At 37.2% G+C, this 72089-nt stretch overlaps 1 protein-coding gene and 1 pseudogene across 2 annotated transcripts; one reads left to right on the top strand and one right to left on the bottom strand.

Annotated features, from left to right (window-relative positions):
• Nucleotides 1–28966: 28966 nt before the first annotated feature.
• On the bottom strand, nucleotides 28967–30442 carry LOC145029750 (isopentenyl phosphate kinase-like; annotated as a pseudogene).
• Nucleotides 30443–64422: 33980 nt separating this feature from the next.
• On the top strand, nucleotides 64423–69535 carry LOC145031004 (uncharacterized). Of its 2 annotated transcripts, XM_078979433.1 has the most exons (14): nucleotides 64423–65031; nucleotides 65488–65563; nucleotides 65646–65735; nucleotides 65832–65876; nucleotides 66308–66388; nucleotides 66574–66670; nucleotides 66763–66821; nucleotides 67080–67190; nucleotides 67293–67429; nucleotides 67537–67576; nucleotides 68004–68066; nucleotides 68302–68495; nucleotides 68688–69183; nucleotides 69444–69535. In XM_078979433.1, the coding sequence occupies exons 1-13, from the start codon at nucleotides 64664–64666 to the stop codon at nucleotides 69169–69171; spliced, it is 1845 nt and encodes a 614-aa protein (XP_078835559.1). In that variant the 5' UTR covers nucleotides 64423–64663; the 3' UTR covers nucleotides 69172–69183; nucleotides 69444–69535. The 2 variants fall into 2 exon arrangements, with proteins under 2 accessions (XP_078835559.1, XP_078835557.1); XM_078979431.1 differs by lacking the exon at nucleotides 69444–69535 and having other exon boundaries at nucleotides 64424–65031; nucleotides 68688–69372.
• Nucleotides 69536–72089: the final 2554 nt, after the last annotated feature.

Below are 72089 nucleotides of genomic sequence, written 5' to 3'. Positions count from 1 at the left end.
AAGCCATCAGGTTTATTTAAAGGTTCTGGTACGTATCTTCTTTTGCTTTTCCATGAAGTCTTTTCAGACAGACATATCGTTTCATCAGCATTGTCAATGGGAGCTGACCAGAAGAACTCGTCACAGCCATCAGCATTGTCTTCGTTCACAATAGCTGTTAGTTCAGCAGTCTGATGTTCGGTTACACCTGTGACTTTGTACACCTGATTTCGGAGTGGTTCTAACCTTTTGGTATACGACTGCCTTCTCTACAAGAATCGGGGACTTTTGTTGGGACAACCGAGTGAATTCCACAGAATTTTCTGAAATGAGATTTTTGTGGTTCTCGGGTTCATTCTTGACAAATTTTGAACAATCAACTGTGTCCTCTATAGAAATTTCACTCATATTATCGTCCTCATTAAGCTCGGATGCATTTTCAACATCAATTTTATTTTCCGAGCTTAAGTTGACATTCAGTGAGTCAAATTTTTGTATGGTTTCGGTTCTTAGCTTCAGTTTATCATTTTCATCCAAAAGATTTTTGAGCATATTCTTGTGGTCCTTGGATTTTATGAAAGATTCTATTTTGTCCAGTCCATACAAATATGTTGGATTAACATCCTCAGACGAAATAATACTCTCACAAGTATAAGCATCAGCATCAATTTCATCTTCCTTAAACTCAAGAAAGGGTAAAATCATGCGATGAATCTTTTGCCCTATTTCACAATTCAAATGAAGCTGTGTAATATTAGTATAAAGACGTCTGGCAATCAGACAAAATACATTTCGCTATTTCAAAAGCTTTAAATTGTCTCTTTGCAAATAAATGTTTTCATGTTTTATTTTGATTAACTCCGACTCCTTCAGTTCGATCCACATCCGCCGTTCCTCACTCTTCGAAGACACCCTACTTAATTGATCAATTAGGTTAGAATTGGTGACTCGAGTTTGAGTTAAACTACTATCTAGATGAGAGATTCTTGAATTAACACTTTTTAATTCCTTTTCATATGAGCATTGTGGGACTTTAAATGAGACAAAAACTGATTGTACCTTCTTGATCAGTTCATCAAGTTCGCTGAACTGCACACTGAGTGGTTTGGCAGTAAAGCACAGATTCTGATGTTCCTTGTCATCATTCCCAGCATCAGTGTTGTATCCCCTCATCTGAGAAACGTCGGACACCATCAAGCATCTTCCACCACTGCTCTCTTCTTTCGCTACATAAGCCTTTCCATGTGAAGGCTTCCTCACTTCATCATCTTCAGAGTCGGTTGACCAGACCTCCACGCCACCGAACTCATCATCAGCTACCGAACCCTGCACAATTAAAGCATTCATGGAAGGGTTAGCAGCAGATTTCTTCTTCCTTAACTCATCAAGATTTTTCAACAACGTGGCTTCTTCATCCTTTTCTGCCATCTTTTTGAGGACGCAATCTTTTGCATAGTGGTTCTTTCCTCCACAATAATAGCAGCTTACTCCAGAATCTCCTTCAGCCTTCAGTTCCTTCTTTGATTCTTCAGCTTTCGGTTCATCTTTGACCTTTTCAGCGCTATAGCTTCCTTGCCAGTTTCGGTTCCTGTTGGTGGGGAATCTCTTCTTGATGAATCTCTTAGGGTTTGAAACCATCATAGCATAGTCTTCAGACGTGAGATCATAATCATCCAAGTTCAGATCTTCGTCCTCTATCACAGCTTTGCTTTTCGACAGGAGGGCCAACGAACCTAGACTTGAAACCACGGTTTTCTCCTGCAGTACGATCTTTTCTTGAGATTTTAGGATGCCCACCAGTTTTGCCAAAGAATAGGATTTGAATTGCTCGTGTGATTTAACTGTGGACACGATTGCTCTCCACTCAGACCTGAGTCCGTTCAAAAACGTAACCTTCTGTTCAATAAGCTTCCTTTCGATGTCATGTTTGATCATCTTGCTAAGAAGATGATTGAAGCGATCGAACGTTTGAGTCACTGTTTCTTCTGCTCCTTGCTTGAACTCACCAAACTCAGACAAGAGTAAGGTTTGAATGGAGTGTTCAAGATCTTCGTCTATAGAGTACAATTCACGTAGCCTGTCCCATATCTCTTTTGCAGTCGTGCATGAACTTACCAGCCTAAAAGTATCGGATTGAAGAGAAAATCTAATCAATCTTAGCGCTATGATATTGCACTGAAATTTAACTTTTTCGTCTTGCGCTACATCTTTAACATCTTTCAGAAGATCATTATACTCCTTTTGAGTTTTAATAATCCTTGAAGTTGCTGAATGAGAAAACGGTCCAGAGATAATTGCTTCCCAGATGAGGTATCCATTATCCTCAGATCCTATGACATAATCTTCAAATTGATTCGCCCAGACTTCATAATCATGGGTGTACAGGATGGGAATCTTCGTTGTTGATCCAATGTTGTTTGAAATATTGATGGGATTGGATTGCGACTCGTCCATAATTGATCGAATAACCTGTTCAAAGATCAGACTTGTAATATATCAAATTACGGCAAAAACAATAAATATTGAGATACGTCAATTATGAGATGACGGCTCAATAAATATCAATGAATGCGGAATAACCCTAATCGAAGCTTTTTCACAGAAAAGAAGTGTATCGATTACACAGCCTCCTGCTCTGATACCAATTGATGAGTTTAAAACAAACTTGAAGATCGATTAGATCTATGAAACAGGTAGAGAAATAACTAGATAGACAATTAAGAACAACCTAATGGATCAAAAGGTGTCGAATGATTTAATAAACAATCCTCAGAAGAGCTCGATGAAGAACATCAACTGTAGAGGATTTTAGGGTATACAATAATCAATGAGAGTGACGACCGCTTCTATACGCATACATGCATGCATATATTTATAATAAAACCCTAACCATTTATCTAAGAAAAAGAAGGCTAATCTAGATAAACACGGATTGACAAGCCCAATCCGGTTGTAAAACAAAAGGGCCCAAGACGCAACACAATAATCTTCAACAATAACAATGCAAGGAATCAACAATAAGGATTTTATATCCAAAGATCAAGATATGAAGTAGCCGTACGGATATTATCGTATGATGTAGCCTATTAGAGACATAGTCTAGGGTGAACTTGAACACCTATGTAATCGTTTCAAGGAATAATATAAAACCTTTGTTTTTCTATCTGATGTGTTAAGCTGTTGTGCGATTTTCTTGTATGGTGACTTAGAAAACTACGAGACAATACTTAGGAGAAGTATGAGTAGGTGTGAATGCTAGTAGAGGCCTATACTTAGAAAACTGGTCCCCCTAATCTTCTAAACCGGAGATATCAGCATCATTTTCTTCCGTAAAGTCAAAGAAGTTCGCGTTGCCGTCGTTGTTGTTCGAAATAGAATCGAGTTCAGCAAATTGATCCGCTGCATCTTGGAATTCTTCTACATTTGATTCAAGAGAGGGAAAACCATTCTCCCCCTCAACATGAGAAGGTTGAATCAGTTCAGAATCAAATGGAGGAAATGTAGGTGTCGGACCTGAAACATTTTGGGAAATTTGAGCTACAGTTGATGAGGATTGCCTTGATCGAGATTCTGATTCAAGAGTTGTTTCAGATGGTCCGAACAATGTTTCAAAATTGACTTCATGAATTATTTGAGGATACGGACATCCTAGCGATGGATAATCGGACTCCATTATGTGGGTAGTGACATGGGTTGGACCAGAAATCCGAACATAGTTTTCATCAAAGGTGACATCAAAACTTTCTTCAAGAACACGAGTTTGACAATTCAGAACTCAGTAAGCTTTTGATTTTGCTGAGTATCCAATAAAAATTGCTTCATCGACTTTTGGCTAAAATTTGGTGAGATGATCATGATTGTTTTTGATAAAGCATTGACAACCAAAAACATGCATAAAGGAGAAACTCGGCTTACGACCGTTCATGGCTTCATACGGTGTCATATTGAGGCGTCCATTAATGATGTTATGCTTCTGAGTGAAGCAAGTCGTGGACACAGCTTCAACCCAAAGATAAAGTGGAAGATTTGTAAAGTTAAGCGTCGATCGAGTAGCTTCAACTAGGGTTCTGTAACTTCCTTCCATCACACCGTTTTGTTGAGGAGTGTAGGGAGCTGAGAAATTGTGGTCAATACCTTTCTCGGATAGGAATTTCTCAATGGTGACATTGATAAACTCCGAACCATTATCACTTCGGATTCATCGCACAGGTAGTTTGAAAAGAACTTCAATTCCTTTGATAAAAGTGATCAGTTTCAAGGCTATTTCTGGCTTGATCCTAAGGAAGAAGACCCAGGTGAACCTTGTAAAATATCAACAATCACAATAATGTATTTCTTGTGATGCAAACTTTCTACAGTGGAGGGTCCATACATATCTATATGAAGTGGCTCTAACGGTTCCAAGATTGATTTTTCAATGATGACAGGATGACCTTTCTTTGATTGCTTCCCACATTCACAAGCAACACACAAATGGTCGTTTTCAAATTTGAGGAGAGGTAGACCTCTGACCATTTCACCAGAAACAAGATCATTCATATATTGAAAAAATAGATGAGCAAGCCTTCGACTCAATAACCAACTGACATCTAGAACTGCCTTTAAGAGTAGACGGAGTTAAGGTTTGCCAATGATCATGTTGATGTCAAGAGGATACATGTTCTTGTTGTGATTTGACTTGATCATACGTTCTTTCCGATCTTCGGTCATGACATAGCTATGTTTCTTACAGAATTCAACTCGACAGTTTGCATCAGTGAGTTGAGCCACACTTATAAATTATGCTTGAGATCAGCTACATATGCTACATTTGATACACAGAAGTTTCCATTGGTGAGGACGTCATAACCTCAGATTTAAGAGTTGGACTTGTTTCCATACGTCACATAGCCAACATTTGGTGAGAGTTTGAGATCACGCAGAAAATCTTTTTGCCTCTTCAAGTGCATGGAACAAGCATTATCAATATACCATATTGTATCTTATTTTGAAGCACTGAGTGTCTGCAAAAATTAGTGAATTTTGGAGTTTTTAGGCTCTGAGTTAGATTTTGGGACTTGGGCATAAGCTTTGGATTTGGATTGTGACTGTTGAGCAATAGGTGTCTCGGAAGTCTTGTTCCAAGATCCTTTGGTAAAGAAGCAAAATGCTAATGTCTTTTCGTTGATCCATAAATCATATTCAACAGCACGTTGTTTCGGAACAACTTTTCTCGGACAGAATGTTTTTGGAGCTGTAGGAATCACAGTTGTCACACCCCCAAACCAAGGATGGCGGAAACGTCTGGGGGTGGAGGACTTCATGTACAGTATCACAACAACGTGTATAATAGTGCTCAAAGTAAAAACAACCACCATAAATATAATTGCAAAAGTTACACCAAAGTATATGTTTACATGTTTCAAAAGCAATTACATTATGATGACAAAATAAATTGTTGACGGTTTAGCGTCCCATCCTCAAAGCGATGAAGTTTTCCTGTTTCACTGATTTCCTGAGAATACAAGTAGTTTTAAAGAGTGTCAACACAAAGGTTGGTGAGTTCATAAGAGTTTTGTTTGAAGTAGAAACCGTTTTTCCTTGTAAAATCGATTTAGTTTGATTTCCAGAAAATCCAATATTTTCTTAGTTAAGTATGAATAGAAATAATCCTACATGATGCTGTAATGAACCCTAGAGTAATCCGTAGAGTTCCTCTATAATCGTCCAACATATAAAGTTATATAAGGCTTAACTTAGATAAAACGTTGAATATAGTGGGTCTGCCCTAGGTCCACAACCCAACGAGGAACAGGAGATGAGGCGGGCACCACCAATTCTAGGCCAATCAAGACTAAATTCTTATATGACTCAACATATACGCTCAGCGACTATAGTTGAAGTCTAACAATTTTAGAGGAAGTGTAGTTTTAATATCATAATAGCTTTGTATAGAGACCCGGCACTTTGTATTTGTACCCCTTTTTGTATAGAGACCCGGTACTTTGTATTTGTACCCCTTTTTGTATAGAGACCCGGTACTTTGTATTTGTACCCCTTTTTGTATAGAGACCCGGTACTTTGTATTTGTACCCCTTTTTGTATAGAGACCCGGTACTTTGTATTTGTACCCCTTTTTGTATAGAGACCCGGTACTTTGTATTTGTACCCCTTTTGTATAGAGACCCGGTACTTTGTATTTGTACCCCTTTTGTATAGAGACCCGGTACTTTGTATTTGTACCCATAGAGATAAAAGGTGATTTTAAATCGACATAAAACTCATTTAGGTTTTAAAAATAAAATCCCGTAAACTTATGGATTGTTCCCTATGTGAGCCGTTATAATCATACTATGACTATGTGAACCTGCCACGACGTTCTCAGTGTCGCGAAAAATGAAATGACATTTGTCACCCGTAGACCTGCAGGTCCAACTGTAGCTAGCAGCAAGGTGTGGGGTGTCAATCCCAATATAGATCTATATACAAGTATCACGTTCTCCCTCAAGGAGATTCTGATTATAACTACCAGGAATTATATCCCGCACTCGGACGTACGGGGAGAGAGAGAGAAATAGAGAAACTCACAATATAGGATAACAAGTTTACGTGAAATGTGTGTGAATATAAATATTTCTTGTATGAATGTACCCTTTTTGTACGAGTGCGTAGAGTGATGTATCATAAACTATACCTATTATAGTTTATCTAGAATGTATGTAATATGTATGAATCCTTTTATGGAAATGTATTAGTGTTGTGAATTTATCAAACCATAGATTAACTTACGTGAAATGTGTGCGAATAGAAATCTTTCTTATATGAATGTACACTTCTGGTACGAGTGCGTAGAGTGATGTATCATAAACTATACCTATTATAGTTTATCTAAAATGTGTATAATATGTATGAACCCTTTTATGGAAATGTATTAGTGTTATAAATATATTCAAACTATACTTTTTATAGTTAAATAATACGTGTTCCAAAATGAATGGGTAATATTTAATATGATTGTCTTAGTTTCAGTTCATAATGATAAACTACTAGGAAACACATTCAAACATTAAAACTTATGATTATACACTTTGCTCAACATAATACAAAGTGTTATGATATTTACATGTTGTTGGTAAAATTTAGCAATTCTGCCCTGTTTTGGAAAAATCATAGAAAAATCATACGAAGTCGAAAACTAGATCCGTAAATTCTGAGAGTTCACAAAATGTGTTTAGTTTGCTCATAAATTTTATCTCAATTTATAATGACCTCTAACTTGGGTGAAAAAGTCCAAGATCACAGACTGGTCCGGATTGTTGTTTGAAATGATAGGCAGTTTTGTAAAAATCGTCATAAATTGTAGAAAAATCGTATGGAGATGTGCAAGTAGCCATTTTAAAGCTAAAAACTTGAACTATTTGCACCTTGTACAGTTTTGAAAACAAAAATGTGTAAGATGCCCAAAACAGTCCGTGAATGGAGTTGAACTTTTCTGATGAAGGCTGTTAGAAAAATCTAGTTATGTTCTTAGTGTTTTAACTTGTATTCCCCCCCTGAAAACTTGAGAAAACATGAAAATGTAGGGGTATGAACTCACCTTGAGTGATTTCAGTAGATGATTGTTGAAGAATGGAAGTGTTTAATTCAAGAACACTTGGAGATGCCTTGAAGGTTTTCGAGAATTAAGTGTGGAAGAACACTTGAATCCAGCCTTGGATCTCGAAAATTTGAGTAGAAGAGTTTGAGAGAAAAAGTGATGTTTGTTACTTAGTGGAATGAGAGAAATGAGAGAAAAATGAGGAGTGTGGTTGATTGTTCCAGCTCAAAAACGTGGGAGTGAGTGAAATTTGAGTGTAAGGGAACATTGAAGTGACATAGGTAAGGTGGGGAGGTATGGCTGGTCATAGAGTGGGTGTGGGGTGGTTGCTTGTGATCATACGTCTTTGGACTCAAAAGTCAAGAACAATGTCTTATAATAGTCTATATCCCATTTTTAGTTTAATTTTCTAAATATATGTGTGGTTGTCTATGTGTGTGCATCTCTTTAAAAATTCTGCAATTTCATCATTATATGACCCCCATTTGCGAAGTTGAGTATTTATTTCCAAAAATGCGAAACTCCAGGGACAATATTTGAAATCTTCTGTTTTCTTCCCCAATTCGCATTCTACTGTGAAATACTTCGCATCTTCATTCTTACACCCTTCGCATCCCTTCGCATTAATCACCTTCGCATTTTCATTCTTACACCCTTCGCATCCCTTCGCATTTATCACCTTCGCATTTTCATTCTTACACCCTTCGCATCCCTTCGCATTTTAACCTAATTAATCAAATGCGATTCACAAAATTTTTCATTCCAGATGCGAACACAGTTTAGTTCTTGAACTCTAAACTTGCGAAATCAAAATTTTCATATGTTGAACCCATATGCGAATATTAACCCAATTGACTTCAAATTGATTCATAGATGCGAACACTCGATTGTTTTACCTTCGCAAAATGAGCATCAACAACTCCACAATCGAGTTTTTAAATTCTTGCAAACAACAATTTCATAGTCCTTGACTTCGCGTTTTTCTTCATGAATCATCCCTCAATCATCAATCCAATTGCGAATCAAAAACTCATATGTTCTTGCTTTATCGATTCATCGACCTAATACACAAGGTTTAATAGAGTTGACCGGCTTGACTTGATGACTTGACTTGACTCAAGATTGACGATTGTCACAAATTGACCCGAATATGACGGTTGTCACATCATCCCCCCGTTAAAGGGAATTTCGTCCCGAAATTTGCACTTCGAATGGGGATCCAGGAATTTAGAGGAAAGATGGGGATGACTTTTCGTAGTACCAGAATTTGATTATGGCGAGGAATAACTCGCCCGATGTCACATGATTACTACTATGCATGCTTTAATCGATGCTAGATTTATCATATAAAGAAATTCGGGATTTAAATGTCGATGTTAGAAACACGTACTGATATTTGCGGGCAGTTCCGGAGTGGTTTCTCCCTCGGTGATTGCAAACACCCTCCCGCCACCACCAGCATCTCTTGTTCTTGGGCATTCCCTTTTAAAGTGTCCCGTTTCTCCACACTCGTAACAGGTTGGGTTTCCTCCAGAGCCGGGTACCTGGGTGATAGGTCGTGCTGGTGCCTTACAGAAACGAGCAGTGTGCCCCTCTCTGTCGCAGTTTTTGCAATGCATCTTTCGGCAAGCCCCAGTGTGATGGAAGTTACACTTGTTGCATTTTGGAAGTGTTCCTGCGTATGGTTTCATGGGAGTTGGTGTGGTGAGGGTTGTGGCAGCATGAACAGCAAGGATCTGTTGCTTCTTAGCGAGGCCTTGGGTTGATTGATCTTTCTTGTTGTCCCAAAACTTTCTTTCGTTGTTCCCTCCTCTTGCTTGGGTATGGGTGGTTGCCATAGTGTCATGGTGGGCATGATGGTCAATGAGTTGTTGTGCTAACTCCTTGGCGCTGTCGAAGGTAGTTGGTCTTGAGGCGAGCACGCTATCTTGAATTTCGGGGGACAATCCCCAGAGGTAACGCTCCAACTTTTTGTCTTCCGGGGTGACCATAGCGGGACAAAGGAGTGCTAGATCACAAAATCGGTTGGTGTAAGTTGTAAGGTCGGAGCCTGCCATTCGGAGATTCCATAGCTCTTGCTCCAGCTTTTGCACTTCACCTCTTGGGCAATATTCCTTCAACATCATCTTCTTTAGGTCCTCCCAACTTAACGAGTTAGCCACTGCAAGAGTAAGCGACTTAACTTTGCCGTTCCACCAAGTGAGAGCTCTTCCGATGAAGGTGAATGTCGCGTACTTGACTTTGCTCGCTTCGGGGCAAGCACAAATCTCAAAGATTGCTTCGGTCCTTTCGAACCATTGAATTAGTGCGAGGACACCCCCTCTTCCATCAAAGGAATCGGGTTTGCCATTTGTGAAGTCCTTGTAAGTGCATTCCCTTGTGCGTCCTGCACTATCCCCGTGGTTAGGGTTTGTGGCTCCAGATCCAGCACCACCAGTGCTATTTGTGCCAATTTGTGACATTGCAGCTACCACGGCTGCTGTCACTGCAGCTTGGAACATTTCAGGATCAAACTGGGGAGGTGGCGTCGGAGGTGGTGGCGCTGTGCTGCCCGAAGGTCTGGGTCTTTTCCTTGGTGGCATCGTTCTGTCATGAGTTTGCAAAAAGGAAAACTGATCAGATGGTAAGTTCCTACTAGTAAGGACAAGTCAGTTGTTATAGAATTTGATTTTTCCTGCATTTTTCTTCGATTTAAGAATTCCTTATATATAGTTCATAAAGGAAGTCCATATGAATGAACTTCACGAGTTAGTGGGTTTTGTGGTCTCTCTTAGATTTTTTTCACGAGTGTGCTCAAGGCGATTGGTGCGGATCGTATGTATTCTCGTCATTTGCATCAACCTCTGCGATACTATGGAAAGTTGTTCTACCCTGAATCTCGTTTCGGGCAACTCTATAGACTAGGATTGGAAAAATTTTATCTGCTGAGTTTCCTTCGTTTATGTTGTAGAAGCTTCGTTCTCTATTAAACGACATATGTTGGTCTTGTTCTTTGCTTCGGGTTTCCAAGCACTCTACCCAAGGAGGCATCGGGCCTTGAAAGCCGGTCAAGGGTTGGGATTCGGAACAAGAGTCATCGGGGTTAAGTTCTCCACTTCAGGGTCGGGATCAGAACCATCAGCATAGTCTTCAGCTTGGTGACCATCTACAGGGGTTGGGTAATCATTCTCTGGCTCCTCTCCGAGCCATTTGGTATTGTAGTGGTTAGGGTAGTACGGGTCGTCGTGTGGGTGGAATCCAGCCATGATATCTTCGCGAGAAATGGGGATATAAGAAATGATTAAGAAAACGTACTAATTTGCTAATTATACGATGATCTTTATTAGGTACTTCAACAAATTGTTTAGTGCATACTAATTATATGTATTCGGGACAGGATAGACCTTCGAATAAGCGACCCTAACTCTAAATCCCCAATCCAACGAGAACAGGAAGTAGGGCAAAGATCCACAGATTCTAAGTCTATGACGTCCTGGATACATAAAATTTTAATGTATCCACTAAGCAACTATTGACCTATTGATAAAGATCTATTTAGTTTTTGCAGATGTAATTTTTAATAATGCCAAAATACCCCTATGGTATTTCATTGTGGTAGTGTTGGTAAGTTTTTAGACTTGTTGCCACATCACAACCATTCTTGGGCATATGCTAATCACTCCTCGGACCAGCATAGTTGATCAGGCTATGCTATTCCCAAGACTGATCATACATCCCCAGGCTTACCTGTGATATCCAACAATCATTACTTTTGTTTTGTCCTAAAATGATGCTGACCTTAGTATGTATGCATGCATGTATACTTTTAACAAAAGTTATTTATTCTTAAAGGTATAGTGGTTTTGAAATCTTAAAATCAGAGACCTTAGTCCCAATGCATTTATAGTTTGTATATCTTATGTGGTTCGATATACTTAGTTCACTATAAACAATGCTCTGATACCAATCTGTCACACCCCCAAACCAAGGATGGCGGAAACGTCTGGGGGTGGAGGACTTCATGTACAGTATCACAACAACGTGTATAATAGTGCTCAAAGTAAAAACAACCACCATAAATATAATTGCAAAAGTTACACCAAAGTATATGTTTACATGTTTCAAAAGCAATTACATTATGATGACAAAATAAATTGTTGACGGTTTAGCGTCCCATCCTCAAAGCGATGAAGTTTTCCTGTTTCACTGATTTCCTGAGAATACAAGTAGTTTTAAAGAGTGTCAACACAAAGGTTGGTGAGTTCATAAGAGTTTTGTTTGAAGTAGAAACCGTTTTTCCTTGTAAAATCGATTTAGTTTGATTTCCAGAAAATCCAATATTTTCTTAGTTAAGTATGAATAGAAATAATCCTACATGATGCTGTAATGAACCCTAGAGTAATCCGTAGAGTTCCTCTATAATCGTCCAACATATAAAGTTATATAAGGCTTAACTTAGATAAAACGTTGAATATAGTGGGTCTGCCCTAGGTCCACAACCCAACGAGGAACAGGAGATGAGGCGGGCACCACCAATTCTAGGCCAATCAAGACTAAATTCTTATATGACTCAACATATACGCTCAGCGACTATAGTTGAAGTCTAACAATTTTAGAGGAAGTGTAGTTTTAATATCATAATAACTTTGTATAGAGACCCGGCACTTTGTATTTGTACCCCTTTTTGTATAGAGACCCGGTACTTTGTATTTGTACCCCTTTTTGTATAGAGACCCGGTACTTTGTATTTGTACCCCTTTTTGTATAGAGACCCGGTACTTTGTATTTGTACCCCTTTTTGTATAGAGACCCGGTACTTTGTATTTGTACCCCTTTTTGTATAGAGACCCGGTACTTTGTATTTGTACCCCTTTTGTATAGAGACCCGGTACTTTGTATTTGTACCCCTTTTGTATAGAGACCCGGTACTTTGTATTTGTACCCATAGAGATAAAAGGTGATTTTAAATCGACATAAAACTCATTTAGGTTTTAAAAATAAAATCCCGTAAACTTATGGATTGTTCCCTATGTGAGCCGTTATAATCATACTATGACTATGTGAACCTGCCACGACGTTCTCAGTGTCGCGAAAAATGAAATGACATTTGTCACCCGTGGACCTGCAGGTCCAACTGTAGCTAGCAGCAAGGTGTGGGGTGTCAATCCCAATATAGATCTATATACAAGTATCACGTTCTCCCTCAAGGAGATTCTGATTATAACTACCAGGAATTATATCCCGCACTCGGACGTACGGGGAGAGAGAGAGAAATAGAGAAACTCACAATATAGGATAACAAGTTTACGTGAAATGTGTGTGAATATAAATATTTCTTGTATGAATGTACCCTTTTTGTACGAGTGCGTAGAGTGATGTATCATAAACTATACCTATTATAGTTTATCTAGAATGTATGTAATATGTATGAATCCTTTTATGGAAATGTATTAGTGTTGTGAATTTATCAAACCATAGATTAACTTACGTGAAATGTGTGCGAATAGAAATCTTTCTTATATGAATGTACACTTCTGGTACGAGTGCGTAGAGTGATGTATCATAAACTATACCTATTATAGTTTATCTAAAATGTGTATAATATGTATGAACCCTTTTATGGAAATGTATTAGTGTTATAAATATATTCAAACTATACTTTTTATAGTTAAATAATACGTGTTCCAAAATGAATGGGTAATATTTAATATGATTGTCTTAGTTTCAGTTCATAATGATAAACTACTAGGAAACACATTCAAACATTAAAACTTATGATTATACACTTTGCTCAACATAATACAAAGTGTTATGATATTTACATGTTGTTGGTAAAATTTAGCAATTCTGCCCTGCTTTGGAAAAATCATAGAAAAATCATACGAAGTCGAAAACTAGATCCGTAAATTCTGAGAGTTCACAAAATGTGTTTAGTTTGCTCATAAATTTTATCTCAATTTATAATGACCTCTAACTTGGGTGAAAAAGTCCAAGATCACAGACTGGTCCGGATTGTTGTTTGAAATGATAGGCAGTTTTGTAAAAATCGTCATAAATTGTAGAAAAATCGTATGGAGATGTGCAAGTAGCCATTTTAAAGCTAAAAACTTGAACTATTTGCACCTTGTACAGTTTTGAAAACAAAAATGTGTAAGATGCCCAAAACAGTCCGTGAATGGAGTTGAACTTTTCTGATGAAGGCTGTTAGAAAAATCTAGTTATGTTCTTAGTGTTTTAACTTGTATTCCCCCCCTGAAAACTTGAGAAAACATGAAAATGTAGGGGTATGAACTCACCTTGAGTGATTTCAGTAGATGATTGTTGAAGAATGGAAGTGTTTAATTCAAGAACACTTGGAGATGCCTTGAAGGTTTTCGAGAATTAAGTGTGGAAGAACACTTGAATCCAGCCTTGGATCTCGAAAATTTGAGTAGAAGAGTTTGAGAGAAAAAGTGATGTTTGTTACTTAGTGGAATGAGAGAAATGAGAGAAAAATGAGGAGTGTGGTTGATTGTTCCAGCTCAAAAACGTGGGAGTGAGTGAAATTTGAGTGTAAGGGAACATTGAAGTGACATAGGTAAGGTGGGGAGGTATGGCTGGTCATAGAGTGGGTGTGGGGTGGTTGCTTGTGATCATACGTCTTTGGACTCAAAAGTCAAGAACAATGTCTTATAATAGTCTATATCCCATTTTTAGTTTAATTTTCTAAATATATGTGTGGTTGTCTATGTGTGTGCATCTCTTTAAAAATTCTGCAATTTCATCATTATATGACCCCCATTTGCGAAGTTGAGTATTTATTTCCAAAAATGCGAAACTCCAGGGACAATATTTGAAATCTTCTGTTTTCTTCCCCAATTCGCATTCTACTGTGAAATACTTCGCATCTTCATTCTTACACCCTTCGCATCCCTTCGCATTAATCACCTTCGCATTTTCATTCTTACACCCTTCGCATCCCTTCGCATTTATCACCTTCGCATTTTCATTCTTACACCCTTCGCATCCCTTCGCATTTTAACCTAATTAATCAAATGCGATTCACAAAATTTTTCATTCCAGATGCGAACACAGTTTAGTTCTTGAACTCTAAACTTGCAAAATCAAAATTTTCATATGTTGAACCCATATGCGAATATTAACCCAATTGACTTCAAATTGATTCATAGATGCGAACACTCGATTGTTTTACCTTCGCAAAATGAGCATCAACAACTCCACAATCGAGTTTTTAAATTCTTGCAAACAACAATTTCATAGTCCTTGACTTCGCGTTTTTCTTCATGAATCATCCCTCAATCATCAATCCAATTGCGAATCAAAAACTCATATGTTCTTGCTTTATCGATTCATCGACCTAATACACAAGGTTTAATAGAGTTGACCGGCTTGACTTGATGACTTGACTTGACTCAAGATTGACGATTGTCACAAATTGACCCGAATATGACGGTTGTCACATCAGTGTTACTTGAAGTTGCAATATCTTTTTCAACACTTTTAGCTTTCCACTCACTTTTGTTTTGAATTCTTTGATATTTTTTGAGTAATAATGTTTTTAACAAATTGTTCTTTGTTTGGTGTTGTTGATGGTACATTTGGTTTTGAAAGTTGTTGTGGTTTAAAAATTGTACCGTCTGATTTAGCAATAAAAACAGAGGAAATAGTCCGAGGAAGGTTGTTTCTTGTGGGAAGAGTATCCATGGATTACTTAGGAATGGGACTGACACTTTTGTTATGAACCACGAAGCTAGGAGGAATGGATGGTCTTTTAAGAATCTTAACAGGTTCAAATGTGTCATGGTTCCTAGTGGTCGTTCTTACAGATCGAGATACTTTCTTCTTGGAATTCTCAATAAACCTGAAATCTTGTCTTGACCTAATTTCCTTTTTGAGATCATTTTTGGCTTCTATTTTAGGATCGATGACATCTCTTCTATTCAACGAAGGTTTCTTCCTGGAGTCAGATGATGACTTGAAAGTTTGGCCAACAGATGGGTTGTTGAACTTGGGTTTAATTGGCACTAAGACGGCTTCGAAATCACTTGAGAATCAGAAACACAAGAATCAGAGAAATATTCTACTCTGATTTCTTCTTCAACATCACTATCAAAAGATGCCCAGACAAAATCTGATTTATCCGAGTCAGGTCCAGTTGTGTCAAGAATAATTTCTTCAACAACACAATTTTGAGGAGGACTTTGGTTCGGAATTTGAACTACAATATTCGGAATGCTAGAAGAAAATTTTCGAAGTCTGATTTAGGTCCAGGGGTATTAGAGGCGGAAGAGGCATGGAATTAGGAGATTTGACAACTATTGGTTGAAACTCAGGAATCAGGGATGAAAATCTATCTGAAGTCTCAGAAAGGGGTGACAATGGTGGGACAGGGGGTATCCGAATGTTTGTGGTTCGAATGTCTCCTATAAAAGTTAAGTTTTGTAACTCCTTCAAGGGACGAGCAACTGGTTTCGGATACTCGCTTCTGAGACCAGGTGCTTTAGACCAAGGATGACGAAAATTATGAATCATCCTTCATTTGCTTCAAGAATGTCTATGGAATTACACAAAGCATCTATTTTGGCATTGAGATGTTTGTTATCAGAAATTACAACATTGCTTTCAGAATAAGTGATTTCACATTTGTCCTTAAGAATGATACATTCATCTTTTGACATTATAAGTCCATGCTTTAAAGACTCTATCGTAAGCTTCTTATCTTCGAAACATAATTTAAGAGGACTTAATTCACGCTCCATCTTCTCATTGGCTTCTATGGTAGAATCATAGGCTTTGTAAATGATGTTTATATCTGATTGGATCTGGTTTAGATATGGTTCACAAAGATATAAATCAAAATTATGGTTAGTGATCATAGATTTTACCTATTGAATGATGCTTCTGCCAGGTGGGTCGTTAGTCACCATGTAGCAGTAGTTCGGTTCAGCATCATCATAATCTTCCTCTGATCTAGATGAACAGTAGCCTTCATCATATTCAATGGTTTATCTAGCCATGAGCCACATGTTTCTACCAGAACTCACATCATCTTCATCTCCTGATGACCAATATCCTTCCACATCTCTCGACACGGTGATAACAAATGCTTTTTCACTAACAGCCATTTCTTGAGCTCGACATGCACAGTAAGCAGAGTCCTTGATCTTGGGTTTTTGTGGTACTTTAGCCAAGCAGTATTTGGCATGACCACACTTGTGACAAATGATCTTTGGCTTTTATGACTTCGGATTCTTCTGAGATTACGAGGTATGGTTTGATGTAGAGATGTTGGGTTTATAGGCAGGTGGATTTTCTGATGGCTTAGGAAATGGTTGGGGATTACTTTGATGAGGAGCTTCAAAATGGTTATGATATGGTTTGTGAGTGGGATTGAAGGGACGCTTATATTTCATGGAAAGGAAAGCAAAATCTTATTGAAAATGTAGTTCAGAGTCCATTGCTTCAGGATCAAGGTCTCCATCAAATTGATAATTTGAACTAGTAGGAGCAGGAAAAGTTGGTGGGGAGGGTTGGACATATGGGATTGTAGGGATAACAGTTTTGAAAGGGTCCGAAATAGAAAGGTTCGAGACATGAGGATCGAAAGAGCTAACAAGAGCAAGAGGACCTCTTGAGAGTTCTCTTAAGGTTTGTGCAACATTTGATTCATGACCTTGAAGTTCGACAAACAGATGGTAAAGCTTCAACTTCTTCAAAGATCCATTGCTCTGAAGACATGATTTCACATTTCCCCATCCTTTGCTAAAACAATTGATAAACTTGAGATTGTATTCAAGTGGAGTTCGGACAATCCCATGAGCTGTCATGTTGTTGACGATGATTTGGTATCTTTTAGAGGCAGAGGAACCTGATTCACCGGGAGTGATGGTGAAATTATCGAACTCGTTGACAACAAAAGTTCGACGCTTATCCATCATGTTTTCTGATCCTTCAAACAGGTCTTGGAGTGTGTCCCAAATCTCTTTAGCAGATTTACACAACTTAATATGTTCAAAGAGAGAAGGAGGAACACCAAACACCATTTCAGAAAAAGCAACTTGATATGCATGTAATTTCTCGATGTCATCAGCAATGAGAGATGCTTGACGATGTTCTTCTTGTCCCATGAGAGTTTTAGCAACATCTCTTACAAATTATCTAACAAGAATATGTGGGCCTTCTTTTACGGATCTCCGGATAGCTTCACCTTTTTCTTTACCAAGCAAGAACCTTTCCATCCTGACTTTCCAGTGATCATACTCTTTAACAACTAGCAATGGGGAACAAGAAGGGCAATCCATGCTATTTGCTATTTGCATTGAATACATTTGTTGCGAATTAGAAGCAGCCATTGAAGTTGAGATATTATATCAAATGCGGTATATAGAAGAACTTTTATCCTGAACATAGAAATGATCGAAATACCAAGGTAATTTTGAATCAACTATAATCTGTTCTTATGGATTCAAAGGACAACCACTCAAGCTCTGATACCAATTGTGAGTACTAGAAATGATGTGCAAGGACAAGGTTTGAAAACTCAAACCTTGAGATAATCTTTAAGATCAATGTCTGCTTATAATTCGATGTTCCATTCAGGTCTGGTAATACCTCGATAATTGAAGTAAAGATTCAACAAGTACTCAAATATTAAATGAAGAAACTATGAGTATAATCAATATAAAGACAATAAATGAACAAGAGGAAAAAGACAATAAATGAACAAGAGGAATCTTATGAAATATATTGACTTGAGAGAAAAGTGAAAGAGAGTTAAGAATAATATTTGCTATCTTTATAGAAATAATTCGTGTATTTCTTGTCATTCAAACACTCCTTAAATGGGCTAAGGAAGTATATCATACAAACTTGTGATACATACCTAGGACTGGAAAATAATCAGCTACTAACAACTGATTATCTAACAGATACAAAGGCTAAGTCCTATGAAATACATCACTAAAAGACAAGAAACAATAAATGTTTAAATAGACTGTCAGTCTCGGATCATAACACCATCTCAGTATGGTCTTCACTTCGAACTGGCATTTCTACTTCGAAACTAGCTGACTTTGGATCTTCAATGCTTGTGATTTATAGAGGTTTACTTTTTAGGTTCCAACACTTCTTTGTCTTCTTTTTCCTTAACTCATATTTTCTTACTTCTAGCTCCTCGTTTGATTCCTTTTCATCTCGAGTATGTCTTTTGTCACACCCCGAAAACCAAAGGCGGAAGCATTTCCGGGGCGGACTCCTCGTTGAGTATCAAATCCAATGCACATAGTAAGCAAGTAAACAACCATTACATTACATATTAGAATTTACATCTGTTCAAAAGTAAAGTGTTACAAGTGATGATACATATGTGTATATATATATATATATATATATATATATATATATAGACAAAAGTAGAGACGAGTCTTCTGTATGCTCCGTCTTCTCCAAAAAGGATCGCTAGGTACCTGTCTAAAATGGACTTGAGAATACAAGCAGTTTGAAAATCAGCATAAAGCTGGTGAGTTCATAAGATGTTTGTTTTCTGAAAATGTACAAGTTCCCTTTGGTTTTCCGAAAAGATTGTTATCCAAGAAAATCCTATATTTTCTTATATGTAAAGTTTGATTAACTGTTTTATTACACAATTCTGGTTATGAACAATTGTTATCCCAGGAAAATCCTATATTTTCCTAAAAGTAAGTTTAGTTATTGAATCCCAGTTGTAATGTTTGATTGTCTATCATACTTGTTATATTAGCTAGATATTCTGATATCCTAATTGTGTTACACTTGAATGTACCTAGATGCATGCCTTTATATTCGTATTCTTATTCTTAATCATATTCATATTCGTATTTCATATTTGTATTCGTATTTATATTTGTAGTCCTATTCGTATTCGTAATCGCATTCGTATTCGTATTCCTACTCCTAATCCTAATCCTATTCGTATTCACATTCGTATTCGTATTCCTAGTCCTATTCCTAATCCTATTCGTATTCGTATTCGTATTCGCATTCGTATTTGTATTCCTATTATTATCTTTGCATTATTACTTTAGTATTCCTATTCTTTCTATTCCTAGTTATACTTTTCGTATTCGTTCTGTTCCTAGTTGTACTTTTCGTATTCGTTCTGTTCCTAGTTGTACTTTCGTATTCGTTCTATTCCTAGTTGTACTTTTGTGTTCGTTTTGTTCCTAATTGTATTTTTAGTATGAGTTATTCGTAGATTATGAAATATAATTTAGATTGTAACACTTTATCAAGAAATCTATGATTAGTCTGAAAGCTAACTTCGTAATTCGAAGTATTTAATTTAACACAGTTTTCAATATTAAAAACATACAGAATATAAACATTTAAACTGAAAATAATAAGTTTGAGTACAATATTTCCTTGTACTTTTGCTTGTACTCCCTCCTGAAAACATTTGAAAAACATTTGAAAAAGGATAGGGGTATGAACTCACCGGTCGAGAAACGTGTCGGATGGGATGCTTGTAACAGCCCGAAATCTCAAGTATTGTTAAAATTATATTTTGGGGTGTTTTAAAGGGGGGACTCGACGAGTAGGAGCCAGACTCGCCGAGTAGGATCGCAGATCGGGTCGCGGGTTCGCGACTGGACTCGACGAGTCCAGATAGGGACTCGGCGAGTCTGCGCTGTTTAGCGAAAACCCTAACCGTTCAGGTTCAGGACGTATAAAGGGGATCATTGGCCGTCATTGTTCCCTTTTAGCCTTCTGAGAGGAGCCCCAAAACCGATTGTGTGCATCTGGAGCAAGGTTAGAGGCCATGGGTGATTGTGAAGGAGTTGTTGTGCAAGGAAGAGAAGGTCTTGGCTAAAGGAACAGCAAGGGAGTCACATGCTGAAGATTGGGGACACAGAGAATACATTATCCAGGTATGAATTCGGGTATACTCTGCTATGTTGATATATTTAGAGGATTAGGGTTTATGGAACCTTTTTGTGGATAGATTGAGTGTTACCCAGGTCCCCGAAGCGATTGTAACCCTGTGTTGGGACCTTTAGAGGTCCAGATTATCCCATGTCTGGGCATTTCGGGAATTGGTGAAGGTTTTGGATTGAAATCCTTATGCCTTAGGTCAACATGTAAATTATAAGTCAGTGGTGTAGCATGAGCACCTAAATGAAGACCTTATGTAAAGGACCAGTCGAGGAAGGCCAGACCTATGAATGGTCGGAGCAGTTATGACCTTAGGAAGCAGTTTGAGCGGCTGCATGGCATGGACTCGCCGAGTCAGATGAGCAGACTCGGCGAGTAGCTTGAAGAATAACTGGGACTCGTCGAGTTGTTCCTCAGACTCGGCGAGTGGAGTCGGGGTGGCCCCGCGATTCTTTCAGGAGTAACTCGTCGGGTCAAGGAGGATACTCGACGAGTAGAAGGGAAAACTTAGAGGATTGGAGGACGACTAGACTCGCCGAGTCGCCAGAGTACTCGCCGAGTCCGGTCGAGTTGACCGTGGACTGTTGACCAGAGTTGACATGTGTGTGATTTCTTAGGGTCAGTTAACGTGGAAGATAAAAGTATTAATAAGAGATATATGATGTTATAGGGAGCTTGTAGCTCGGCGGATCAAGTGCAAATGATTTCAGGAGTTGCTAACTTCCAGTATCCACGAGGTGAGTCTTCTCACTATACTGTACCCGGAAGGGTTTGACTGTGTGACCGGAAGGTCGGATATGATATGTGTTATACGTGCCATAAATGGTAAGGTAATTGCTATGCGAACTATGTATGTCTATATGGGCCGGAAGGCAATATGTTATGTGACCGGAAGGTCGGATATGATCTATGATATATGTGCTATATGTGGTAAGTTAAATGTATTATGTGCTGTGTATGTTTATGGGCCGGAAGGCATTACGTTATGGGCCGGAAGGCAATATGTTATGTGACCGGAAGGTTAGGTATGTTATGTGAAATATGTGCTATATGCGGTAAGTTATTTGTTATGCGTGTTGTGTATATTTGGAAGGTCGGGTATGTTATGTGAAATATGTGCTATATGCGGTAAGTTATTTGTTATGCGTGCTGTGTATATTTATCTGGGCCGGAAGGCAATATGTTATGGGCCGGAAGGCAATGTGTTATGGGCCGGAAGGCAACACGTTATGGGCCGGAAGGCGATTATCTCATGGGCCGGAAGGCGTTGTGCTATGGACCGGAAGGTCAGGGCCTGGAAAGGCGTATGTGCGTAAGTTGTATATTGGGGAACTCACTAAGCTTCGTGCTTACAGTGTTTTATGTTATGTTGTTTCAGGTTCTTTCAGTAACACGGGATGGCACCGGCTCGATTGTACACACCAAAGAAAGAGTTGTATTTTGGGGGATCCTAGTTTTCTATTCAAGTGAAAATGGAACTATGTTTTGTAATTCAAATATGAATGAGATTTTAAACACGTGTTTTAATATTAAATTGATTATTTAAATGAAAATTTTGCCTTGAAAATCACGGTGTTACAATGCTAAGTGTCGATTCTGGGCTTGATAACGCGCGAGGTTCCTATGTAATATGAAATGATATAAAAATGTATCTAATTATACTTTAAATCTTTAATTAGATATGATTATACACTCCAAGACGCGAAAACACTTCAAATCAAGTGTTTGGAGTGACCCGGGTGACATCTACGGATGTATATGGCTTGGATAAAGTGTTTACTCTTCGAGATTAAACTCCTTATGGAGTTTTTGGCCCTAATACCAACTCCACATGAGTTCACAGCCATGAACTCATGGGTGAGGGTTTTATGGTGCTAAATGGCCTTATATGACTTGGGAAAATTAGATAGGATCAAATCTAGGGCGTAGGAACGGATTTTACTCACTTATGGACCATTTAATGGAGTTTACGACAGTAAACTAAGAGTTTACGGTCGTAAACTCCCCCATACCCATTCCTTATGTGTTTTGGAGGTGCTAGGACAATCATATGCGATTTGAACTCATTTTACAAGCCTTGGATGGAATTTTGGGCATCATTTGACTATATTATAGGAGTTTACGGCCCAGGAACCCATCCTTGGGGGGTTTACGGCCGTGAACTCCTAAGGGAGAGGTTTTCATTGAGTTTAAGGCTTCTAATTCGTTTATGGTTGATTCTAGAATTTATTCCAAGGCTATTGGTGTGTTTAAATGGCATTTTAACACTTTAAAATGAGTTTACTCTCCATGATATGGAGTTTACAGCCGAAGCATGTTCTTGGGCAGTAAACTCATGTTTACTATCCAAAAATCAGGTTCAAGGTGTTCTAAGTCGAATTCCATAATTCTACAAGCCATATCTAAGTCTCAATGGTGTTTTGGAGGGGTTTTAAGGCATAAATACCCCCTTTATATGTTTTTACGGCCCAAGCATGTTCCAGGGCCGTAAACACATGAACAAGGTCCTAATTCATGATTTGAACTCAAATTTGAATGCTAAGGATGATATACTAGGAGTTAGGGAAGATACCTTGATGATTAGAAGCCTTAATTTGATGATTTTGGACCCTTAGAGTTGATTTGAGGAGAGAGGTTAGAGAAAGAGTGGAGAGAGAGAGAGAGAGCAAAAGCTTCAAATGGAAGCTTAATCCCCTTTAAATAGTTTCCAAGATTTTGACACGGTGGAATTCTACCCGATACCGACATTAAACGGGGCTTTTGGTCGCACCCGATTAAGTTATCGTAATCCGACACGATAGAATTTAGAAATTTTCAAATTAATGATTTTGGGCCATTTTTATGAATTTCTAAGGGATTTGAACACTAATGAGATTAAAATAAACTTATAAGTTTAAACAACTTAGCCCAAAAACGGAATAGGAACGAACCGCTATAGACGGGTTTTACGGGCGGAACGGGTTTTGGCAATGGACAACTTCGGGTTGTTACATCTTTGTTACTAAAAAACAGATTTCAAACATAATAACTACCTTATGTCCCAAAATAAACATAATTGTAGCTAAAAGTATTAGAAATATGTACCAAATACATGAATAAATATGCACATATCACCAACACGAAACAATTATTATTGATTATTTTATTTTTATCGGATTCACTTAATTGGGGAACCACATTATTTCATGCTCTAGACTCAGCCAATGTGTAGAATATTTACTAGTTTTAACATAAAAAAGTTAGACCCCAATGATCTTCATAAAGCTCTATGAATCCTAATGTATACAATTTTTAAAAAACATTTTTAGACACAAAACATTACGCCATGCACTAGGTTTGAAGTGTTAATGGTACAAGATCGGGGGAAATTTTGAGTAGGATGGCTTACGAAGTAAATTAATTATAAGAGCATATCCAATGGTTAACCCATGTTATAACTTAAAGTTATTGTCACCTCATTATTTTACCTCTAAATAAGTGACTTCACCAATGGTTAACCTTATTTTAATAGTTTTTCTATAAATTTACCTATTTTACCCTCATCCACATAAAATGTTTTATAGAACATCTAATTTAATTAATCATTTTTTAAACACAAATCATTTCTTAATATGAATATATAAAATACAACTATATCAAGGATTTATTTATAAATCTAAAATGTGACAAATTATTATGTTTTAGTCATAAAAATACAACAAAAATATTGAAAATATTATAAAATAGTTATAAAATGAAATATGTTTAAAGTGGAATGGGTTAAATGTACAACTTATGATATTATATTAACCACTCAAATATATATTGAGTGGTCAAACAAAAGAACAAACAAAAAAACAAAAAATTGTTTGCTCAGATAGTGTTAAGTGGTCATTTAAAAGACTAACTAATAATACACTATAAAAATATATGGCATTAAAGATACTCTAAAGGTAAATTATTCATTTTACATTGGATTCACGAATTAAAACAAAATTATCTTAGTTGTGGGACTGAAATATCCGAAAAGGTTACATAGTTTTTTAATATGATAATCACAAATATAAAAAAAATGTACGAATTTAAAATTTAATATATTTTTCTATTATATAGGCTTTGTAACATTGTATACTATACTATTTATTTATAAAACTAAAGAATTTTTCTATCCAAGTTAGTTTGAATTAGAAAATTTTGATCCATATGCCAGTAAGTTCTAGAAAAAAAAATTAAGTTGTTTTCCAAATCTTCTAATTTTCAATTGTTTTTATAGTAAATTAGGATGGGATTTGTAAATTTTGTTTAAATCTGTTAAACCTTTTATATGGTTTAGCAATGTAAATTGAAACACTCTTTTTCCATAAAAATAATTATACATATTTTGTGAATTTGTTATTTATGTATTCTATATGAAAGATAAAATGAGACATAAATGTCTAATTGAGAAGTCTCCTTCAGTGTAAATTAGAAAAAAAGTTGGGAGGAAGATTGATGTACACATTAATCTCATTAGAACTTAAATAGTTGTATTCTTTACAAAAGAACATAAAGATCCTTAGGTTGAAATACTTCATACTAGTAAATTGATTACTAAGTTATTTAAATAGTAAAATAGGTTTTCTTTATTTTTCATTGCATTTAAGTGCAATTGTAATCATATATTTGCTTTTTGAAGAGACACGAAATGATACAATTACGATATACTAGGTATGTATAAAGGTAAATTAAAATGAAATAATTTAAAATTATTTAATAAAATATAAACAAATATAACATTGTTACTTATGTCAACTCAAACAAGTTGTACAATATATAAAATAATGGTACTAATGTATAGTTTTCAACATAATTACATCTTAACTACCATATTTAATAACTACATACATAAATCCATATATATAGAAGTCGTGATAAAAAGTTTCAAGTCACGAGTGGAATATTAAGAAAAGCTACATAATGTATCTTAAGCTTTTAAAGGTTGTTACTGTATCGTTTTTGATTTTCACAAGTGACATTGTTTGTGGTAAAAAGCTTGTTGGAGAAGAGAAGAAAATCCTAGAATATAGTGAGGACATTATTAAGAGTGGTTGTGATTTAAAAACAAGTTTATCGTGTCGTGTTCGTGATGAAATGCATGGAGTAGGGCATGTTAGAGATTACATTAAAGATGAGGTCCTCAATAAGTTGCAAGGAAAGGGCCAAGGTAAAGGGGAAGCAATGTTAAAACGAAGTATAACAATAAATATGGATGATGATGGTCAATCGACGAATGGAGTTGCGATCAAATAAATTAATATAAGAAAAATGTCAACTAATTCAATTTACAATGTTGCACTTAGCACTGAAACTAATACCAATCAACAATATTACAGTCAATATCCTAACACTCAAGTGTCTTCTAATGGAATGTCTAACAACCAAGATGTAGGTGGAGGTGGTGGAGGAGGGGGAGGCGGATCTGATGGTGGAGGCGGAGGAGGGGGAGGAGGAGGTGATGGTGGAGGAGGAGGAGGCGACGGTGGTGGTGGTGGAAAATAATCTACTATAAATTCAAATGCAACATCTATAATAATAAATTGTAAAACATCATAAAATGCATATTTAATTATAATAAGATTTTCATTATTTGAATCTATATTATATATGCAAGTAATATCCTCTGGTGTACTATACAAACATAATTTAATCAATAAAGTCATCGATGTTATATATATATATATATATATATATATATATATATATATATATATATATATATATATATATATATATATATATATATATATATTAATTATTGTTAGAGAAATGTCGACTTACAAAATAAGTTAGTTATATTACTAATAATACATATGTATATTACATTGCACATAATCTGCAATCTAAAATAAGGAGAATAATAAATATGAAATAGTTTCTTATTTATTAATAGTTTGGTATTAATAAGAAACTATTAAAGCAATGGACTAGATTTTCAATTGGTCGAATTTAATTAAAAACCACATAATTATCTATTCTACTCTAATAAATGAATGTTTTTTTTGCCACATGCCATACTCTTATTCAATTTGACACATGTAATTTTATGGTTATTTTAAATTAATTTTTATTCCACAAGTTATTTTATGGTTTTTCTATTTTATTAAATGTCAAATATTATTTAAATCTAATAATAAATGCATATCAATTTCATTAATGGACTTTACTTCTAATTTCAAAATTACTAAATTAAAGTTTCATTAATTTCCTTTATTTATTTATTTAAATTATTTGTTTAAATTTAAAAGAGAAAAAAAACATTTTAATTTTTATAATTCAATATTTTTCTCACTTTCTTATACATTCAAACTTTTCAAATATTTTGAATTTTATATTAATTTGTTTTTAAATAAACCCATGTGATACATGGGTCTTACACTTAGTTATCTAATAGATAATTATGTTATAACTTAAATTGAATTGCTTTATGATCAATAAAAATTATGGAGAGCCTTTATAAGCTTTCCGTTTCGCAACCAAATGTTAACATCTTCCATTCGATCTATCTCTCCCTTCTCTCTCTCTCTCTCTCTCTCTCTCTATATATATATATATATATATATATATATATATATATATATATATATATATATATATATATTCACTCTTCCTCAAACTTGCAACGAAATCTAGAAACCAAAGATAAGGTGTATCTCTTACTCATTTAACAAGAAAGTAACATATTTATCTGTGAATCTCTAGTGGTTGAGATTATAACGACAATGAGGAAGTATTGAGAGAAGAACTTAGTCATGGAGATTATGATGCGGAACTACAGTTAATCTCATGGATCTTTAGGTTAGCTAAAAAATAAATAAGTGTGGAATTATAAGAACAACTCATAGCGGAAACATAACATCAACATAACTAAATAAATATTAGCAAGATATAAGAAGCCTTGTTGAATTGTAACTAGGTTTGGATGCAAACACTAAGTTAGTAAATGAAGAACAACAAAAGCATAAATGGAGATAATGAGGCTTTGTATTTCATATAAACTGACTACAAGGAAGAAATGAAGCTTAGACACACTTTTGAATACTAACTCACGCCATCTATTCATGGTGAAACAATGTACTAGCTATTTACTGGAAAATACGAAAAGGTATGGAGAACAAGTGGCCATGCTTCCATGTTTGTTCTGAAAAACATCACGAAACACTCAAGGTCATAAAAATTTGGTTGGTGTATTCTAATCCTCACAAGACAAAAACACTTGAACTCTTCGCATTGTTTCCTGATTTCTAGTCTTCACATATCTTCACCAACAATATTATTCCCATAACCAAAACACTTCTCGCATCTATATACTTTAAAAAGGACTTTGCATGTCATTTCACTACTAGAAAAACAACCTTTTACAACGTGCAATGCGTGTCGTAAAACACTCAGACAACGCGCAAATGTATGTCAAGGAAGGCCATCTCATAACGAGAGACGACACGCTTTTGCGCGTCGTCTATTTACGACGTGCATTTACGATGCACATTTACGACACGCATTTACGACGCTCATTTACGACACGCAATGCGTATCAAGGAAGGCTTTGTCATAAATGAAGACGACACGCATTTGCGTGTCGTAACCTTACGACGTGCCTTTAGGACACGCATTGCGTATTAAAGCCCTTGTCATAAATGAAGATGACACGCATTTGTGTGTCATAAACATCAGCAACCATTACGATATGCATATACGACGTGCCTTTACGATACTCTTTTACGCATAATACAAATATATAAAAACACATAAATCCCAAGACATTCAATTTCATCCAATAACATCATGTCAAAAAAATGTAATACATTAATATTAAAGATATCTTATTATACATTGTTATTAAGAGGTTTTTCCTAACTATATAACCTAATACTACATTGCTATAAAGGGGCACCTTCTTGTTTCAGTAACTCATCATTTAGCTGTCTGAAGAAGCTCTAAAACCCTTCATGTATCCAACCAATCATCATGTCTCTTAGCTTCAATGTCAATCCCAACTCTTGATCAGAACAACACTAAATTTCTACACAATAATCATGCCAATTGTACAACATCAATATCAACTAATTAATAATACACATGGTATGTATGAGAGTGGAATCAAAATGATCTACCAATAAGAGTTTTGTACTGCCTTGAATCAAAGTAGTTTTGGTGGCCTCAAGGGCAACTTCCAAAGGATATTCCTTGCATGTGCCATCTTCCTTTTGAATTTGCAGGAGAGTGTCTAGTAGTTCAAATCAGAAAATAAAACCAATGAGTGTCATGCAAAGTGTTCCCCTTTTTCTACTCCCTACATAAAAACTTAATTGGTAAAATATCAAATGTGACATAAACCCTTAAACCAAAATGTACAGCTGAACACGGTAAAAACCAACCTTTAATATAATGCAACCTCTTAACATCTCCAATCCATCATATCACCATTTTTATAATTTACTTTGGACTAAACACGGTAAAAACCAAATAACATGGGGATCATTTTTATGATTTACTCTAAAAAATATATTACCCTGTTAAAAGATTTAGAAGCCTGATCTTGACGCAAATGCAACTACAAATTCGATGAGCTAATGTCTCAACAAAAAAAAGCCTTAATAACTTTTCTACAAACACCAATCGTTCTTGTACCTGTATAAAACAACGGGAAAAAAATCACTTTTCGTTTTAACCATGATAAAACCAAAAGGTTTCTTTTACCACTTAGGAAAAGCTTTAATAACTTTTTTTATTAAAAAGATTCAACAGTTTAGTGCATATGAAAATTTTAATGTTTCATTATTTTTTTTTAACTAAGTAATCTATTTTGTTAGTTATACAAAATATGTTGCAAGATGACTTATAATTACATCTCCACTTAGTATAGTGCATACATTTACAATTTACAATTACACCCCTATTGTTAGATGCTACTTACCAGTGACTCATCGAGTATTGCATCCCCATCCAAAACCTACATGGCAATAGCAAATTATCATTGTCAGAATTATGTAACAATATCATATATTTTTCAAGGTCGTATTGTGAATGAACACTCTGAATGACAGTAAATGACAATTTTACCCTTCTGTGTTGAGAAACCTAAAACTTACAGGAACAAAACCGCAGTCAAGGGCAATAACCACTGTTGACACATCAGCAGATGCTATCTGTAAAAACAAAAGATTGTCATTGTTGCATTGTTGTGTAAAAGGTGTATAAATTTCAAATGAGTTGATGGAAGATGGTTTTTGAGTGCTTCCTAACATTTCTTTCATGGGTTGATTAAGCACAAGAAAATGGAGACATTGCAACTGATGGAATACCCTCTACAAAAGGAGTTAAATACATAAGTCAACATGCAATTGGATATCCAGAAGTCAAAATTAAAATGAGTGGAAACTTTAGTTTGGTAATGAGAAGTCTACCTCTTGCAAGTGCTCTAACTATTTCAAGATTGAGGGATGTCACCTAATAAAATGAGAAACAGTTAGATACATAAATTTAGTAGTAAATGAATAACATAAGATATACTAAAAAGGCAATGAAGGTGAAGTTTACACAAAAGTAGATATTACAACGATACAACTTGAAAAAAAACACAATGAGGGTATAGCCTTGAAACAACAATAATAAGCTAGTGGTAAAGAAATAGAGCTTACAGAAATCCTAGTAGCAACAAAGCCAGCTTTCACAAGAGGTTTATTTAACCCCCCCTTTATGAACATTGGATTTGCTAGCTTGGAAGTGACCAAAAGATCCTGAAAAACAAAGTGGCACATAAACTGGATAGAAAAACGAAACTTGATTGTTAATGAGCCAAATAATTGGAAATTAATTGCAGTGATTTTTTTTTATCATAGAGAATGAATAAGCAAGCAAGATTCTTTACTCACCAGCTCCATGAATAACAACAAAACTGTTGTAGTCAAAATCTTCTTGTTCTTTAAAAGCGTCCACTGTAACTGAAGTTTCTAAAATTCCAGGGCGTTTGCTCCAATCCATTTCAAGAACTGCCCAGATGAAGATCCAGGCGAAGAAACCTCAACAAGAATCAGTAGTGAACATAGACAAATTGAGACTAATCATGATTTTAAAGAAGAACAGAGAGTACTTTAGGAATCCCATTTCCCCTAGTTCATAAACATAGAATAAAAAATATAACTGAAACAAGAACAAGGTTAACTCTCTTATTAATTCATTTTTAATTTTTAATAAACTAAATACAACAACTTGGTCAACTCACCTGTACGTATTTTGATTTTTCGGCAGTCAATTCCTCGGTCAAGATTGTTAAACTATATAAGGAAAAAATATATATAAATTAAATATACTTCCTAAGAAATGAAAAGGAAATAGAAACATATATATGGTTTTACTGGAACCCAATTTATATTGAGTAACAAGTAACAACCTGGATTGTAGCTCAGAAACCTTGGTGAGCAGCAAGCGTTCTCTATCAGAAATTTCAACCTGAAAATAATTACCATTTAAAAATTAAATTTATGTTTATGGACCTTTGGAAATGCTTAATTGATTATTTGAAAGAACACAAAGTAGTAATGCATAATAAACTATAAAGGAGTGGAAGGAAGTAAGTCATGAACAATAGTGGCAATTTCCCATTTTGAGAAGCTGAAATACAACCAAACAACATATTTTACAACCATATTAAAGGGTTAAAAATGAAAGAAATAGCAACATACTTTCATTGATTTTTTTTATTGTTTATTATAATAAATATAGAATTTAACTCGCTTCTGCTGATACCTCAGCTGGTTGCAAGCTATTCAACAGATTCAAGATAAGATCCTGGAGAAAGAACACCATGGGTTGATGAATTTTTTTTAACAAAAAGTAAGCATAATTTAATTAGTTTACCTGTTGAAGTGATGTCTGCTGAAAGAGGTTTTGAAGGTGGAGCATGAGAACTGATGCGGGTAATTGTAGGGTTGTTCACTATTTGGATAAAACCGAATTGTCCAATTGGACTATTTGGTTCGGATATTCGGATTTTTGGATTGGTTTTCAACAAAACCGAATTATAATTTTGGATTTCGGATTAGTTTTGGTTTATAAAATAAGAACCGAATAACAATTTGTTATGTTTTTTATTTTGAATATATCTATAATTATTTATTAATTTTATAATTTTTTTTGAATAAGTTCAAAAGGTTTTACCTAATAAAAGACATTAATATGTACTTTCTGTCAAAAGTTTTTTATCTATTAAATAATAAACTATAATATGCCTTCTTAGTGGTTGTTTATAAATTTTAAATCACAAGTAAATAATTTGTTTTTGCTATTTTTGTAAAATTAGATCATATTATAATTCTATATAAAATGTTACGGTTTTTGAAAACCGAATTATAAAAACCGATCCAACCGAATTGTAATTGGATCGGATCGGATCGGATTTGAATTTAGTTTGGACTATTTGGATCCATATTTTGAAAACCAAAATCCATTTGGATTTACTTAATTGGATCGGATCGAACCGATCCATCTAAACGAATACCCCTAGGTAATTGTTATGTATAGAAACAAAACTGCTATTCATCTCTCTAGGTGTAGGCTGCCAAACACCAGAAATGTATAATTTTGCATCAATGCATGAAATTATACAAAGTAAGCCAAAAAGGAAAATGTATCCTATATATATTGAATAATAATGATCACAAGCCATTAAGTTAAAATAGCATAAAAAGAAATTACTTATATACAAATAATTCCATATTTGGAATTTTATTTTACCTGGGGGGACCTTCGAGGAACTGTACATAATGGAATATCCTTTACAAGATCTAGGTCTTCTGATTTCACAGAAAACCTACCTCTTAATTGTACTAAATTTGCTTTTGACTTATCATCCATAGAATCCATGTATCATGTGCAAGTTAATTAAATAATATATAAAAATATATAATCTCACATGTTTAAAAAAAACAAGGGTTTTCATTAATGTTGAAATGAATAGTAATACCTCCTGATGGTTTAATTGGCGCTGACAAACTGTTTCCTGAAGCTCGGTTTGGAATGTTTAAACAGTAGGATGGATTAGTAGAGGTGGTACCACTGCATATTAGATCAATTGCAAAGAAAGTTCATCAGATTAGGTAACTAAATAAAGGAAATCAAGTGGAAATCAACGAAACTTGAATATTTTAGGGTAAAATAAATGATGCCTGATCTAGTTTGATGATGCAACGAATTGGAATTTTCAGTTTAATATCAGTTTGCTTCGTCTCCATTCTCCTGCTAACTGGTTCTTGTTACTGACTTGCTTTAGCTCTGTTAAAATAAGAAACCAAGGCCACTGGAAAGTTGCCAATTACAAAAAGGTAAAACAGAAAAATAAGAGAAAAACAACTAATATAATAACTCTAAGGAGAACTAGATAATTACAAACTCCCCTCAGGAGATAAGCCCCAGATGAGATGCCATCAGGAACACCACTAGATAATATTAGAGGGGAAATATAACTCCAACAAAGCTCTGAATGCAAAATCAATAACAAACTAGGCCCAAACAACTTTCAAAACAGCTCCAGGGGCAAAAATGTCAAAATGGCAAGAGACAGTAGTGTGCAATGTATGAACTGGGACATAAACACAAAAGTTCATACTGAAAAGCATGTAAATAATCTAAATGCTTGCTTACAAGGGTACAGATGACCTAATTTTTTTAAAAGAACTCTAGAACTGATACGTACAGTGTAATAACCAAACAACCGTTGAAGGCCCTTTATCATCTTCCACTGCCCTTACTTCCTCCAGTGACAATTTCGAACATAACCCAAAGATTCCTGAAAAAAACAGAAGAATTAAAACCCTAAATCATACAATCGAAGTTTAGGGTTTACAAAACTCATCGATTGTAAATCATATCACCCAAAAAACTGTAAAATAACATGCAATTTAAGAAGCAATCAGCATCAATTTTGAATTGGGGAAACAAACCTTAGTTCTTTTTTCTTTGCCATGGAAAAGCACACAAACGGAAGGATTTCTATGATGTTTTCCTTCGAGATCTTCACCTTCATGGATTATAACAACAAGCAAGACGCCGCCCTCCGGATTTATCATATGCAAATCATTGAGATCTATGTTCTTGAGAAGATTGAGAGTCAGGGTTTTTGGCTCTTCAGGAGTTAGATCTTTCAAAGGTACACGATTCATCCCCATTTTATCATGCTTCCCTATCGATTCCTAATCGAAAACCATGATTTCTAGAGCTTGAACTTCAGGATCTTTCACAACTAGGTTGAATTCTTCATTCCATTCAGGATTCAAGTTCTTGTGTTTTACAATCGTCTTCTTCGATGGAAACTTATCATCTGCGATTTTGGAACGGCGGAACTCCATGGCGAAACCGATAGCAGCTTGGAACGAGATTCAGTCTACCGGTGTTCCGACACATAAGTCTGACTTGTACGCTTTCGAAGTTGTACTTCTGGAGATATTATCAGGTGAAGAAGGCAAGTGAGGAAGGAAGGAGTGTTGATAACTAGGGCACGGTGGCAGTCAATGTCTGGAGGGGAAAGGAAGGAGCATCGTAACTAGGGCAAGAGGAAAACAAAAATGGAGGATAAAAATGAAGGCAGGTTTTCAAAATTTTTGGGATTTCATTTTCCCCAGTATCTACTAAATGTGCCTTTCATTAAAATTATAAAGCGACACTTATAGAGGACGCGCATTTTAGATACAGCGCCCTCTGTGTTTTTAATTTTTTTTTCTTATGACACTAATTTAAGGGCACGTAATAATTCATGACCTAAATCCTTCAATTTTTTGAAGAGATGACACATTTTTAACGTCACTCTCTTTTGCATAACATAAATCAATGAGTTTTGTGGTTTGAGCGTCGTAAAAGGGTCTTTTTCTTGTAGTGTTTGAAATCTGCCAAGGGTCACTTTATCCATCAACTATTCCCCTAAGTTACCTTGAAACTAATACCTTCATTTATCAAGTTTGAGAAACTTGATGAGAATCTTCCAAAATTTCCTTACAAAAACCAACCAAGTAATCCTTTCTTGCAATTGTTCTTTAACTTCTTTCTTGCAATTATAACTCTTTGATCTGGTACTCTCTCCCTTGCTTCAATCTTTGTGACTCTTTGAGCGATGTCTTCAATGTTGGGAGGAATTGTGATCTGCAGTGGAGGACGTAGTAGATTTCTGACTGCGCTCAAGATTTGATCTACTCTATCATCTAACCCAATAAATTATTTCCTTGATACCATAACCTTCTTCTTTTCTTCTTCTTCTTCTTCTTCTTCTTTGCTTTCTTGGTGACAAATAGCTAAAAAAACACTAGATTCCTCATTAGAAAGGAACATCTGAAAGTCACCATCTTGAACATTCTTTTAAACCTCATCTTTGTATAATTCATATCCTTGTGAAAAGCAAGGGTTTTGCACGAAAAAGGTTTGAAAACTCAAACCTTGAATTAACTTAAGATCAATGATTGCTTGTAATATAGTTCCAGTCAAGTCTGGTAAAGCAATCTTATCTCAGATTATATAAACTCAACAAAGTGCTCAATAAAGAAAAACAATAAGTATGAACAATGTAAATCAACAAGAAAAAGAAGAGTGTAAGAGATAATCATTGAATGAATGATTCTTGGATTTATGGAATAAAAAGGTGCATACTTCTATATCTGGTACAAATGTTGACAACTCCTTAAATAGTCGAGGAGTTAATACAAGACAAAACTGATAAAATGTGCATGGACTAACAAACGACTGGATATCAACAGACGGACACATCCATTGTTATTGATCTTGTCTCTTGTTGATGAGATTAAACTAACCTTTAATCTATAAAGATCGATTAGATCTTGAACAAGTATATAAATATAAACAATAAGAACTCAATAAAAAGAATAAGTCAAGATGGAATCAAACGTGTTGAATGATTAAACAAAATCCTCAGAAGAGCTCGATTAAGAACATCAACTGTAGAGGATTGGAAGGTTATAGGAACGATCAAAGAAACCTGTTATCGTCTAGATGTATCTCTATTTTCAGATCTCCAAAAACCTTAACCTAATATGCATGCAAGCGTAAACTTATATACAAAACATAAAAGGTTCACGGTTGGACAGGCCCAAACCGGAATACAAAGTATCATAATCTGTCGAGCCCAAAAGACGCAATCTTCAAAATAATTTTCATCCCAACAATCTCCCCCTTTGCGTCAATTTGGAGCGAGACCTTCATTCTCTTTTCACAGCAGAGGGCTTCTTTACCGTTTCAAAAATCTTCGGTATTAAAGCCAGAATATGATGCCTGAAGGTGATATACCAACGAAGCATGTCAGTGAAGTTCTTCTTGTCTGCTGTTGAGTTATGTTTGCATCGGTGAATGATATTGATAATATGCTCCAGACAATCTGTAGAAAACAGATGTTTGTCTACCAAAGCAAACAGAAACTTATGCTTGTCGCCTCTGGTGAACATAACCGTCAGATTGGAAGAATCAATTTGCCCTATCTTCATTTTATGAACATCTTCGGTCTTGGAAGTGGGCTTGACGGTCGGTTTCTTGTTCATAACTTTTGCTATTTCCTGATCCATAGTGGCGAGCTCATGGACGTAGGAAGCCAACATTCTTTTAAGATGTTTAAGAATTGGTTCATACTCTCTTTGATTGGAGAGAAGAATGTTGTATAGCAAAATCCAATCATGCGGATTCAAACTGGGAAGATCTGCTAGAGAAATAAGATGTTTTGTGTTGGCCGTTCCTCTGTTGATTTTGAAATTAACGTTCACAAATTTCCCAGCCTGTGTCGGTTTCAGTACCTTGACTTTAATAATTTTCTGAGCGCTCCATGTCAAGTACTACGATTGACCATATTTCAGATAGAAATCTATTAGCTCTCTGTCAACCTTCAGGTTCGGATGAGGGACATCGGCAGTGACATCAAAGCAATGAAATGTGAAAGCTTTGCGCGTGATAGGCATGTCGAACTGCGAGTCTTTTGTATTTTCACACTCAAAGGATGCAATCGGTTCCAACCAATATATGGAAGGAAACTCAATCGCTTGAGTGATGAGTGTGTCTCTGTCCCAATCTGGGAACAGAGTCTTCTTGGCTTGAATGGCCTCCTCATCCTCCCTGATCTTTCTTTCCCTGGCCTCGGCCTCTCGAGCTATCCTTAGAGTTTCATCAAGCTCTTTGTCCCTTTTCTTGCGTTGAAGAGCTTCAGTGATAGTTTCGTCTGAATCTGATTCACTCTCAACTAGGACTTGTTTCCCAGAACCTGAAGCTACATTAACCTTCGGTTCTGTCTTGGACACACCTTCCTCTCCCCCTTGTCGCGGAAGAACAAGCTTCTCCGAGACACCCTTCATTTCACTTAAGATATTAATAGCAGGAAGGAGTTTTGCCTGGAGATGCTGTCTAATAGTGAGAGTTAGGAAGGGATCATGGGTGTTAAGAACATTTGTTAGCATATCCTTGACATCACCAGCGCAACTTTGAAGAACTGCCCGCTGAGTCTGTAGCAAAGTAATTTCCTGTTGTGCCTGGGCCAGTTGGATCTTTTGTAGGTCGATGGTTGCCTGGTGCTTGACAAGATCTTCCTTCAGGGTGCTCTCGGCTGCCAGAGAGGCAAAACGTGAATCCAAAGATTTGAGAAATGAAGTGGATTCGGTTTTGAGGTCAGCGCGCAGAGCCTCAAATTTTGTGGTTTCACCCTGAAGGGTAGTCGAAAAAGAGTCTACTGACACTTGAAATTTGGACGCACTAGAGTCAGCGTGAGCTTTGAGAGAATCAAGAAAGATCTGAGTTGTATGAACAACCTCGGAAACTTCCTTGGTGGCTTTTGAGCATGAAGCAGCTGAGTTATCTATGGCGTCAGTTGAACGATCCAAGGCGTCAGTGTATGTCTGGATCGCAGACTCTATGAAGGCTTTGAGCACAACACCCCCGTATGATTTATTGTCAGCTAGCAGACTGTCAAGTTTGGCGTGAATTTCCTGAATCTGCTGACTTGATACATGGGTATCGGCATCTGTGTCTGTAGGGATCCGGTAGGGGCTATAATAGATAGAGTCGAACTCTTCATCATCTCCCCCTAAGGTAGCACCAGAGTTGGAGGATGGAGACGGAGATGGGGGAAGGTTGATGACCGAGGTTTCAACCACAGTAGCAGCCCCTGTATCAAATACATTGACCGTTACTGGTGGTTGGGAAGAGGTGATGGTAACAGATTCGGTGATAATGGGCGTGGAGATAGAGGATGAAGGTTGATGGTACTTTGGATGAAACAAAAATAGATTGTACCTTCTTTATTAGTTCATCGAGCTCACTGAACTGTTAGCTAAGTGGTTTGGCCGCAAAACACATATCCTCCTGTACCTTCGGTCCATCGCTTCCTCCATCGGTGTTGTATCCCCTCATTTGAGATACGTCAGTCACCATGAAGCATCTTCCTCCACTGCTTTCCTCCTTAGCCACATAAGCCTTTCCATGGGTAGGCTTCCTCACTTCATCGTCTTCTGAGTCGGTAGACCAAACTTCCGTGCTACCGAACTCGTCACCTTTAACCGAACCCTGCACAATAAGAGCATTAATAGAAGGGTTAGCGGTAGACTTCTTCTTTCTCAACTCGTCTAATCTTTTCTGCAACACAGCTTCCTCATCATTTCCATCATCTTTTTCAGCCATCTTCTTAAGGACACAGTCCTTGGCATAGTGGTTTTTCCCACCACAGTAGAAACAACTTACTCCGGAATCGCCATCCACCTTCGGTTCCTTCTTGTGCTCCTCAGCCTTCGGTTCATTATTCACCTTTTCAGAGCTGTAACTCCCCTGCCAGTTTCGGTTTTTGTTGCTGGGGAATCTCTTCTTTATGAACCTCTTGGGATTGGACACCATCATGGCATAATCCTCAGACGTGAGATCATATTCCTCCAGGTTGAGGTCTTCATCCTCCATCACAGCTTTACTTTTAGATAGGAGGGCCAACGAACCAAGACTAGTAACGACATTCTTTTCTTGCACCACAATCTTCTCTTGGGACTTAAGAATACCCACCAGTTTCGCCAAAGAGTATGATTTAAACTGCTCATGGGCTTTGACTGTGGAAACTACTGCTCTCCATTCAGACCTCAATCCGTTCAAGAAAGTAACCTTCTGTTCGATAAGCTTCCTTTCAATATCGTGTTTAATCATCTTGCTAAGAAGATGATTAAAACGATCAAACGTCTGGGTCACCGTTTCTTCGGCTCCTTGCCTGAATTCTCCAAACTGAGATAAAAGCAAAGTCTGAATAGAATGTTCAAGATCCTCGTCTGTAGAATACAGTTCACGAAGTCTATCCCAAACTTCCTTTGCCGTCGTGCATGAGCTAACCAACCTGAATGTGTCGGACTGAAGGGCGAATCTGATCAACCTTAATGCCTTGATATTGCACTGGAATTTATCCTTTTCATCTTGTGCAATATCCTTCACGTCCTTTAGCAGATCATTGTACTCCTTTTGTGTCTTGATGATTATGGACGATGCAGAATGAGAAAACGGTCCATTGGTGATGGCTTCCCATATGAGATACCCATTATCCTCCGATCCAATCACGTAGTCTTCAAAGTGATGCGCCCATAATTCATAGTCATGGGTGTATAAGATTGGAATCTTTGTCGTCGAACTGATGCTGTTGGAAATATTAATAAGGTTTGATTGCGTCGCGTCCATTATGATCATAAAAACCTGTTCAAAGATCAGACTTGTAATAAAGCAGATTAGGGCAAAACAATAAATATCAAGATACGTCAATAAAGAGATGACGGCTCAATAAATATTGAAAATTGCGGAAAAACCCTAATGGAAATCTTTTTCACAGAAAAGATGTGTATCGATTACACAGCCTCCTGCTCTGATACCAATTGATGAGATTAAACTAACCTTTAATCTATAAAGATCGATTAGATCTTGAACAAGTATATAAATATAAACAATAAGAACTCAATAAAAAGAATAAGTCAAGATGGAATCAAACGTGTTGAATGATTAAACAAAATCCTCAGAAGAGCTCGATTAACAACATCAACTGTAGAGGATTGGAAGGTTACAAGAACGATCAAAGAAACCTGTTATCGTCTAGATGTATCTCTATTTTCAGATCTCCAAAAACCTTAACCTAATATGCATGCAAGCGTAAACTTATATACAAAACATAAAAGGTTCACGGTTGGACAGGCCCAAACCGGAATACAAAGTATCATAATTTGTCGAGCCCAAAAGACGCAATCTTCAAAATAATTTTCAGCCCAACACTTGTACTATAGTAAAAGACATTAAGAACAATACAAAATAGTACTTGACACAATTAATGCATTACAGACACAAAATACTTTCAAACAATGATTGATCTTGGACAAGTCTTCACTTTGGAACTACTTCACTTCAAACTCAATCTTAATCTCGGGCAGCTGCATCTCAAATTTCATAAGATCACTTTTTCATGTTCCAACCATCTCACCCTAAGTGACCATAAAAATCACTTGACTCTTTACTTGGCTTCATCGCAAACATACAAATAAGCACCATGGAGCCACCTTCGACCTCGATATACCATCGAAGATGGTAAATAAATTTATTTCTGACATGTTCAAGGGAATCACTCTTGATGGAATTAGTGATGAACTTTTGAAGAATCTTTGATGGAACAAGATGTTTTTCAAGAACTCGGAAGAATTCTTTTCTATTTGTCTTTATCTTAAGATAGACAAATTCGAGTTTTAGTTCTTGAATATGGCCTCCGTCCAAGATTTATGCTTCTGGAAGCTCGGTGCTAATCTTCGCCAATAGATTCTCAGTCTTAAATAATTGAGTAAATTCCACATCATATCCATAGTATTCAGATATGTAGTCCTTTAGGAAGCTGAGAGTAGTGTTCAAATCTCCGATGATAGATTAATTTGATTGTTGATCTTTGAGGTAACCAACAATGGTGAGAATGTCATTGGGGTTGATTGAAGGAAAATCCACATCAGTGATTAGGATGGTGGATTCCTTGTTCTAAGACACATAGTATACGTAGAGAAGACAATCGAGATCAAACTCGATTTAAACCTTTTTACCATATCCAACAAACTTGGTAATTCTGTTCTGAGACCACACTTGTGACATGGTCAATTTCACAGCCAGAAAAGACCGATTTGTTTATACTTTGTTTTAAAATCAGAGTAATCGTTTAAAGAAAACTGTTGCGGAATTTGTTCCCAAACCAAAATGTGATAAGAATTTATTAAAGCATTTATTTAAAGAAGTGTATTTTCATTAAATAACAAAATCTCGGGATGTCATGTTCGATACAGAACAAAAGCATAAATAGAACAAAATAGACCTTACAACAGTTATTTATAACTACTGGCCTATAATCCAAAATCTCTCGTTATGCCAGCCAACTTATGCTCTCGTGCCATAACCTGTAATACAATGAAAACTGAGTGGGTCAGGCTTGGGAGCCTGGTGAGCATATTGGGTTTTCAACCCACAATGTTATATCATATATGTATATATATTAGAACTCACAAACTTATACAATTTCACCATATAAAAACAACTCATATCCCACCCCATCGATCCTCACAATGACACGATCTAAACTCTCGTATCAAAATTTTTCCTCTTTACCTGATACCTACTCACGGATCTAAAACTAACCTCTCCACCTGATCCATATTCTCAGATATAAAACTAACCTCTTTATCTGATCCATACTCCCGGATCTAAAACTAATCTCCTGATCGGATCCATACTCCCGGATCTAAGACCGTGCCCAATCCATACTCACGGACTAGGGACAATTAACTATGTCTTAATCCATACTCCCAGATTAATAACAAGTTTATCTCGTTTATTGACAGTATCGTTTTCGAGACCCCTCTCACAATACATGTCAATGGGTTTTTTTAGAGTACACCGGTGAACATCAAGTTCACAACACCTACAAGTAGCGAGCCTGCTAGTGTTCCACTGGACTGTCTAGAATAGTCTATGGTTGTCATCCCTACTCTGCTGAATGACGGGGGCCATCGTTTGGGTAAAGGTTTCACTCATTTTTCACCTGTCACCCTCACCTCAAGATCTATATCACCTTTTACCTCATTATCCAACTCATGTTTTATCACACACCAACTATCTCATCTACCCCTGTTCTACCCAACATATTTGTAGATATAAAATACATATATAGTTTAACTCACCTAAAAACTATATAAAACATCCATTCCACGCTAATCTCAAATAAACAACAATATATAAACACATAGCATGTCTTTCATAGCAGATACTTCATATTTATGTGTTAGAATAAAGTGACTACACACTCACTCGTAACATAGATGCAATACATTCAACCAATACTTGTATTAAAATCGTGTTTATGAAAGGGACTGTACACTCACTCGATAAGACTATGCTCGGAAAACAATTTGGCTCTAAAAGTAGTATTCTATGGTGAAACCGGGATGCTTCGTTGAAAACCGGGTTTCTCGCAGGCAGAGTTTCGGCTCAGGAACTATGTTTCTCGGGATCTTCGGGGCTTTGGGACTCGCTTCGGGTCTCGGGATGATACCATGGATTCGGGGGCATAAATTGCATGTAATTCGAGGTAATACAAGAGAGAGAGAGAGAGAGAGAAAGAGAGAGAGAGAGAGAGAGAGAGAGAGAGAGAGAGAGAGAGAGAGAGAAAGAGAGAGAAGAAGAAGAAGAAGAAATTTGGCAACCAAACTCGGCTGCCCTTGTGATCTATTTATAGGGGGCTGGCTAGGCCGAACGCAAGGTGTTCCCCAGAGGAACGCAAGGGGTTCCCTGAATGCTGGGCGTTCCCTTCGACCGCGGAGTGTAGGAGCGGGGTTCCGTCTTATCTCTTATCCGTTTAACTCTGCATCGACTTGGCCAATTCGGAGCTAAGTAATGAACGCGGGGCGTTCCCCCTTAGGGAAGCGTGCCTTGAACTTTAGAAAATCATAACTCTCGCATACGATCTCTGTTTTCGACGTTCTTTATATCCACGCGTAGGTGAGATTATGCTCTACAACTCTCGTTTAGACTCCGTCAGCTAATTTTGACTTTATTATATTATATTATTTTTAGTAAGCCGGGACAGGAAAACTCCGTTATAAATTCATAACTTCTTCATCTGACGTCCGTTTTCGTCTGTCTTTTTACCGTTGCACTACTATCGACGAGATCTTCGATTCTCATTTAGATTTTTTCGGCTAGAAATCACTCGATTTTAAATCCGAACTTCGGGCTGCATACTGCTAAACTGAAACATCGGAAATTCATAACTTCCTCATATGAAGTCAGATTTAGACGTTCTTTTTATGTACGCTCTCGTTTTAACATATTCTACGAATTTCGTTTATATTGCTAAGGCTAAATATCGCTCTATCGTAAATTCATTATTTACGTCGCATTGTGTCGCGCCGGTTTTGTCGCGAAACTTCAACAGGCCATAACTTCTTCGTTATAACTCGAATTTCGGCATTCCTTATATATCCGGAATCGTTGTCACGACCACTACAACTTCGTTAAGATTATTCATTCTAAATAATCTTCTATCAAAAAGTTATTTTTGATGCTCATTGTCTCTAAATTGACTAGCTCTGATCTACGGGCGTTACAACACTTGTTTTTGAGGTTGTGCGTTTGTAGAATAGAAGGTATTAAATCTCTCACATTCAATTTTGATGGCAATTTCTGGATCATCGGATGGATGCAATGGTGCGAACTTGGCATAAAATTGTCTGTGCGGAGAAATTGGTAAGTTAAGTTGATATGAATCGTTGGTTGGAAGCTCAAAACTCATGAAGGGCACAAAATAGATGTCATGTACGATTCCTTCTTGGAAAATGGAGAAATGACCAACATTGGATTGGTATTATCATTTAACTCTTGAATCCGAATGCTTTCTTCAAGAGCTTGTTGCATTTGTTCTTTACACCAGCCCTCAGACTTTTTCGACAACTTCACTGGTTGTTTGCTTTGGTTGCAATCTTTTACCTTTGTCTTTAATTGGATCTTCTTTAGTAGAGATGGAGGAGATAATTTGATGACCAAATTGAGTGGTGAGTAGCTCGGACGGAGGAGGGCCAAGGTGTAACATCCTGAAATATCAAGAGTAGAGTTGAAGGGCAAAAAGAGTAAATTGGGAAAGAGTGACTAGGCGAGTCCATGTGCAGACTCGGCGAGTAGAGTTGCGACTTGGTCGCGTGTTAAGTGGTCGACTCGGCGAGTCAGTGTAATGGACTCGGCGAGTAGGCGCTGAGTGGAGAAAACCCTAATTCTCGGGGTTGAGCCTTATATAAAGATCATTATGTTTTCCTCCCATCCTCTTTATCACCCCTTGAGCCCCAGAAAACCCTAAATCACGGAGAAGCACCGTTGTTGAGTGGATTGGAGCTTGGAGAAGTAATTGTTGAAGGAATTTTGGGAGATTGAAGGCTTGGAGCAAGGGGCTTTGCTTGGATTCGAATTACATTGCAGTTGGGGCATCACTTAGAGGTAATATCTCGTTATTGAGCTATTGCTATGTTGTTTCTTCATTTTGGGGTTTGTGAGAATTTGTCCATGGATGAAATGGGAAGTCTAGAGGTTAGATTTGAGGTTGCTACCTCAGATCTGGAAGGGAGAAGAATCAGAGAGCATGAAAGTCCCTGTGTTGGAGTGTTTAGTGAAGCTTACATGTCCCAAACCCTAGCCCAATGTGCAAACGGCTTAGATCTCTTTGGATTCACGTAAAGTTTGCCACTTTACGTGATGGATGAGTGGTAGGAGACTAGATCTATGTTTTGGAGCAGTTGCATGGCTTGGAATGCTTCTGAATGGATTCAGACCGGTGGTACTCGGCGAGTCACATGGGTGTACTCGACGAGTTGCTTGAAGATGAGCTGGGACTCGGCGAGTTGGAAGAACAACTCGGCGAGTAGGTTGATGATAGCCTTAGACTCGGCGATTTTGTTCTTGGACTCGGCGAGTCGTGTCGAAGGGTCCCGATATTCTCTGGTTGAGTCGAGAATCGATGAGTTGAGGGATGACTCGGTGAGTTGTGTGCGAGTGGACTCAGAGTTGTTGGACTCGGCGAGTCTCGGGGTGACTCGGCGAGTTAAGTCGCGGATTGAGTGAAGTTCTGATTATGGGAACTCGACGAGTCACAGGGTTGACTCGGCGAGTAGGGTCAGTCAGAGGTTGACTTAGACTGAAGACTTTGATTTTGACCAAGGGTTGGCCGTTGACTTTTAGGGTTTCGTCAACGATGTGGCCTTTGGGCCAAGAGAGGGGTAAAATAGTCTTTTACCCTTAAGAGGGTGTCATGAGAGGATTGATTCTAGTCTCGAGAGTTATATTCATGAGAGTATTTTCCTTACGTGTTAGGCGGTGGCGAGTTCGAGATTTAAGTGTGGGGATATCTGCTTTCTGCTTGCCAGGTGAGTCTTCTCACTATACTTTACCTCGAGTAGGTAACCAGAGTTATGTGATCAGAGTATTTGTATGTTATATGTACGTGATGTGTTGTACTTCATTACTTCTATGTGATTTATGTTGTGCATGTTTATAGAGTTGGAACCGGAAGGTTCCCAGAGTTAGAACCTGAGGGTTCACAGAGTTTGGGTGCACGGACCCATAGAGTTATAGCCTCGAGTGGCTAATATGTGTTATGTGTGGTATTTTGGGGAACTCACTAAGCTTCATGCTTACAGTGTTTTGTGTGATGTTTTTCAGGTTTCTTTCAGTATCACGGGACGGCACCGGCTTGATGATACACACCAGAGAAGAGTCATTTTTGAGGATCCTGGTTTTCTATGCAAGTGAAAATGGAGTTATGTTTTGTAATTCGACTATGAATGAGATTTTAAACAAGCGTTTCTAAGAAATAAATGATTATTTTAAATGAAAATTTTGTCTTGAAATTCACGGTGTTACAAGTTGGTATCAGAGCCTTGGTTTGAGGGATTCGAATGCGCCTTCGGGTAAATCTGGACTCAAACTGAGGAAGTAAGAAAAGTTTTTAAGGAAATAATTTTCTAAAAGTGAATAAGAGTTCAAGGAGAAAGCAAGAAAGAGCAGTGTGTACAATCAGCCTGAGCCTGAACGGTGATTTCCCAAAATACCCTTACTTTTGTGTTATGAGATATTTATGATGCACTTTATGAGATATTATTGCATGCTAGAGATAGGCTAGGTATTTCATATGTTAGGACTAGAGTGGCCTGATTTGTGATGCCTTAGCCTAGGACTCGTTGTTATAAGTGTTATGCTTTTGAGTATGTGATGAGTGAGAGTATCCAGTTAGAACCCATGAGGGGTAGAGTTACAGAGTTCGGAGGTACTTTCAAGGATGAGTCGAGAAGGTGGAGTTATAACAGAGAGGGAGTCCTATGTATTCTTCGATGCTCGAATGCTGCTTGCTTTGTGCTTTGTGGAACTCTCGATGATGGGAGTCAGCTACCAAGTGAATATGACGATATTCAGGAGGTAGTTGGCTGGCATCATTAGGAGCTCTTCAACAGCTGATAGCAAAGAAGTGGGAGGACAACGGAAGGGCCTAGGGAGTAACCCTAGCCAGATGAGTGCGCTTGTAGAATAGAGAATTCGCTGGGGAGCGAGCACGCGCGATGGGATTGGTGAAAGAGCAGGTCGAGCAGCTACTTAGAAGCTCTAGGATGGTCCGTGTGGAAAGTATGGGTAGATGTGGCAGGTAGTATGGGCCCGTACTACTGAAATCAGAGTACCCATACTTGATGTAGGGAGTATCTGAAGGTTCTAAGGAGCGGATTGAGGAGTGATGTTATGGTTCGAGTACCATACATCAGAGCAGATTGAGGAGTAATGTTATGGTTCGGGTACCATACATCAGAGCAGATTGAGGAGTAATGTTATGGTTCAGGTACCATACATCAGAGCAGATTGAGGAGTAATGTTATGGTTCGGGTACCATACATCAGAGCAGATTGAGGAGTGATGTTATGGTTCGGGTACCATACATCAGAGCAGATTGAGGAGTGATGTTATGGTTCGGGTACCATACATCAGAGCAGATTGAGGAGTGATGTTATGGTCCGAGTACCATACATCGGAGCAGATTGAGGAGTGATGTTATGGTTCGGGTACCATACATCAGAGCAGATTAAGGAGTGATGTTATGGTCCGGGTACCATACATCGGAGCGGATTGGGGAGTGATGTTATGGTTAAGGTACCATACACCGGGGCATATTGAGAAGAGATGTCATGGAATGAGTACCATGGTTCGTAGTGAATGATGTTTGTGGTTCTCCGGTTATCTGGTCATGAGTAAGTTCGAAGAGGCGTCCCTTGAGAGGGAGATCGAGAGCCCCTCGGAGTATTTTAGTAAGGAGTAAGTGAGAAGGGAGAGTTTCAATCTGAGTTGAGCGATCAATCGATGAAGGAGATGTCACCTCCTATGATCTGGGAGGTACTGATTATGTTCATGTGAAAAATATGAGAAGCATGATGTTTTAGTTTTGGGTTTAGGGGTAAACCCTGCAGGTCGTCATTGATGATGATTTCCCACCAGAGTATCAGGTAGCATGGGTGCCGCGAGGCAGTGATTTATCATGAGCAGATAGTCAGTTGGGACCGAGATAGTTGAGGACCACACTACACCTATTTGAGTATAGTAAGAGGTAGTGTAGTGGTATCAGTGGGGAGTTCAGTCGAGTTCAGCGGTGCAGAGAGTTTTCTATCCATGGGGTGTTGAATTTGGGAGTGGGTCCCTGTTCTTGGGATGATCTCGGTGTTGGAGCGTTGGTTGATGAGTTGAGGTGAGGGGTACGATGATTTTATGGTTCAGTCTATGAGCCAAGGATGTTATTGAGCAGTTGAGTTGTTTGGTACTAGATTGGTACGAGATTTGGAACGACTAGAGGTAGACGTGACGAGAAGTTCTTGAGGAGTTCATCAGAGGTTCAGAGTATATGAGGTCGATTCATTTCCTTAAGGGGGATTATCGAGCGTTGTGTAGCACTTTCCGGGGACAGGTGCGATTTTGCTGGAGAATATAGTTATGGGTTAGTTGTGTGCTATTTGGTGATGGTTCGAACCCTAAGTGGGGGAGAACCGGGTGCCGTATGTAAGAAAGCAGAGATTTGTCAAGAGCAGTTATAAGTGGAGTATAGAGATATGCGGTAAGAAATCATGAGACCAGAGATGTCGGTGACCGAGGGAAGGGGTCAGAGTGAGTTAATGCGGGAAGTACTTGTTTGAGAAGGATGAATGTCTCCACGACAGGTGTTTATTGGTCAGGATTCTGGTATTGGTCAGTGTTGGGGCAAGCAGATAGCGAATGATTGGGCAGCCAACTCCCGGGTCGGTATGTGTATCCTTGTTGGATTTTGAGCGGCGGGAAAAAGGGTTTCGGAGAATTATCAGCGTATTTCGTAGCGTTAGCGTTTTCTCGTATTCCAATAGAGAAATTGGATGCACCAAAGTTGCAATGTGATGCTTGGGGCAGGAGATCATTCTGTCTATATGATGCTTGGGGCAGAGGAAATGTATTATTGTGTCTATATGATGCTTGGGGCAATAGATCAGTGGTTGTGGCAGGATTTTGTGATGTTCTGCTGGGGTATTCCGAGGTATCCGGGTATGATAATCTTTATTTCGGAGTTACTCGCGAATCTTGAGTTGAGACGACTTGTGGTATATCAGGTATCTATGGATCTAGTGAGAGCCCTTCGAGTATGGGAATCCAGGGAGATTATTTGAGAGAGTGGATCTTCGCAAGAGTGGGCATTTGTTATGTCGATTGCCTCCAGAGTCTGTGATGAGTATTCGAGACGAGTATGGGTAGCCGCCTATGATAGTCTGCGGAGCACGAGCTAGTGGAGTCAGAGGGTGTCGTGATACTGCGGGGAGCCGTAGTACTCACTAGTCAGAGGGTGTTGTGATACTGTGGGGAGCCGTAGTACTCACTAGTCAGAGGGTGTTGTGATACCGCGGGGAGCCGTAGCACTCACTAGATGGCAAGAGAGTGTGATGATGGAATGTTCTCCGCTCAGTGTATGATGTGGAAGAGTTTTGGGCTTGAGTAGCCCTAGTATTGAGCTTTTAGAGCCTGGATGTTGGACCGGGGGCGAGACTGGGGTCCCCGTCTCTGTCTGGAAATGTGGTAAGATGTGCAAGGGATATATGCAGTAGAAACCAGAGATCAGAGTTGAGACGATCCTTGGTTAGATTGTATTTTCTCGCATAAGGAAAAGAGAATTTCATGACTTGCGTGTCACGGGGCCGGGATAGTGGTCATGGGGAGGAAGTTAGTGGCATATTTGGATCATGATGTGGGTGACCTTTGGAGGCTCAGTTGTGGAGTCAAAAGCTGGCCTGGTGCTCAGTCTCGAAGAGGGATATGAGATGAGCTAGAGCTTACCATGATGATGTCTGAGGACACCTCAGAGGGAGCGAACAATTCAGACGCTCAAAGACATGCTTCGGGCATGTGTATTAGATTTCAGAGGGAGTTGTGGCACGTATTTATCCTTGGTTGAGTTATCTTATATCAACAACCATCATTAGGGCATTGGTATGCCACCCTTTTGAGCTGTTGTATGGGAGGAAGTGTCGGACCCTCATTTGCTGGGGAAAGTGTTGATTCGCGGAAGTGGAAGTTGTAGTGAGAATGGATGATTTGGAGTATGGTGGTCGAACATTGTGTTTGTGACAGTGGTATGGAATGACATCATGATGGGATGTCTGTTGAGGACGCGGAAGGGATTCCGCGGGTGTAGAGCCAAGAGTCTCAGGATGGATGTAGGGATGGAGTCTGGGACTCCCAGCTTGATTCTGATCAAGGGTCGTGTGCGTAGTGGTGGTTTCTCCTGGGGATGTTAGAAATGTCATCAGTGCGACGGGTTTTACTAACCTGAGAGTTTGAAGGTTGGTGCGGCATGGATGCGTGATTGCAAGAAGAGGAATCATGGGAGTTGCTCTGGGATTGAAGAGTGGGCCTTTCCGTCGTCACGAATTGGATAGAATGGGATTCGGATCGGGGATCCGATGGTTCATGGCTTCTAACCCTTATGGGTCGAGTGATTGTTGAGATTTGGGACAGTGATGCTTCATGGGTAATTCTCGGATCATTGAGTGTGGTTATCAGAGGGTACATTCGGTGCCCGGTTCGATACAGTGGTCAGGACACCGTAAGGAAAGCGAAAGTGTGTTCGAGTTTCGATGGGTATGCCTTGTGAGACCTGGTCCGATTAAGGCCGGGTGGCACGTTGTGGGAGTATTTCCAGAGTTGAGTTGTCGTAGGCTTCGAGGGCGAAGCCTAATTTAAGTGGGGGAGAATTGTAACATCCCGAAATATCAAGAGAAGAGTAAATTGGGAAAGAGTGACTCGGCGAGTCCATGTGCGGACTCGGCGAGTAGAGTCACGACTTGGTTGCGTGTTAAGTGACCGACTCGGTGAGTCAGTGTAATGGACTCGGCGAGTAGGCGCTGAGTGGAGAAAACCCTAATTCTCAGGGTTGAGCCTTATATAAAGATCATTATGTTTTCCTCCCAGCCTCTTTATCACCCTTGAGCCCCAGAAAACCCTAAATCACGGAGAAGCACCATTGTTGAGTGGATTGGAGCTTGGAGAAGTAATTGTTGAAGGAATTTTGGGAGATTGAAGGCTTGGAGCAAGGGGCTTTGCTTGGATTCGAATTACATTGCAGTTGGGGCATCACTTAGAGGTAATATCTCGTTATTGAGTTGTTGCTATGTTGTTTCTTCATTTTGGGGTTTGTGAGAATTTGTCCATGGATGAAATGGGAAGTCTAGAGGTTAGATCTGAGGTTTCTACCTCAGATCTGGAAGGGAGAAGAATCAGAGAGCATGAAAGTCCCTGTGTTGGAGTGTTTAGTGAAGCTTACATGTCCCAAACCCTAGCCCAATGTGCAAACGGCTTAGATCTCTTTGGATTCACGTAAAGTTTGCCACTTTACGTGATGGATGAGTGGTAGGAGACTAGATCTATGTTTTGGAGCAGTTGCATGGCTTGGAATGCTTCTGAATGGATTCAGACCGGTGGTACTCGGCGAGTCACATGGGTGTACTCGACGAGTTGCTTGAAGATGAGTTGGGACTCGGCGAGTTGGAAGAACAACTCGGCGAGTAGGTTGATGATAGCCTTAGACTCGGCGAGTCTGTTCTTGGACTCGGCGAGTCGTGTCGAAGGGTCCCGATATTCTCTGGTTGAATCGAGAATCGGTGAGTCGAGGGATGACTCGGTGAGTTGTGTGCGAGTGGACTCAGAGTTGTTGGACTCGGCGAGTCTCGGGGTGACTCGGCGAGTTAAGTCGCAGATTGAGTGAAGTTCTGATTATGGGAACTCGGCGAGTAGGGTCAGTCAGAGGTTGACTTAGACTGAAGACTTTGATTTTGACCAAGGGTTGGTCGTTGACTTTTAGGGTTTCGTCAGCGATGTGGCCTTTGGGCCAAGAGAGGGGTAAAATAGTCTTTTACCCTTAAGAGGGTGTCATGAGAGGATTGATTCTAGTCTCGAGAGTTATATTCATGAGAGTATTTTCCTTACGTGTTAGGCGGTGGCGAGTTCGAGATTTAAGTGTGGGGATATCTGCTTTCTGCTTGCCAGGTGAGTCTTCTCACTATACTTTACCTCGAGTAGGTAACCAGAGTTATGTGATCAGAGTATTTGTATGCTATATGTACGTGATGTGTTGTACTTCATTACTTCTATGTGATTTATGTTGTGCATGTTTATAGAGTTGGAACCGGAAGGTTCCCAGAGTTAGAACCTGAGGGTTCACAGAGTTTGGGTGCACGGACCCATAGAGTTATAGCCTCGAGTGGCTAATATGTGTTATGTGTGGTATTTTGGGGAACTCACTAAGCTTCGTGCTTACAGTGTTTTGTGTGATGTTTTTTAGGTTTCTTTCAGTATCACGGGACGACACTGGCTTGATTGTACACACCAGAGAAGAGTCAGTTTTGAGGATCCTGGTTTTCTATGCAAGTGAAAATGGAGTTATGTTTTGTAATTCGACTATGAATGAGATTTTAAACAAGTGTTTCTAAGAAATAAATGATTATTTTAAATGAAAATTTTGTCTTGAAATTCACGGTGTTACACAAGGGCTCTTTAGGAAGTTCATCAAGTTTCCTGATGGGTCAACCTTCATCAACTGGAACAACCATAGAGCACGATTTGGTGGAGGCATTTGCCTATTAGCTCGAAAAGCATCAATGGTTAACTTGGTTTTCAACTTAGCCATATCTCGACTCCTTTTAAACGTTTATGCTAGAGTTGATGGCCAACAAACTTAGGACTGTTTCTTATTTTCCTCTTCAGAGAGGACTTTCGTGATGGAAGGTTGTTCCTTGCAAACATTTACTAACAACACACCTACATCCTATCACCAAAGGATATATATTGTTACACATAGTATAGTGAGGAAAATAACTGAAGATCACACACACGAATCCTCAAAGAAACCAACTATAAACCACCTAAATCAAATAGAGGACAAACCTCAGTATGTCATTAAAGTCTAGCAAAAATTGACCAAAAGTTAAACGAGTAAAAAAATCAACGGTAAATTGGTCAAAGTTAATGGTCAACAGTCAGTGTGCCTCAACCCAGCTCTTGGTCGCGTTGCGAACACTAGGTGACAAAATAGTCGTGACAATTCTCCAAGCTTCGTGTCGTGACCCTTTCTTGACCGCATCACACTTTTCTAGGAAGAAACCTTTTCTTGTTAAGCACCTAATCTCTTAATATAAAATAAAAAAAAAGTAATATAAAAGGGAAAATAAGTCATTTTTTTTAGATTAGACACCATTCGTGTATGTAACGTCCGTAGATCAGGGCTAGTCAATTTAGAGATAATGAGCATCAAAAATGACTTTTTGATAGAAGATTATTTAGAATGGATAATCTTAACGAAGTTGTAGTGGTCGTGACAAGGATTCCGGATATATAAGGAATGCCGAAATTCGAGTTATAACGAAGAAGTTCTGGCCTGTCGAAGTTTTGGCGACAAAACCGGCACGACACAGTGCGACGTAAATAGTGAATTTACGATAGAGCGATATTTGGCCTTAGCAATCTAAACAAAAGTCATAGAATATGTTAAACCGAGAGCGTACATAAAAAGAACGTCTAAATCTGACTTCGTATGAGGAAGTTATGAATTTCCGAACTTTCAGCTTAGCAGTATGCAGCCCGAAGTTCGAATTTGAGATCGAGTGATTTCTAGCTGAAACAATCTAAACGAGAATCGAAGATCTTGTCGATAGTAGTGCAAAGGTAAAAAGACAGACGAAAACAGACATCAGATGAAGAAGTTATGAATTTCTAATGGAGTTTTCCTGTCCCAGCCTACTAAAAAAATATAATACAATAAATCAAAATTAGCCGACGGAGTCTAAACGAGAGTTGTAGAGCATAATCTCACTTACGCGTGAATATAAATAACATCGAAAACGGAGATCGTATGCGAGAGTTATGATTTTCTGAAGTTCGAGGCACGCATCTCAAAGGGGGAACGCCTCGTGTTCATTACTTGGCTCCAGATTGGCCACGTCGATGCTGGGTCAAATGGAGGACAGTCAGAAGGAGGAAACTTAAGTAGGATTATTGGCTGGCATAACGAGAGATTTTGGATTATAGGCGAGTAGTTATAAATAACTATTGTAAGGTCTATTTTGTTATGTTTATGCTTTTGGCCTGTATCGAACATGACATCCCGAGATTTTGTTATTTAATGAAAATACATTTCTTTAAAGAAATGCTTTGATAAGTTCTTATCACATTTTGTTTTGGAAAAAATTCCGCAACAGTTTTCTTTAAACGATTACTTTGATTTTTAAAAAAGCATAAACAAATCGGTCTTTTTAAGCTGTGAAATTAGGGATGTCACGGTTGGTATTAGAGCATTAGTTTAAGCGAACTAGGAATTTGTAGAATTTCTAGACTTAAACTTAGAATGTTAAGTGATGATTGTGAGATGAGTGTCTACCATATTTTAGACACGAGCACAAGTTTATTTTAGGAAAGATGCCTAAAATGCTTCTATGTGTTAAATGCTATATGTTTGCCATATATGAAATTGCTTGTTCGGATCTATGGTTTGTTGCCGAACGGATTTGGAAACCTTATGTGTTTAGGATTCTAAGCGTACGACTATGATATTAGAACTAGCATGTAAACATTTCAGAGTGATAAGGATGATTTGAATATCTACCATGAATGAGGATCTAAAATTACCTTATTCGGTATATAGATCAATAATGGCAAGAACCAGGAGTGGAGCTAGAAACATGAATGAAAACAGGAATCAACCACTTGTGATTAAGCAAGTAGTTATTGTAGCAGCACCACCTAAGCCGATGGAAATGGCTGGAGTACAATTGATGATTCAAACGATGTTAGATCGTCAGATGGAAGAAACTAGATGTCTGCTTCGGTAGAATCATGAAGAACTTTCAATACAAGTTGAAGAGCCCGAAGTGAATGGAGGACAGTCAGAAGGAGGAAACTTAAGTAGGATTATTGGTCAAGCCGACCCACTGTTAGTTCGACAGAACAACCAGGATGGAGGAAATGATGGACGTGGGTTCAAGTAAAAGGATTTCATGGCATCCAAACCGTCGTGTCCATCTGGAAGCCCGACACCAGTGGAAGTTATGGACCGGATCTCCGAGATGGAGACAATGTTTGAGAGTTGCGAGTGTTACAACAGACATAAAACCGCTCTCGCGATACCTCTGTTAAAGTCTAGAGTGTTGAGCTAATGGAAGCTACTAGTTGGTTCGATACCCAAGGGAGAAGTTGGTGAGATGTCTTGGGAAGATTTTGTGGTGCAATTGAAAATGCAATACTGCTATGAGCAGGATCTTCTGGAAATAAACAATGAGTTCCAGAATCTGAAGAAGGGAAGATTGAGTGTCATCGAGTATGCTATTAGTTTTACGGAAAAGATGAAGCTTGTTACTTACCTAGTTCCAACTGAACTCTCCAAGGTTAACAAGTTTGCCTGTGGATTACCAGCGGACTTTGGTCTGATGGTCAAGCAAGCAACCACTTTGAAAGCCATCATCTAGGCTGCTAAGAACTTCGAGACCTAGATAAGGGTAAAGAATCTGGAGAGGGCTGAAGTGGGCGAGAAAATAAAGATTGAAGGATCCTCAAGGTCCGATGAGAAGAGAAAATTCTCGAATTCTAATTCGAAGGAGTTCGAAGAAAGAGCACAATGGTATGATAAGTGCAAGAGGAAGCACATTGGGAGATGCTCTAAAGAGATGACCTACTTCAAATGCGGGAAGACTGGTCATTACGCCGGTGAATGCACAACCAAAAGAGAAGCATGCTTTAAGTGTGGTGAAGAAGGACACTTCAAGCAAAACTGCCCAAGAAGAGAAAAGGCTACAAGGCCGAATGTGCTGCCACAACCAAAGACAAGAACATTTCAAATGATCATTGACGAAGCAGATGACAATGCGAGGAATCAAGGATGAAGACTTCATATCAGGATATAGCTAGTATCAAGAAGTGTAGCCTATTAGAGGCATAATATAGGGTGAACTTGAACCTCTATGTAATCATTTCAAGAAATAATATAAACCCTAGTTTTGTTATCTGGTGTGTTAGATGATTGTGTGATTTTCTTGTGTGGTGACTTGGATTGACTGTGGGACAATACTTGGGACGAGTATGAGTATGTGTGAATGGTAGTAGAGGCCTATACTACCGGAAGCACAGGACTTGCACTTGGATCGAGAAAAGTCACAAGGTTACCAAAAATCTAGTAATTGATTCCGTTTTATTCAGGTATGTCATTGCCATTGTTTTGGTAATGACTAGTAGGATGATTGTTATTCCGACCCTAGTGGTCATATCAAATTGAGTCCGACTACGATGAGTTTGTTACGTGGTTTCGAGAACCAAGTTCGATGTAACATCTGACTTAAGTTAGAATATTGAAATCAAACCAATCAATAGTATCACGCTCGTTGTTAGAGAAAGTTGTAGCTAGAAATGCTACATGCTAAAATGTGATTATATCGCATTAGAATATGAAGAAAGTTATATTCCATTTTGGAATTTAACTCTAAAAAACTTAAGTCTAAGCGTTGCATCATTCGATGAAAGGCCATTAAAGCACGACCCATCGGTCTGTTACCAAAGATAAATGAAAGTATTTATCCTAAGAAGAAGAAGGAGTCCACAATAAGGACTTATTTTGTAACTTGAAGGTTATGATTGAAAGTCCAACATAGTACGAAAATCAGATGCAAGATTGAGCATCTTCTGCAGTCAAGAAGCCCTAGAGTTAGATACTCTTTCGAGGAAACATAGAAGTTACGGTTATTACCTAGGATGAAGAGATAACGTAAGGAATCATTATTCAAGTCCTATTTCGTTGATGATTATGGTACGTAATCATCCTAAGGGGAGATAATTGTAACGTCCGTAGATTGGGGCTAGTCAATTTAGAGACAATGAGCATCAAAAATGACTTTTTGATAGAAGATTATTTAGAATGAATAGTCTTAAAGAAGTTGTAGTGGTCGTGACAAGGATTCCAGATATATAAGGAATGCCAAAATCCAAGTTATAATGAAGAAGTTATGACCTGTCGAAGTTTCGCGACAAAACTGACACGACACAATGCGGCGTAAATAGTGAATTTACGATAGAGCGATATTTGGCCTTAGCGATCCAAACAAAAGTCGTAGAATATCTTAAACCGAGAGCATACATAAAAAGAACGTCTAAATCTGACTTCGTATGATGAAGTTATGAATTTCCGAAGTTTCAGCTTAGCAGTATGCAGCCCGAAGTTCATATTTGAGATCGAGTGATTTCTAGTCGAAACAATCTAAACGAGAATCGAAGATCTCATTGATAGTAGTGCAACGGTAAAAAGACAGATGAAAGCGGACGTCAGATGAAGAAGTTATGAATTTCTAACGAAGTTTTCCTGTCCCGGCCTACTAAAAATAATATAATATAATAAATCAAAATTAGCCGACGGAGTCTAAAAGAGAGTTGTAAAGCATAATCTCACCTACGTGTGGATATAAAGAACGTCAAAAACGGAGATCGTATGTGAGGATTATGATTTTCTGAAGTTCGAGGCACACTTCCCAAAGGGGGGACACCCCGCGTTCATTACTTGGCTCCGGATTGGCCATGTCGATGCTGAGTTAAACGGATAAGAGATAAGACGGAACCCCGCTCCTACACGCCGTGTTCGAAGGGAACACCCATGAAACATCCCAAAAATACAAGCCAAAAATTTTGTTTTCAAAATCATTTATCAAACATAGATATCATTGCCATAGTGTAAAACCATAGAACATGTATCTTGAAAACTCATAAAATTTGATAACATATACGGTCTCATAACAAATATCAGAGTAAACTCCCAGGCTAATAAAATGTGGTGTGTGTGCCATGCCATCAGCTCGAGCCCTTCCCTTTACTAGCTGAAGCACCTGAAACCAAAACTGAAATTGTAAGCACGAAACTTAGTGAGCTCCCCAAACTACCACATAACATACAAAGCACAAATATCAAATAACATAACTTTAGGACTCTTCCCAACTGCATCAGGATGAATCCCGACATTGGAATCCTATCCGGCATAGGCTCACCCCAGCATACGACCGCATCGGGCATCGGGCTTGCCCCGACATCGGGTTTATGCCGACACATACTCAACATAACATATATATCATAAACACATAACATAATCACGTAAACTGCATCGGGCTTACCACGGCATCAAACCGAAGTCCGGAACATATAACATATAAACTATCATACTTCGGGCTTACCCCGAATACATAATACATGGCATAATGACTAATATACGTCGGGCTTACCCCAGAACACATAGCATATAACATAGTCACATATACTACATCGGGCTTGCCCGAAATCGGACCGGAGTCCGGAACATATGACACATAACACATAAACATGGATGAATCACAAAGACATCAAGCATACATAACTACTTCTCGGGACCGCCCCGGCATCGGACCGAAGTCCGGAAACATATAAACTGCATCGGGCTAACCCCGACATCGGGTTCACCCCGACATACTCTACTACTTAAACGGGCTGACTTGGTGCCTTAGACCCGTTCATACCGGAGGGAAACTCACCTCGTGTGATTGACTACTGCAACTCTCGATGAGAAATCTCTGTCCGCTGCTCCGGCGACTCTCCGACTATAAATTCCATAAAGACACATAGTCAAAAACTAATACTGATCTTAGGGTAAAATGACCATTTTACCCTTAGCCAAAGTAGAGTCCTTATTCCTTCCCTTACCCCCAACCCGACTCTACTCATCGAGTCTAGCAAGAACTCGACGATTTCTCCTTTAACTGATATCGGGACAATCTTCAACTGACTCGCCGAGTTCGACATTGAACTCGTTGAGTTCATCTTCATCATAAGTGCTACTAGTTTGTGACTCGCCGAGTTGTATGAACAACTCGCCGAGTCCGTCTTCATGGGTTGGGAGACTACCTTGGACTCGCCGAGTACCAAGAACGACTCGCCGAGTCGACCATTGTCCAAATCCATTACTTGATTTCTGATGTACAACTCTCATCCAAAAGGTAGATCTGGGCTCCTTAAGACGATATAACACGTAAAGTCATGAACTTTACGTACATACATGGGACTTTTAGCTCAAAAGACCTAAAAATGAGGTCTATAGGATGCATGGGGCTATCATGGCCATAAATCTTGTATCTTTATGCCATGTACTCCTCCCTAGAACCTAGATCTGAGATATGAGCCACTTGGGACGTCCCAACCATCAAGGACCAAGGTTTTGAGCCAAAACCCTCTTAATATGGGGACAAATAGATCTAAGAGGAAGAAGACCAAGTTGTAAGCTTGATTACCAGAAAAGATGGCAAATGAGGTGTAGCTTCTGGATCTACTCCTTCTTCCATGGGTCTTCTATCTTCCACTTCTTGCTCTAGCTTCAAAACACACCAAGAAACACTAAAAACAACTAAGAAAGCTCAAGATCACTTATAGAGTAAGAGCGTTTCGGGTGAAATGCTCTGGAGGTGAAGGAGGTTGGGGTGGAAGCCTCATAAGATGTTTAAATAAGGTGCAAACCCTCTAATTTAGGGTTTCACCCAGACAGCTCCTACTCGTTGAGTATGACTTCCGAATCGCCGAGTACGTCACTAAATCCCCTCATCCGGAGTCGATCCTACTCGACGAGTTGAGCCCCCAACTCACCGAGTCCAAGAGTAAAATATGGAATTTGACTTCAATTTAAATGTGTACCTAAGACCGGGTGTTACAGACCAGCGTTCAGGGAACGCCCTGCATTCGGCCTGGCCAGCCCCCTATAAATAGATCACAAGGGCAGTCGAGTTTGGTTGCCAAATTTCTTCTTCTTCTTCTTCTCTCTCTCTCTCTCTTTCTCTCTCTCCCTCTCTCTCCTGTATTACCTCGATTTACGTGCAATTTATACCCCCAAAGCCCCAGTATCATCCTGAGACCCGAAGCGAGTCCTGAAGCCCCGAAGGTCCCGAGAAACAGAGTTCCCGACTCCCGAGCTGAAACTCTGCTCGCGAGAAACCCGGTTTTCAAGGAAGCATCCCGGTTTCACCGAATAATACTACTTTTAGAGCCGAAGTGCTAGCCGAGCATAGTCTTATCGAGTGAGTGTATAGTCCCTTTCATAAACACGATTTTAATACAAGTATTGGTTGAATGTATTACATCTATGTTATGAGTGAGTGTGTAGTCACTTTCTTCTAACACATAAATATGAAGTATCTGCTATGAAAAACGTGCTATGTGTTTATATATTGTTGTTTATTTGAGATGAGTGTGGAATGGATGTTTTATATAGTTTTTAAATGAGTTAAATTGTATATGTATTTTATATCTACAAATATGTTGGGTAGAACAAGTGTAGATGAGATAGTTGGTGTGTGATAAAATATGAGTTGGATAATGAGGTAAAAGGTGATGTAGATCTTGAGGTGAGGGTGATATCGGAAAAATGAGTGAAACCTTTACCCAAACAATGGCCCCCGTCATTCAGCAGAGTAGGGATGACAACCACGGGTTATTCTAGACAGTCCAGTGGAACACTAGTAGGCTCGCAACTTGTAGGTGTTGTGAACTTGATGTTCACCGTTGTACTCTAAAATCCCATTGAAATGTATTGCGAGAGGGGTCTCAAAAATGATACCGTCAATAAACAAGATAAACTTGTTATTAATCTGGGAGTATGGATTAAGACATAGTTGATTGTCCCTAGTCCAGGAGTATGGATTTGGCACAATTTTAGATCCGAGAGTATGGATTAGATCAAGAGATTAGTTTTAGATCCGAGAGTATGGATCAGATCAAGAGGTTAGTTTTAGATCGGGGAGTATGGATCAGGTGGAGAGGTTAATTTTAGATCCGTGAGTAGGGATCAGGTAAAGAGGAATTTTTTTGATATGAGAGTTTAGATCGTGTCATTGTGAGGATCGACAAGGTGGGATAAGAGTTGTTTTTATATGGTGAAATTGTATAAGTTTGTGAGTTCTAATATATATATATATATATATATATATATATATATATATATATATATATATATATATATATATATATACATATATGATATAACATTATGGGTTGAAAACCCTATATGCTCACCAGGATCCCAAGCTTGACCCATTCAGTTTTCTTTGTATTACAAGTTATGGCACGAGAGCATAAGTTAGCTGGCAGAACGAGAGATTTTGGAATATAGGTGAGTAGTTATAAATAACTATTGTAAGGTCTATTTTGTTCTGTTTATGTTTTTGGTCTGTATCGAACACGACATGCTGAGATTTTGTTATTTAATGAAATTACATTTCTTTAAAGAAATGCTTTGATAAATCTTATCACATTTTGTTTTAGGAACAAATTCCGTAACAATTTTCTTTAAACAATTACTCTGGTTTTAAAACAAAGCATAAATAAATTGGTCTTTTTTGGCCGTGAAATTAGGGATGTCATAGTGTAAGTTTTAGAAACGACAATAACCATTTGTGTAAGTTTAGAAACCACATTGACCATTCATATAAAAATTATTGGGACTAAAAATGTGACATTTAGTAAATCACATTGACCATTTATGTAAATTTGTCTAAAAAATTAGAAAAAATAACCATAATAGCTATTTCTTAAAAGGTTTTACCATAAAATAGCTATAAAAATAAACAATTGGTTTATTTTTTGGTGTTATAATGATTGTTAATCCACGAGAAGAGAAACCTAAAGGTGATCAGACAAATACCGATGAAGAGTTAGAAAAGTTGAGGCAACTAGAGATTGAGCTAAGGCAGAAGGAGTATAGCAATTAGATAAATAGGTTGCACGAATCACTTTTAAAGCTTTATGGCTAACATGGATTGTGGAAAGGATGATGGACTTGGCGATTAAGCATGTTCAACAATATTGGCTTAATCCGAGTTCATTTTTTTGTTATTGATAAGAAAGACGATTGTCATATGGAATTTCCAATGACTCCAAAGACATTATTGTGGAGGAGTTTTCCAAATACTTAAGGGATTTCGATGTCGAATGGAAGTATGAACCGAAAGCTCTTTGAGTTTTACCATTCGCAGTCAAGGCCATGATCTGAAGTTTGGATCTTGAAGAAAATACATGCCATTAGTGACTGCCAAGCTGAAGCGTGTTTAAATGATGAGTGTGCCAACTACAAGTTCAAGGTTGTGAGAGGAAGTAACAATAATGAGTTTATGTTTTCTTATGCTGATCTACCACTCATGAACTCTCATGACTGGTTCATGTTGTTTTCCGTCTTTGATATAACGTGTTTGAATGATGAGTTATTGAACTACAAGGTCAGGGTTGTGAGGAGAATTAACAATAAGGAGTTTATGTTTTCTTTTGTTGATCTGCCTCTCATGAACCCTCATGAATGGTTCATGTTGTTTTCCATCTTTAACATGGACAATGAAAAATATGTGAATCAAATCATTCATTTGAAAAAGATCATCAGATTTTACTTCCTAGAGATTTGTAAGATGGATGTTGAGTTACCTGATTTTTTGAAGAAGAAGAAGACATCTATCGGTCCTTGTGATCAAGCTAATACGATTTAGAGTATGAAGGATGGGCATATATAAAAAGAGCCATGGGGAATAATATACAAGACTTTAGTGAATAAAATTTTGAAGAATCCTATGATGTATATGTAAGACAAGCAATGCTACAGGACTACAACACTAATGGCATTCTTTCGAAAGCTGAACTCTATAAAATGAACTCGAATAATGAAATTAAGCTTGTGCTTGATATGATGTGATGGTGGATTATAGTTCGACAGTATTGCTTGGCTTCACTCCTCAAATTTTTTTATGAAAGTACATGAATACTTATTTTCGCGACTTGAAACAATGGGGAGATTGTTAGGTCTAGGAGTCTATATGTGTTGTGTTTGTGTCTGATTGCGAAAGTTTTCACAATTGTATCTTAATATTTTTTTTTTTAAATTCGATTGTGTGTTTGGTTTCGAAGTTTTGTACACCTTAGGTTTGTAGTAAATGTTGTGTAATTGTTTTACAACATGTCGTTGCCTAGATGTTATAACCTTATCGGTTATTCTCTAACCGACTCTCTTTTTGTTAACCTAGCTATAAATATGGATGTTAGTTAGAAGGTAGGTAAGCCTTTTGCGAGTTCTTACACTCAACAATTATAATTGAAATTTCTTACTCTAAATCAAATTAGAAAATTATTTACTCTTTCATGTTCTCATTTCTTGATTGAAACATGATTTCAATCATATCAAACTGGTATATCGATCCTACACAATTTACGTATTAGTAGATATAAAAATATAGATATATTGGGAATCAATTTCATTTATGAGCTCTGTCTGATTCTACACATCACATCTTTTCCTCCTTTTTATATACTTATTTATCCAAAAAGTTTTATAAAATCGTTCAGTTCCAGGTTCGAGTTTGGACTCACACTAATGTTTGTCCGAATCTCTCAAGCCAACGCTCTGATACCAACTTGTAATGTCTAAAGATTTCAAACAAATTTTCTTTTAACACAAAGATTTATATAACCCCAAAAACATCTTCATTGAAGATTTAAAGTAATCAATTGTTTTAAACTCCATAAACATAGTCATCTAAAAGACCAACGAAAGTCTCAACATAATATCAAACATCAATGTGAGTGCAGTACAGCCACCCAAGTTATTCCCTTTATCAACAAAACTACCACAAAAAACATTTAATCAACAATTGTGAGCATGAAACTTAGTGAGTTCCCCAAAAGACCACATATTCCAATACACATGTAATGCATATAACTAGATGGCGCACGACTTTATGTCATTCTTCCAGACTCACAACCTATCGTCGATCCGTCATTTACAACTGACTCACGACTTATCGTTAATCTGCCATTAACAATGAGTATCTAGGTTTGCGACCTATCGTCGTTCCGCTATCAACCCCTCAATAGTTATATGAACACATCATACAACCAATCAATCAGCATATAAAGGACTGTTAGTCTACACATACAAACATTCACAAACAATACACTTACATCCTATCACCAAAGGATATATACTGCCACACATAGTATAGTGAGAAAACTTACCTGAATGAATAGTTGAAGATCACACACACAACTCCTCAAAGAAATCAATTGCATGAACCACTTAAATCAAACAGAGGCCAAACCTTAGTCTATCATTCAAGTCTAACAAAGTTTGACCAAAAGTTAAATAAGTCAAAAAGTCAATGGGTAACTGGTCAAAGTCAACAGTTAATGGGCCACAGCCCAACTCTTGGCCACGTCGCTTACACTAGGCGACAAAATAGTCGCGACAATCCTTCAAGCTTTGCATCACAACCCTTTTTTGGTTTCGTCATGCTTTTCTAGAAAGAAGTCTTTTCTTGTTAAGCACTTAATCTCTTAATATAAAAGAAAAAAAAAAAGAAAAAAGGACAACAAGTCATTTTATGTAGCTTAGACACAATTTGTGCAAGTTTTAGAAAGCACATGGACCATTTGTTCGAATTTAAAATCCATAACGACTAGTTGTATAAAAATTAAAAACGACTAAAATTATGACATTTAGTAACGACAAAATAATCATAATAGCCATTTCTTAAAAGTTTTTACCATAAAATAATTATTATATAATAATGAAATATAAATAAAGTGTCCATAATTTTCGCAACTGGACCGTCGCAACTGGACCGTCTACAGTTGTAAAACAAATATTTTTTATATATTTGTTTTTTGTTTATATATTATACGTTAAAATTTCTATCAATGTATTAATTAAAAATGTTAAATCATATTTTAGTATTGCTGTGATTGCCTAAAAAAATATTATTTTGGATACAAAAAAAATAGGCTGCTTATTGTTTATTGCTTAATCTTACCGCAATAAGCAAATTTAAGTGTTTGGATATGAGTCTTTAAAAATCAGCTTATTGCGGTAGAAATAAGCTGATTTTAATAAGCAAGGGAAGGAATGCTTATTGTTTATTGCTTATTGGTCATTTTACTCATATAAACTAGGGATGAGCAAAGGAACCGACCCGAATCGGGAACCGAAGTCGGTCAAAATTAAGAACCGAACCGGACCGTCAGTTCTACTGGTTCTTGCCGTGTCTTCAATGTTGGAACCGATCCGTGGTAAATAGCAACAAATGTTTCCGGTTTTTGCCAGTTCTACTGGTTCCCGGTTCAAAAAATCTACAAGAATATGATCCCGGTCCCGACCCGACCGGTTCCCCGATCCATATGCTCATCCCTAATATAAATTGTTTTGTTTACTAGACACTTAAATATCAACAAATTACAATAACCTAATCCAAACACATTTAAATTTTTTTTCCATCACAATAAACAAATAAACTAATAAGCTAAAAAAAAAAAAAAATATTTATCCACACCAATACAAATCAAAAATCAAAATCCCGCGAAACCATGGCTTAAGTTTTCCGTTCCCCCCAATCTACTTTCGCTGCCAAATTTCGAACCCTTTCCACGCAAGGAACAGTAACGAACTCAATCCATCTCTTCTTCGGTTCTTCTTGGTGAATTCTACAGAGAAAAACCGAAGAAAGAGGGAACGAGAGTGCGTTTGTGTGTGTTTATAAGTTAATAACTGATATTCTCGACGAATACGAAGTATTGATCAGTGGAATCATGGAGGAAGATGGTCCTGACGGAGTGATTGAAATTGAAGACCAGGATGAAGAAGAAAATGAAGATGAAGAGGAAGAAAGTGACGATGATGGTGGTTACGAAGATGAGGAGTTGATTCCGTCGGTTGTGACGTCACCTAGGGTTTCAAACGTGGTTTCACGGGCTGGCAATTCGCAGGAAGCGGTGGTGTTACATGACGATTTGGTGGAGGACTCGAATTGTAAGAGGTCATGTAAAGGGAATTTAGGGAGCCAAGAGAGTGGAGGGGATGATGGAGATGAGGATAAGTTTAATGGAGGTGAGATTGATGGTTTGTTCTGTCCTATTTGCATTGAAGCTTGGACTAGCGGTGGAGAACATCAAATTTGGTATGATAGGTTTACACATTGTTTTATGATTCTGTTGACTCATACATTTTCTTGTATAGTTTAATTTTTCATCCTTGTGGTATCGATAAGTTAGGTATTATAAGTTTGTGGCATGAAATTGAAATTGAAATGTAAGAATTCTATGCCATATAGTTTGTAGAATCATACAATATTGTCATTATGATGGTGATCTACACAAGATTCAAATATGCTTAATAAGATCCATAGGAAATATTTTGCTCATTGTTATATGTAGACTTGAAGCTTCTTGACAGTTATTATACTTTTCAGTAACCAATAACCCCAAACCGAAACCCTGAATTTCTGTCACAACTCACAAGTGATCTGTTGCTAAAGTTGAATTTTAGATAACCATAGCCATACTTGTAAAGTGCATGTTTCTTTGGGTGATCTAAAGTCTTCCACTAATTCTTTCTTTCTGTGTGAGGATTACAGTTGTCTTCCTTGTGGGCACATATATGGATTGTCATGTATAAAGAAGTGGCTTCGACAAAGTAGGGGTTCTGGGAAGGTCTGTCTACTATCACGTTTATAAGTTTTTATACTTTATTACTTACCTCATATCCTAAGTTTCTTTCCTTAATTTTCAACAGTGTCCTCAATGCAACAAAAAATGTACATTAAAGGATATTAGAGTACTTTATGCAGCAAGGCTTTGTGTTGTTGATGCAGAATTACAAAAGGTAATCTATTGACATTGATACCATAGAATAGGAAATAAGATCCTTATTATTGTATGTTTGTAGTACGATCAAATCCACTTTTTTTTTTCCTTGTAGCAAGTGCGTTCACTCGAAACCAAATGTGCTTCTCTTCAGCAGAAGGTATGCTGATTCAATGTCTTTTCTTTGTGAATAAAGTTGGTAAATATACACATATTCTAATTCAAATTGTAATAAATTACTACATAAGCTGTATATGTAAACATTATGCCTATAAGTCAAACAGATTTTTAATCAAGATTTTAGTTTTCTTCTGAATCTATTTTTTTTTACTGATCAAGAAAAGTGATGTGTTTGTATATATGATCAATTCATCATCTTTTACTATTTAGAATTAAAAAACAAGGCTCTAGTGCTCTACACTTCTATTTTCATTTTCCTAGCAGATAAATAGCATCTTTCATATGAATTTTCTATATTATATGTAGGTATAGTTTATAATTTTATCTTTGTTTTGTGTAATTTTGTCTCTATTTTGACATAGTATAATAAACATTATAGAATTTTACATTATGAAATTTATTCCTTTGCAGAATGTTGACTGCTGCAAGAAAGAAGTTGAAGCTGCAGAAAGAGAAGCTAATCTAAATCAGCAAGTTAAACAGTTACAAGAGGCATGTTTTTATTTGTTTCTTGTCAATTACATTCAAAATATCACACTCTTTCCTCATTTACACTTCAACATAGTACATAAGAACTGGGTTCAACATATTTTTCCTATGCCTTTACCCGAATGTCTTATTATTATTATTTTTTCTATAGCTTTCTTATGCAGTCTGTTTGACATAAACTTACACAGGAAGCGAAACACTTGAAGAGGTTGCTAGAAAATAAACAAAGAGAGTCACAGGCTTCATTCACCACTAATCAGGGCTATAAAAGAAGAGTAATAAATGGTAAAATTTCAATAAACAACCATTTACTTTCTGTTGAATATCATTCTCTTTATAATCAGTAATGAAACTTTGTGTTTCTACATGATTAATAGGAAACAATGTAGACAATGGTTGTGGAAGTCAAGCTCCTCCAGGGTTATTTAAGCTGCAGGTTTGTAATTATTGTGTGCTTTCTTTTTATTATGATTAGACTTAATAATACACCTGAACCCTAAACCGTAAACCCTAACCCTAAATCTTGAACTTTAGGGTTTTGGGGTTGCACGAAGATTAACCCTTTTACAGGAACCCTGAACCCTGAATCCTGAACTTTAGGGTTTTGGGGTTGCAAGAAGATTTTAACCCTTTTGTAGGAATTTATTGGCTATTTATTTAACTTTCTTTAATCTAATTGTTATTTTTATCTCAGAGAGAGTTTCAGGTAGAAGGGGGTAGATATTTTGATATGGATGAAACTGGTCAAGTTATGATAGTAGCTAGAAGGCTAAATGGAATGGGAGGAAGAAATTTACTGACAAAAGTAAGTTTTGTGAATGTGCCCTAATTTGGAGCTCTGAATTTGTGGTGATTTTCCATCTTTTTAATTTTTAATACAACAAATGTTGTTTGTTGTATTTTCCAGATAAGTTTGGTAGCTCCAAGTGAAAGAGAAGATATTGAGCTTCCTGCAAATACAAAAGCTGTTAGAGCCCTTTGTGTTAGACCTTGTAGTAGGCTTGTGCTTCTTGCTTCTTTGGGGAAAAAATTAACAGTTGTCAGGTGATATGATATGATATGATATGATAATGTTTCTTTTCTTAATTTCAATTTAACAATTTATTTTATCTCATTATTGATTTTTTTAATTATTATTATGTTGGCCTCAGTACAGAAAGCAACAACACTGTTCTTACCTATGAATTGCCGGTAAAACCCCTTTCTATTTTTTTTTTCTATTACAACCTTGTATCTCCTTTTTTTTTTTATTTTTTTTTTTTTTTTATTTATCCAGTTAAGATAATGTACTAAAAAAATCTTCCCAATTATAGCATTGTAGTAATTGTACTTGACATTATGGTGTTGAAAAATCTTGCCAATTATAGAAATGAAAACTGCTTTATGTTTGGATGACATTGCTATAATTGGCTAGATAATACAAAATACAGTGATGTAGTTGGATGAAATGAAAGTAGGATGCTATAGATATAATAGACAAATATATGAAAATACATTTGCTAATTTTGTTGCATTCAATCCTACCATTGTGAATGTGTAATTATAGTTTTTCTTGTTTTGATGTTATGATTTGATTTGTATTTCAACATATGTCCATGGTTGTCATTTACTACAACAGGCTCCTGCTTGGTCATGTTCATGGGATGTTTCCAGTCCACATCATGTTTATACAGGACTACAGGTACTTCAATTCCTTTAAAAGACCAAAATACCCTCATTATACATATGAACATACAAAAACAAAAAATTAATTATACATCTATCATTGAATTCCATTCCATTTCCTGCCAATTAAACCAACCAAACACACGACAAAAAATGCCCAAAATCCTTTTATCATTTTTTTTTCATTAAAAGACCAAAATACCCTCATTATTTTTTTTGCAGTTTATGATTTTTATTTTCTCTAAATGCAGAATGGCATGGTTTTGGCTTTTGATATGCGTCAAACTAGGACGGCTTTGGAATCTCGGATGGGGCTGTCTTGCAGTCCCGTTCACACCATGACCGCTCTTCCACCCGATTCTTCAATTCCGTCTGCTATAAAAACCCTACTCACCGCCTCCCAAATTGGCCTCTGTGAGTGGAGTATCGATGCCAATGAAGAAAGGTATTACTGTTTCTTTGCCTTTTCAACCTTCTGTTCTCTTACTTTCTTTTAAGAAATAGAGCAACCAACCTACTTTCCTTCATTTTTGTATCATAGCATTCTACTTTCAATACAATATGCTTCGAAAAATCTACATTAATTTAACATACTTATTACATTTTATACTCAATGAAACCTTTTTTTTGATTGAAGGCCATATTTAATTCCGGAATCTGAAAACCAAGGAGTTTGTATATCTCTCGCACACTCCAACAGAGACAACATCGTTGCTTCATTCCGTCCAAAGGTTCAAACGTCTGCTGACATGGCAGTCTCTCAACCGCTTCCTACTTCTCCGGAACCTTCCGGAGTTCCCGGCTGTCACGTATTCTACAAAAAAACCGGGACACGGTATTATAAAAGAACCGGATCCATGCTGGCGGCTCAAATGGACAACGTACGCCTCCCAAAATCGACTATCATTAACAAACAAAACTACGGTTCCATGTTTGTTTTTGCAAATGAAACAACATCGGACTTGGTCTTGCATGATATGTCCAAGATGTTGGTGGTTCAACGGCTTAAAGTTCCAAAGAATCAGATATCTGATGCGATATCAGATGTGAGGTGCAGTAAGATATGTGACACGTCTGTGCTCGGTTGCATAAGTGGAGATGTGGTGCAGCTTTTTACTTGACCTTCACTTTAGGTAGTGTCTTTTGTTTTTTTTTTTTTTTTTTTTTTTTTTTTTTTTTTGTAGATTTTTTTTTTTTTTTATAATAATTTGGTTAGTTTATGTTAGGTGTTTCTTTTTTTAGTTGATGTAATTAAGGGATAAATGAAAGAAATACCGATGTAATTTCATTTGTTTGTGTGTGTTATAGCGCCCTACCTTTTATTTCTTTCTGTTACATAATTGTAGTTTCATATTTTACTTTTCTAAACGTCTGTTTTGGGTTGCTTAATCAGGATTAATCGGATGAATGCATTAGGTGGGTTGGTGATTGTGAGGACAGTTAATAATACATTTGATGGATCTGAAAATAATGTGTAACTATATTATAGTTATGTATATTAGAGTAATGAATAATGTAGGTGAATAACTATATTAGAGTAATGTATAGATCAAACGTATGATCTGATGGTAGTTGTATTTGTGAAGGGATATTAATTAAACTAACTTATTAACAAAAAAAAACCATGTTTTCCCGATTTGCTCTTGAAGCTTTGAGGTTTTGTTTGGTACAATTTTTTTTGAAAGTTTTTCGATTTATGTCTGAAATGTTAATTTCGAAATGTTATGGTTTTGAATTTATGATTTTTTTTTAGAAAAAAAAATTGTTTTTCTACAAAAGCTTGCCTTATGGTCAAACATATATATTAAACAAGTATAGCTATTGAAGTGGGTAAAATTGCATGAAGAACAGCATACAAGCTTATGTAGACACTTCTAAAAAGTGTATATAGGCAAAGAAAAGCATGGGACAAAGTTGTCATATCTCATGACACTTGCAAGTTATAATACAAAGATTTTACACCCCGTTCCCAAGTTCAACTTAACGAGAGAAAGGAAAAAAAAAATGGGTGAAAATGAGAAGAAAATAAAAGAAATTGATGTTCCTGAGTTTCATTAAAGGAGGGAAGTGGAGGGAAATGAGAGAATTACTTTCTCTCCTAACTTTCCTTCAGATTTGGGAGGATTTGGAAAGAAAGAACAAAATGATTTATTTTCCCTCCGTTTCTCTTCAACTCGGGAACACAAATGAAAATTTAGTTTTCCTTTCCTTTCTCTTCTTTTCTCTCATCACTTTCTTTTCTTTTCTCTTCTCTTCTTTTCTTTTGTTGCACTTGGGAACGAATGTACTTTAAAGAACTAAACTAGCAAAAAAAAAATCATAATAATAAAAAGTTCTAACGTGTCTAGGGTTGTTATTTGCACCAAGGTATTGAGTGTTTGACCTATAACATGACTCTATCTTTTGTTTTTATTTTTTTTATTAATCCATTAATAATTAACTTTATAATTTTATGTTAAAATATTTATTTTGTTATGAAATATTAGTTTGTGAATGACCATTGGATTCTCCATTTCTCCCATAACTCTCCATCATTATTTAGCATTAGTAACAACCATTTCAATGTGTTTTATGAATGTAATAATACACCATCATAATGTGCATTCATATTATAGCTCATCTTTCATCTTATTTAGATAGTATAAATAGTGAGCCATATGTATTAGGCACTTGATGATTTCATCACAAATATTGGAATACAAGTTCTCTTTATTCTCATGTCTTTCTTTACTCTATAATTTATTTTTTTATTTGATCATATTTTATAACACGTTATCAGTACGACTTTACCATAGAGCTATAACTCCTTATTGTTCTTGTCATTTTCAGGTATGTATTTTTTATAATTTTACATGTACAATGCTTACAACTTATTTTATGGAATTTCTTAACTAACAATTCCTTAACATACAAGTCTTTATTTTGATTTCTATTTTCATTATGAAAAACTATGTTATGCTAGAGAAAATTTTCTCTACTTTCCAAGCCACCAACATGCTCCTGCAGCAGTAATATCACGAGAAAGATTTAAAAAGAATATATTATGAATTAATCTCATTTCTTCTTGTGGCTGAATAAAACTATGAACTATTGATGAAAAATCACCAATCAATCCCGACCGATCCTAGTGTATTCCCTGAAGTGAATGCAATATCATATAATCATAATAGTCATGGGTATAATCGAGGTTGTGGAGGTTATTATCATAAAAAATAACAAGATTACAAGCAACCACCAGAAGTTGGAAAATAGCAAAAATCCACATCCTAATGATAAAGTGGTGAAGGCCAAAACAAAAGAAAGTTGAAAATGTTTGTCATTGATGTGGAATGACCGATCATTGGTCTTGTACTTTCCGCTTATCAAAGCATTTTGTTGATCTTTATCAAACTTATCTAAAATCTAAAGAAAAATAAAATATCAAAACAAATTTTATTCAAAGTGATATTCATGAAGATCAACCAGAATGACACATTTGGATGTTGCCGATTTTCTTGTCTACCCTGAAGGGACAAGTGGTGATATGGATGGTGATTGATCAGAATAATGTGTAGTTTTGTTTCATGACATTTATTATGTTTTTATGTCATATTCGTTTCATGAGAAATGATGTCGTCACAATCTTCTCAAATTAATAAAATATGAATTTATTTCTCTAAGTCGAATGTTTCTTATGTTTTATTTATTTATTGAAAAGAAACATGGATATTCGCAAAAGAAATAATGAAGATATATTTCTTGCTGACAATGCAATAACACAAAGCATTTTTAATAATGAAAAGTATTTTGCTTACTTATCAATTAGAGAAGCAAATGTTAATATAATAACAGGTAATGCAAAAATGATTGAAGGCTCCGGAAGAGCGAATATAATATTACAACAAGGGACACTAATTACAAATTAGTGACGCATTATTTTCGTCTAAATCACCAAGATTGAAGGCTCCGAAAGAGCGAATATAGTATTACCACAAGTAACAATAATTACAATTGGTGATGTATTATTTTTATTAAAATCACCAAGAAATTTATTAAGTTT

The sequence above is a fragment of the Lactuca saligna genome, chromosome 2 (genome assembly GCF_052625555.1).
Source record: "Lactuca saligna cultivar CGN05327 chromosome 2, ASM5262555v1, whole genome shotgun sequence".
Taxonomy (NCBI): domain Eukaryota; kingdom Viridiplantae; phylum Streptophyta; class Magnoliopsida; order Asterales; family Asteraceae; genus Lactuca; species Lactuca saligna.
Note: the sequence above shows the minus strand (reverse complement) of the source record. Positions and strands in the feature narration are given on the sequence as shown.

Bases quoted from the DNA above. Each gene is read 5' to 3' on its own strand.
- LOC145031004 (XM_078979433.1), top strand. From the start codon at position 64,664: ATGGAGGAAGATGGTCCTGACGGAGTGATTGAAATTGAAGACCAGGAT. The intron at 65,736-65,831 runs GTAATCTATTGA...TTTTCCTTGTAG, and splicing joins TTGATGCAGAATTACAAAAG to CAAGTGCGTTCACTCGAAAC. The intron at 65,877-66,307 runs GTATGCTGATTC...ATTCCTTTGCAG, and splicing joins GTGCTTCTCTTCAGCAGAAG to AATGTTGACTGCTGCAAGAA.